The sequence below is a fragment of the Oratosquilla oratoria genome, chromosome 6 (genome assembly GCF_046742065.1).
Source record: "Oratosquilla oratoria isolate Oo_2021 chromosome 6, ASM4674206v1, whole genome shotgun sequence".
NCBI classification, from domain to species: Eukaryota; Metazoa; Arthropoda; class Malacostraca; order Stomatopoda; family Squillidae; genus Oratosquilla; species Oratosquilla oratoria.
The window spans coordinates 10799406-10857400 of NC_134782.1; the positions used below are offsets into that span (position 1 = coordinate 10799406).

The window sequence follows — 57995 nt, forward strand, 5'->3', positions numbered from 1 at the left end:
AGATAGCTAGAGACTGGTAAATTGTGAGACTTCTTCACACAAAAATCAACATGTAGATTGTGTGGAGCTGGGCAAATAGTGATAGAATAGGCTATATTGGTACATATAAGCACCTGTGCCTGGCACTGGTGCCATGCGGCCATGGTATAAGTTAAGGTCTGTTCACACCCAACTTTGTTGTAAGTTAAAAACCATTTTGTATGTGAATTAAACAAGTTTTGTACATCACTTTTGCTATCCAAGAAGAAGTGAATATATCTATGAAAAAGGGAAAAAACTTTGTCCTGGCCTTAGACTTGAATTCGTTTATGGTTCCAACTTAATCTATATCTTTGATTTCTAACTATAATTTTTTCATTTGAACTTGTCAAGTTCAAATGAAGTCTTGTGTATTGTTTGAGCTTGGGCTATATCACTTAAGTTATTCCACATATACATCTATATGGGAAACTATTTCTTCACATCCTTTCAACATGTAGTCTTTCTTTATTTACTTCCATGATCTCTTAAAGCCCACCCATCTTTAATTAGGAGATCATGTCATCTCTTTCTCTTCAATCTTTAGTCATTCCTCATATAGCTTATCTGCCAGGCTGGAGACCAGTTTGGTTGCAGCCTTTTGTATTCTCTCAATCTTGCTTGTATCTTTCACTCTGTGTGGGGACCATATCATTGACGCATATTCCAGTCTTGAGTGTATTAGTGTTTTGATTAATTTTTTCATCTTTTCATCCATATAATGGAACACCACTTTAATCTTCTGCTGTAGTCCATACGTCTCTCCCACAATCCTGCAGATATGTCTGTCAGGTGACAGGTTGTTTTTTTATCAAGACTCCAAAGTTTTTCTTCTCTTTTGCTTTTGTAATGTGTTCACTTCTCAAGGAATAGTTAAAACAGGAGTTTGAAACTCCTGTTCAGTCTGCCATGACAGTTTAAAGTTAAACCTCATGACTATTTTCTAGTTTTTTGACAGACTTTAAATAATATACCAATAGTTTTGAATTAACTCTTCCATTTCCATGCAGTGGAACTATACATAATTATGTGTAGTTTTTGCTATTGCCAAGGTTGGTACTACCACCATGTGACCATTGTAACACTTTGTTAACTTGACTTACCTCTCTCTCTCTGTTTGGAGGAATCGATCACATAACAATCCTTAAATTATCTATGATAACAAAATAGAAGATTAAAACTATCTTCAACAAAATCAAGTCATGAGACATTATGTATAACAAATGTATTGTTTTAAAGCGGCAACATTCCATTTTTTGTGAGTGGGTGCATTATGTCAGTAAACATTAATTAATAATTGTAGTATTTTCTTTTATCCGGCCATACACTGTCCACTATTTTCTGTTGTTCCAGGACCAATATCTGCAGTACAGTATCGTTCTCGTATTCTAATGGTGTAAAATGACAGTTACAAAATACATATATATGGTGGTAATATTGTTAATTATTAAATTAGAGTAAAAATATAATTCTCATATCATCAGTGTATAAACCCGGTATCAAGGGAAATTGAGCTCTTCGGGACTTCGGTGTTGGCTGATCACTGTTGGACACGAAAAAAAGTATCTCCTAGAGTCCCAGAAGGAAAATACATTTGAAAATCACACAATTCTACATTTTAAAGTTAAGTTTCATTGAAATATCAACCTCATTTATTAGTTACAATTGTTTCAAAAGAATTGCAATAAATCAAAGAAAACGGTAGAGCAATAAACGAAATTTGTATTTTAATAATTAAAACATAGTAAGATGAATATTTTTTCTATTTCATATCCTTTTGTGTGTATACTAATGCAAGAATCCCATAAGTAATTATACAAGCCACACTACCGCGACCATCATGAACATACATTGAAAATGAGAAAAAAGAGGAATTTTATTTATTTTAGTCATCCCTAAATCTTTAAAGTGCGCATTTGAATTAATTTGTGAATTTGCAAGACACCGGAATACAAAACAAAAAAGGTAATCTAAAATTTTTTCTGCATAAAGAAAAAAGTAACACTGCTATTTGGAATATCTGTCAAGAATTTTATGTCCAATTTTATTTATGTTTTTTTTTTATGACAATTTAGTCAAAACAACGAGTCATCAAAACGATAAATATACAATGATTACAAACTACATTATACAAGAAGTAAACTTAAAATCATGCATAAAAATACAAAATTATTTTTAATATTAAAGCTCATTTAAAGCTAATCAAATTTAAATTATATCGATGTGGAATAGAAGGGATAATAAAATTTGGTAATTTTTTAGAAGTACACACCTACGCGATATAGCAATAAAAAATTAATTATCTTTGTAAATTATAATACATCAATGTTATATGCGATTTTCTTGGGGGAAATCAATAATAAAAATGATGACATCAAGTAAACATAACCAAATAGAACAATTTAATTGAATCTGTGTGACATATTGAAGAAAATGAATTGCAAAAGCAGTGTATTGCTTATAATTTAGCATTTAATGTGTATAAAAAGCATATTTTCATTGATGGACGCAGTTCCACGCAAATTAGGGTGATCGCGGCGGGAATAAAGAACGACCATTTAACAGACGAAGTAAGTTATCACATTTGGATAAGGTGTTCTCGCGTATTCATGTAACAATATTCTTAAACCATAATATTTTTATTAAGAATTATTGTTTCAACCATGAGGAACTTAATTACTTCAGATATGAAATGTTGATGGCAGAGGGAGTACATTAGTGTGAATTCTCTCCTAGTCACTAGCTAGTGCTGGGGTCAGAGGGCTCCCTTTATTTATAGTTTATAAGATGGATAGCTGAGTCAAATTATACAATAATGATAACGATGATAATTTCTACTTAGAGTTTTATTGTATGGAAACATGTAGCTCTTCAGCAATTACCCTTGGGCTTTCCTGCTCGGTAGATCTCTAGAAAGGATCAGCCATCGGCAAGTGGTGGTCTTATGATGGACGTCGGAGAGAATCGTTTCCATGCCACCATTTTTTAAAACCTGTTAACTCCCTCGCCTCTTTCTGGAGGTGTAACACCCAAGGACACTACATCTTAAGGCTTGGGCAAAAATTGTGCTCTCTATTAGAATTGAATGTACCTCCCATACATTTTCATAACAGGAGTGGTGACAACTAGCAAGTAGACCCTAGTAAAACTCCAGAATCATTGAAACAGATATTTAACATGGAACTTACATTGTCTGATAACTCCTAACCTAATATAACCTAACCTAACAACCTAATGTAACCATTCCATAGAAAAAGTAGATCTGTCAAATGCAAAAAGAAAGATAATGAATGTGTTTGTGTGGTACTGGAATAGAACCTATAAATAATAAATTTATAATAAACCACTGACATAGGAACAGTCCCACATTAACACAATACAGACAGCAGTCCAACATTTCTTCTTAGAAGAAACTTTTAGGGGGCTCGAGGTCTTCTGCTGACTATTTTGGGTTGCAATTTTCATTTAGATGAAATTTAAGGGAATAACTAGTATAACTATTATTATCAGTGGAAAGAAATGGTAAATTGTTGAATTAGTATTAGAGTTACTACACAGCCACAGCCCAAGGTAATGTTTAGATAATGGATTACTTAGTATTATCATATTCTAATACATATGAGTGTGTATTTTCCAGAGGAAGTTTTATATATTAGCATGTCTTGTAGTATCCCATATCCTGAACTTACTTAACTGCAATATACCTTTACATAGAATGTGTACCATTTCAGCTAGTAATTCATTGTGAGGGTTTTCTTGTTTTGTTACTCTGGTTCCTTCTCCCAAATTTTTAACTTGAAACTATTCTTATGTATTATAAAAGTTTCATCATTATGATGATGCAGCCTGTAATCAGCATTACACTGAAGCACTGGATAAGAATTAATTGATTTTATATTCCTGTAGGGTCTTCTAGGTGTTAGAATCTGCAGCTATAACATGCAACATGATGCACTTGCAACTCAGTGCAAAATTGAGGAACAGAGATCATGCAAGACTTAAGAACATGGTAACCATGGAAGATACCCAAAAAACAAATGAATTTCAGAGTGGCAGTAAGGAATTTGTACTTTTGTATTTCTAAAATCCATTAATTCAGTTTTCTCTTAGCAAGATAAGTCTTGGAATATATAGAAATGTTACATTTTGATAATGATTAAGTGTTTTTATTGTTTATTTTCATTGGTCATGCACAAGTCATGTTTTCTTTTCATACATGTATTATGCAACCCTTGATTATTGAAAATATTGAACTGAGTTGAAAGTTGACTTAACACTTTAGTAAAATATATATTTATATATTTTCTCACAGATTCAGAACACAGAGGACAACATATAGAAGTTGGTGGAACATGAAGTGCAAACCTACTTCAGCAACATGCCTGATTAAGTTCTTTATATTCCTGCTCTGTGTGAGCATTTTATTTTTCCTTCTTGCTTTGAGAGAGTGGATGTATACCAGGAATCCCACAGCAGTAAAAATGGGATGGAACAATGGAACAGGAGGTAGAGAATCTGTTGATTTAATTTTATTTTAAAACTTGCAAATGTGCATCAAGTGGAGATATTCATAGTAAATTAACTGGAAGGGGTTTTGTTGTGGAGATTAGGCTATTTCAATTTGATAGAATTTGCTCTTAGGTATTGATAAATATATAACAATGGGTTGACTAGTATGTGCTTGAGATAATATGTTACTGTCATGTTAGTTTTTGTTTAGACACCATATTATTGTTGAGCAGAGGTAGGTATGTTTTATAATGAATATTTAAATGATATATGTTATGCCACCACAATCACATATGCACCTTTGTAATGGAGGTGGCCCTTTCAAAGCATGCCTTGAGTCTTTACGGGAGAAAAATACAAAAAGGAAGATCTCTAGTCCTCATACTTCACTCCATTTATTTGCATGTTGTGACATGCATGGGAATACACTGGTAGCATTCATATCCCCCTGCCATAGGAAATGGGAAAAAAAGTTGTATCATAGGAATGGTGCAGGAGAATTTTATGAAGGAACAACAGAAGGAAGATATAGTAAAAGTTTGGCTCAGCATTCCTGCTGTGTGTGAAGATTTGTTGCCCTAGATGCAACCATCACAGAAGACACTGAGCATCTCATCCTACACTGCCCTACACTAATTATCCCTAGACAACAATACTTCTTTCCTGAGTCACCTATTGACCTGTCAGGTAGCTGTTGCCAGTTACCTGAGAGCCATGGGTTTCCTGCAAGAGAGACCTGGGGCAGTGGATTGATTGAATGATCAGAGATTTATCTTTGAACACTAAAGAATACTGCACAACTATGGCCCTTAAGGGTCCCACTAAAGTAATATTTAGAAGTGTAATTTGAGGATTATTTATGTGCCACCCTTGCAGCACATAAGATTTTATTACTATTATTATTATTCTTTTAACCGTAGGTCACCCTAAGCTGGCATTCACTTGAACAAGAATAAGAAAATGTAAAAAAAACAAAAAAAAAAACAGAGATCCAAAAGAGGTTAATAAAGACTATTTTTCTAACCATTTTTGGACCACAGGTTTCAATTAACTTAGTTTCCATAATCTTACAATATTAACCTGATTAAACTCCTTAAATGTGTTATAAAAGACCCAGTGGTCTGAAAGAGGCATGTTACAATGGAGTTCTGTTCTTGTGCAATGTTGTAATCCAATTTTTGGGGTAAGAACCAGCCTAAATAAGCACTTTCCATGGTGAATGCTTACCTTTTCTTCAATAAACTGACATCAGAAGAGTTTTCCTTATGCTTGGGAGCCATAATGAAGGGCCGAAAGTTTCCATAAAATTTGAGCAAATAAGAGAAAGAATGTTAAGTAGTACAGTAATCTAAAATGGCACATCCTTCCTCTGTCTTCACTTGATGAAGTATTCCTTGACTATGCTTACCAACTAGTTCTTTGTATTATGAAAATGATAAATGAATGGGGAAAAAAGTCAGCAAAGGGGGCAAGCACTGCCAGTGTTGTAACCACAAAACGGCAGAAGTTTAGACTGTCACAAATCAAGACCTCTGTATTATAAAGACAATCTAGAATCACATTTCTTATAGATTTAGAGGTGTGCCATCAATACATAAAGAGTTGAGTCTCTGCTAATATTAGTTTTAGGTCCAAGAAAAACCACCATCTAGTCTTCCTGATGTTTGTATATATTTGTTTTCATGGATATTAGTAGTCCACCAGTGCGTGAATATTGAGGTGTCACCATCTTGGCCATGATGGTTGGTACATTATTGTTGGAGACTTAGTGTAGTATAAGTTGTAATGGTTCAGTTTCATTTTGCTCAACAGCAGAACACTTAGTAATATTGTGTATCTGAAAAAGGGACTGTTCATGAATGATTATTGCTATTTAATGAAACAAATTTTTGTTTGCACAGCCCCATAACAACTATGTGCCACAGTGAAATTCTGTACTCTAGTTTTTGTGGTCAACAATACATATTTTGATAGAATCCCTTTATTAATTTCAAGAGAAGATTTTCATTATCAAATTATTTTTTTCACATCTTTATAATGCTTTATAAATGGGAACTAGGTACTTGAGGGTATGTATAAATTTTTAAGAAATAACACAATAAGAAGTGAAAGGATCAGGGTACAGATGGAATTGGGAGAAAGATTAAAATAGGCCAACCTGAAGTGGTGTGGTGATGTTATGAGAATGGATGGAAGTAGATATCCTTACAGGATACATGAATCAGTGGTGTAAAAAGTGGGAGTAAGGGGTAGGCCAAGGAAAAAGTGGAGTGAGTGAATATAGTCATTAGAGCACTGTTTCCCAACCCTTGGGTCGTCAATCGTTTTTCCTGGGGTTGCAAAGACATCTTGTATGCTAGATTTTTTTTGTTGAAAAATCATATGAATTCAGTACAATAACAATGATGATATTAACACATATACAAATAGATCAGTGGGGTTGTGGTCATATCATGAGGATCATATTGGGGACACCTGAAAAAAAGTTTGGGGAACACCGCATTAGAGCATGTGGTTAGGATGATGAACAAGTGAAAATGTGTGGGAGTGATTTAGAATTGGAGAAAAAAACATATGTGTACATATATATAGATATATATATATATATATATATATATATATATATATATATATATATATATATATATATATATATATATATATATAATATATAAGGAGGCTTGGTGGCCAAACGGGGTAGGGTGTCATTATTTGCAGCAAAAATTGAGGGGATGGCGGTTCGAACCCTACCACAGGCAAAGTTGAAAAAAGGGCATGGTTCATTAGATTTTATGCTACAGTGTCCTCTGTACAGGGCACTGCCTTAACCTCCCAATATCTATATCATCATCATCATCATCATCATATATATATATATATATATATATATATATATATATATGCTAATAAACACTGGTAACTTGTGTTCAATTGTACAAGATTGAGCAATGATTAAAGAAAAATTTAAGTAAGCAAAGTGCTTTTGTGTATTTACATCTTCAGTGCAAAGTACATCTACTTTTGCATTAAATATATAAATACACAAAAGTGCTTTGCTTTGTAAAGTTTTTCTTTCCCAGTGGTCACTTTTGCATATGCCAGTACAGGGTGTTCGGGATAAATTTGATATATTTTTTTTAATCTTCTGTCATTTCAGAACCATTTGAAGGATTTAATAGCAGTGAAGTGCAGTGGAGAGCTGATTCTGTGTACTATTGGTGGGTGTGAGAGCTAGAGAGCATGGACAACTGGAAAGCACTGGAATATTGAAAGAGTGACCTGCATCATGATGATTTGTGCCGGATTAAAAAATTCAGAAATCTTAGCTGCAGCTCAGTGCTCCTTGAATACTGTGAAGGCCATGAGATGTGAGCTGGAGAATTGTGACGGAGATGTGGAAGCAGTGGCTAGCAGGAAGGATCATAGCAGGCATTCTGACTCTGTCTGCACAATGAAATTCATCAAGAAGCTGCAGAAAAAAAAAGTGCAGCAAGATCCAGGCAAGGCAATGCAGACCTTGGCAAGAGAGATGTAGCAACTATGAGGTGCTGAATGAGGATCTTTGTTACTCCTCATACAAGAGATGCAAGGGCCAACTACTCACTGCCAAGGCCCAAGAGAACTACCTTATGAAACCCAAGAAACTCCTCAACAAGGTGAAACGCCCAGTTGACCCGGGGATGCTCGGGTTCCTCTCAGACATGAAGAACTTCTGCCAGGACCAGTTGCACAATGCACAGAACAACAGGTGGCTAGCCTACAGTCCCATGATTCATGAAGACCAGGTTCCCTCAAATTGTGATGGTCTTTGAGTGTGTTTCCAGCGAAGGCCATGTCATGCCCCCTACTATCTTTGAAGAGGGACTCAGACTTACTTCAGATGGCTATATTGAATTGCTGTCCACTGTTGTCAAGAGTTGGGTGGAGAGGGTGGCTATGGGAAGACCATATGTGTGGCAGCAGGATTCAACTATATGTCACACCTCCGGAAAAAAACCCAGATATGGCTCTCTGAGACCTACAACTTCACCAGTCCCAAAATCTGGTTCCCCATCTCGCCTGATTGCAACCCCATGGACTATTATGTGTGGTGTGCAGTTGAAAAAAGACACCAATCATACCACCTACAACACCAAGGATGAGCTGATTGCCAAGATCAAACTGGTGTTCAGGCATCTCTTGAAGGACACCATGAAGGCCGTATGCTGTAGGTTCAGGTCCCGCCTGGAGGCCATGGTGGAGGCTCAGGGTGGCTTCTTTGAGTAAGCTGTATTTGGCAATAGATCCTCTAAGAGAAGCACTTTTTTGAGAATACTTGATTTTTTGGCCAAGATATGACATTTTTCTTTCCTTTCCAAAAGTGTCAAATTGATCCTGAACACCCTGTATGTGTGTATATATATATATCACATCCACAGCCTAGCTTTGGATGTGCTGTGTTGCTTGTGACCCAGGGCGATGGGTGAGATGCAGGGATGACCTGTTGTCCAGGAAGAGCCAAGATGAAAGGGAGGGAGGGGTGGTAAATGGGGTGAAATGGATGGAAGTGGAATTATGCCTTTTGACTTTGGCTACCTACCTTGTAAGGGGGAAAAAGCCCTTGATATATACATGTATATATATATAAATATATATATATATATATATATATATAGTATATATATATAGTATATATATAATATATATATTATATACATAATATATATATATATATATATATGTATATATATATATATATGTATATATGTATATATATATATATATATATATATATGTATATATTTATATATATTTATATATGTATATATATATATATATATATATATATATGTATATATGTATATATATATATATATATGTATATGTATATATACATACGTATATGTATATATATATATATATATATATATATATATATATATATATATATATATATATATATATATATATATATATATATATATATATGAGCACCAGGCTGAGCCTGACCCCACTATGTGTGGGCTCAGCTCTTCAGGTGAGCTCATTTTGCTTGCAGGTGCCTTCAGCCAATCAGTTGTCTCCTGCTGTGACATCACCACTCTTGGCCAATCAGTCATCTTTGTTGCTGTAACATCTACACTATCTCAGCCAATCAGGGGCAGGATGGGATGCATCCCCTTGAGGGATTTCTGGTTTCTGGTCCAGTATAGATTATTATCAACAGGAATTCTTTTATTAGTGTATATATATATATGTGTATACACAGTCTGGGACATATATATTTCATTATTTTTAATCTGGCTCCTAAGTTTTTGTCCCCCACTGTATATATATATATATATATATATATATATATATATATATATATAAGACTTATTAACCCACTGTCAGAGAATAGGGTAAACAGAAGATCCGTATATTTCGACCACTATCTACAGTCCTCTTCAGCAGGTAGATACATAGAGTTGAGTACATGAATCGATATACTGTAGCTAAGAGGGGTACAGTTAGGGGACAGGGAAAGGGGGGACAGCAAGGTGAAGTCCGGTCGCTTTTGGGATGAATTTATTTGCAGCCATCCAAATTATACAATCAGAGGACCACTGACCTTTTGTAGTATTGAAATTTGGAAGATGTTTTATCAAGGAGGATTCAATATTTTTTCTTCGAAAACTACAGTAGAATTTGTAGATGATAATGGCATTATTCCAGTCCTTGCTGTTGTGTAGGAACACTGCAGAATTCTCTTGGCCATATTTGATGAAGTTTTCATGTTCCTTGATTCTTGTTATTAAATCTCTTCCTGTTTGGCCCCAGTACACTTCATTGCATCCTTTGTAAGGTAGTTTGTAAACCTTAGGGCTGTTGTCCACATTCATTCTGCGATGTACATTCACTATTTTCCTATAAATACTGTTAGGGTAATTGAATATAATTTTAATTTGGTTGTTAGGTAGTATTTTAGAAAAGATGTTAATAGACTCATTGTATGGTAATATGATATGACACCAGTTGAACTTATTTTCATGGTAGGGTGTCTTATAAAAATTACTTTTTGCCTTCCACAGAGTTTTGGATAAAAACCATCCTGGATATTCTAATTTTGAAAGTTGTGAGCTCACCAGTACTAACTCTGTGTCCAAATGTTGTGGACCACATATCCTAAGAGCTCTTAGATATAGACCAGTTAAGCTGCATTTAATATTATCCAGTTGATGACTGAAGAAATGTAAGCAGCTGCCAGGGTGGATGGGCTTCTTATACACAGAAAATGGACACCTGATCAATATATCCAGAAATGTGATTTTCCCTCCTACCCATTCCTCCTTAAAATTTACTCTGTGAGCTAGTTTATCAAAACAGACATTGAAAGTGCCCCATTTCTTATCCCAAACAGTAAAAATGTCATGAAGACATCTATACCAAAACATATCAGCTGGCTTAATGTCAGGTAATAGTACACATTCAAAATATTCCATATATAAATTGGCAAGAACTGGAGAAAGATTGGAACCCATGCTGCATCCATATTTTTGTCTGAAATAAGAATCTTTGAAAGAAAAAACATTAGTATTAAGACATAAGCAGGTAAGACTAATAATTTTTTAAACTAAAAGTGGGAGTTGATATTGATGCAGTTTGGTTCCAAAAATCTTAAGACCTCTTCAATGTTAACATTAGTAAATAAGGAAACTATGTCATAGTTTCCTTATTTACTAATGTGAATATCGATTTGAAATTATTGTTCATAATTTCTGCCATTTCTACTTCTGTATATTCATAATTTTCCAGGTGCAGCTTTTCCATTTCTTGTTTATTTTTTAGTTTACTATTTACGTACTTGTAAAATAGTTTAGGTTGCTCCTTGCATTTTTCTATTATATCTCTTTCATAGTTTCTCTTTTCATCTCTGCATATTTTTACATAATCATTACTTAGTTTGATATGTTTGCCATTTACTTGTTTTTTTGTCTTTTTTTCCATCTTTTCCAAGCTTTGTCTCTTTTATCCTTAGTCACACTACACTTTTTGTTGTACCAGCTTTTTATGTATACACTTTCTTGCTTTTGTTGTGGTATATATTTGTTCATTCTCTCATTATAAATTTCTATTAGTATATTCCATTTCTCTTCCATCTTTGTTTCTTCATTTTGGAATTTATCCCAGATTGCATTTTGAAGGAATTTTTTGAGTATCTCAAAATTAATTTTGTTGTACATTAGTCATCCTTTTCTATGTTTCTCATTTCTTCTTAAGTCCATCTGCTCTTTTAGTTCGAATTCTATTAGTACATGGTCACACTTCCCTATTGAAGTTTTGTAATCAATTCTGTCCATAATTTCAGGCTCTGACATAAGTATTAAATCTAGTCTCAATGGTTGCTCATTGTTTCTGTATCTGGTATTTTCTTTTATCCACTGAGTCATTGTGTATTCAATGGTCATATCAAGTAGTATGTTTCCCTAGAGGCCTTCTCCACCCTTCACTGTCATTTCTTCCCAACATATTTCTTTTGAATTAAAATCACCCATAATTACTATATTTCCTCTTTCAGTATATTAGTTCATATTTTGTATCTTCCAACAGTTTGGAATGATCGCTTTCTGTCCAGGACTGTGTTTTGGGGGGCACATACACTACTACAAATTTTCTACTTTTCATGTAATTGCTTTCAACTTGTACCGTAATTGATTCTACATTGTTTTTTTCCTTCTGTTATCTTTGTCACATTTAAGTCTTTCCTAGTCAAAATAATACTCCCCCACCCATTCAGGAGGTCCTAAGATAAGAGGGAGAGTGGAGGGGTGTGGTGTGTATTCAGGGATAGAATGGGTGGGAATGATTTTATGCCTTTTTCTTTTTGGATACCCCCCATGTAAGGGGGAAAAGGCCTTGGTATATGTATGTATTATTTGTCTAACAGTTGTATAGATCTTACTCCACAATATTTGGTGGTAGAGGACTTTTTAATTTCATTTCTACAATTCCCATTATGTCTGGTTTTTCTAATGCCAGATAGTCATTTAATTCATTCAGTCCTGAAATCATTCCATCTATGTTGGTATAGGCTATCTTTAATTTGTTCCTTTCTCATCCTTTTTTGTCTGCTTTGTATCCTTTTTTTTTTTATATACCACTTTCTCAGCCTTAGGTCCACCACTCTCCCCAAAAAAATCATTCTTTTCAGTCTCAGTTCTATTTTAATTCTTTAATTTGCTTCATTTGTAAGTTCCTTTTTTTTCTCTTCATCACTCATTTTTTTTATCCATATACTTTTGTAATGTTCACTATTTGATAGTTTTGTTCTAGATAGTACTTCCTCTGCTATCATTTGAGACCTAAGTTTTACTTTTAGTGGCCTATATTCTTTTTCCTTTGAGTATTTTCCTGTTCAATATGTTTCCTCAATTTCTTTATATTTTGTCCTTCCTCTTGAATCTCTTTCAGAATTTCTTTAGCAATCTCTTTCTCCTATTTTTCTCTCTTATATCTAGGAACATCATGCTTCTCTTTAATACCATAGATTACAATGCATCATTTTTTATCCTCCGTGTCCCTGACCTAATTGCCTTTCTCCTTAATTACTTTAATTACTGTTTCCTTATCATTTTTCTTGACTTGCTGCTCCACTATTTCTTTAAAAGATAATTTTTTACTTTCCTGTTCTACTTTCCACTGTTTATTTCTTGGAAATAATTTTCTTTGGTCTTCTCTTCCACTTTCTCAGTCACTGCCTGTATTTGAGCCTTCATTTCTTTCTTTAATGCCTTATTTTTTTATATTCTAATTTTTCAATCTTTCATTTTCTCCCTTGATCCTATTTAGTTCCTTTTTCAAATCATCTATCTCCCTGTTATTCTCTTCATTGGCCTTTCTTAGCAGGGCTACCTCTTTGTACATCACTTTATACTCACTTTTGAGTTTGATTATTTCATCTAATAAGTCGTTGATTTCTCTATTTCTCATCATATTTTTAATCCTGGGTTCTCTATCTATCTCTATCCCTCTGTACATAATTCCACCCTCTCTGTCATAACCGTTTTATTTTTTCAAACCTTTGGTACATCTTCAGTGTTTCATTCAGGCATGTCCTTTTGGGGATCACCCCCAGAGGTGATTCCACCTTACTTATGTCCAGGCATCTCTTCATTGGTTCTTTATCTCTTAAATTGCCATTATTTTCTTCCATTTTTAGAGTACCTGACCAAGAAAAAAAATAATAAAGACACAAAGACAGTTACATTTTTTGGTCACTCATAGTACACTTCTCCCTTCCCAGTTTTTAGTAAACACAACTAGGGCTGGTTTCAAATTCGTAAGTCAACAAAGCACTGTTTAACGCTTCGGAGCTTCTTTTCATATGTCCTACTTCAACCGCTGCTGGAACATGTATGTGTGTGTGTGGAGAGGGGGGGACTGTAGTAGTAGCATGATGTCCCATGATAAGAGTGTAACAGGAATGAGAGGGTTGTAACTCTTACTAGGTAATAAGATGCAGTCTTCATATAGCATTACCAGAAGGCTTAAAAGAAACATGAAGAATGGGGTTTGAAAAGGATAAGGATTTTCCTTTCCCATGTCTAACTACCTTGCTTTCTGGGTAATGATTGCTTGGATGAAAAAAGAATTACAATGCCTAAATCACATTATTAAGATTCTCCTTTCTTTAGTGTATTATGAGTGGGTTGTATTGCTATAGTTTGACAACTTGCCCATAGAATTGCTACTGCAAAGTTATCCACAGGGATCAGTGATGGGTATTTATATGTGGTGGTCCTGTAAGATTGATCCATGACACTTCAACTCTATTTCTTATCCCTTTTCACACATGGAGAGCTGACAACTGGCAACTGCTCCCCTCCTACTGCTTTCAGCCAGTGACCAAGAAACAGTCCCACACCAATACAACACAGACAACATTCTAAAGTTTCTTCCCAGGGAGATCTGTAGGAAGACCCAGGAACTATTGCCAGCCACTGTAAGGTTGCAGGTTTCCCACTCGTGAAACTCAAGGCAGTAATAATTATAATCAATGCACAAATTATTTCAAAGTTCATATTGAGTTTATGGGTTTTATTATGTTTTTTTTTTTTATCTATTTATTAATTTTTGTCACTTCCAATGTATGTGCTTTGCAGTGTAAAAAATATCTTTAGAAAAATCTTCCATTTTGGATTTGCCATTTGAAGCTAGTACATTTGTGTAACAATTTTTGATACAAAGAAGCTGGTACAGGAGACCACATGCATGTTTAGGTTTTGGAATAGTAGATTAGTTAATTTGCTTAGCTGATGTCCTATATTAACACACTAGGAGAAATATGCCATTTAATTTATGCCTTTTGGTATGTTCTCTACAGAAGTTTAGATGTATTAAAGAAGATAACCTAATTGTGCAATATTGATACCTTTAACCTGATGATATACACCTTGTCTAAATACAGGAATGAATAATACAAATGATTCAGTTGTATATTTCACTTTTAGGCCTACAGAGAAAATGTGGTCTTTATAAGTTCTTATATAGTTGTATATTTTGTATAGTATAATTACATGTTCTTCCATATACTGTATAATGATAATAATCATTGCCTCAACTTTTGCTGACTGGAAACCTGCAGCCTCACATTGGCTGGCATGGTCCTCCCATAGATCTCTTTGGGAAGCAACTTTGGATTATTGTCTCTGTTGAATAAGTGTGGCACAGTTTCTGTGTCACTGACTTATAGTAGTGGGATGGGAACAGTCACTTCTTGGCAGCCCTCCACATGTGAAAAGGTAGAGGAAATGCAGTTGAGGTTCATGGAGATCTTGGGCCTGGTTTGGAGATGGAGTATCAGTTCTTTGAGGCTGCTCCTCCAGTTGAAGGTAACGATGTTCATGGATTTTAAAAATAGGCAGCAGGGATATGGTTCTCTCTGATGTTCAACTTGCAGGACCACCCATAACAGGTACCTGTCATTGGTCCTTTGTGCAGTCATATCACAGAAATAATGTACATTATGTATCTTAATTCCATACTTGCAGGAAAATGTGATCTTGAAATTTCTTCCATAGTAATATATTTTGCGTAGTACAATTACATGTTCTTCCATAGATTATGCAGTCATATCACAAGAATAAGTTATATGAATTTATGCCTTATATGAAGAGTGATTTGTTGGTATAGAATATGTATTTTTATGAATAGTTTTAATTGTGCTGAGTTTGAAAAAATAATTTTTACATGTAGGAAGTTAAACTTTCAAGGACAAAAATGTTAAGCTATAGAATCTTTTCTGGAAGTTTATAAATAGAATATGAGAATACAAATACTTCTTTTAATTTATGAAACCTTGCCCTATCTGTGATCATAAAACGTGCTTGTTTTTGGTTCAGTCTTTAGCTCATTCATTAACAGTACTCCCATCATCTAAATAAAATAGTGTACTATTAGCCAGAAAAAATCTACAAACTACATCACCAAAAGTTTGACTGAAGTAGTTATAACCCTCTCAGTACTGCAATGCTCCCTTAATTGAACAAGTTTTGCAATAAAAAAAAAAAAAAAAAAAATCCAACATGTCATATCATTTCAAAAGAGTAGAAGGAAATAGGTGACCCAGTTGTTGTTTCTGGATGACACTGCACTTGTACCTGAGTCAGAAAATTGAATGAAACAGTGGTGGCGTTTAGGAGGGTAGGTGAGGGGAGAAAGCTGAAAGTAAACGTGAGTAAAGTAAAATGATGAGATGTACAAGGGGTGAAGGTGGCAATGAGTTGGAGATAAGGTGAAAGGGAAAGTTTTAAGTAACAAGGGTCACATGTAGCAGGGAATGGAGGAATGGGGGTAAAGATGAATTGTAGAGTAAGGAAAGCAAGAAATTGTCTGGGAAAATGAAAAATGTCATTTGGAATAGGTATTTGATGATGAATGCAAAGAAAAGGAGTGGTTATGCCCAGAGCACTGTATGGATTGCAGACTTGGAATTTGAAGGAACCTGAATGTGTTTGGGATGAAATGTTTAAGGGGTATACTGGAGAGGTTTATGAGGATAGATCAAGTAAGAAATGTGGAGGTGGGGTGGAAAGAATTGGGAGATTGGGTGGATCAAGGCATGCTGTGATGATTTGGGTATGTGAAAAGAATGAGATGAAAAACTAGCCAAGAGTATAAAAAGCTAAAGTGGATGGATAGGGTGAAGGGGGATTGAATACAAGAAGAATGTCTGTTGAGCAAGGAAGAGAGAGGGCAAACTATGGGTATGGGTTGAGAGTGGTTGTAAGTGGAAGAAGAAATAGTGCACCTCAAAGGGATTTCTTGTCTGTTCTGTATATTTATTGACTAGATAATGTGCGTGTGTGTGTGTTTGGCCATGTATTGAAGTGGTGGTGGTAAACCAACTTTGACAGTTAGGCAGTGCTGTGGAGGTATTTGCCTCTGATTTGAGCACAATGGGCTAAAATGGATGGGGCAATGAATTGAATCCTGAATGGGTTTATACTTTGATTCAGCCACCCATTTATAAAGGGGAAAAGACCTTTTGGTACATGAAACATGGCATAGTAAAGTACAAATCTTAAATCACTCCCCATTCACTCCTAGCTTTTACCCTTTCCCTTCCTTCTGCAACAGACATTCTTCTTGCATCCAGTGCCCCCTGTACCCTGTCCACCCACTTCATTCTTGGTATTCCCCTCAAGTTTCCTCCACCCATTTCTGCTTTTTACACTCATTTTGTTAGTCTGTCTTTACTCACTTCTCTGATGTGAAAAAGTTAACATGTTGATTGATTTCCCATCATTGTCTAAAGGAGGTACAGTTAAACAGATGATAAAATATCTTTCAAAACAGCACAGATGCATATTTGAACTAAAGTTGTGTGGTGTTTTCTTTGAGAGTATGTTTTCTTCCAGATGTGGAGAAGATACATTCACCAGAATTCCAGAAGTTGATAAAAGGCCTTGATCCAAAGTTGTGTGACAGGAATGTCTGCGAAGAAATTCTCCCCATGAAAACTGCATCATATCTAAGTTCAGGACATCATAAGTCTGTCTACAGGTATGATAAATTGGAAAAAAGTTTTGCAGAATCATTCTCTCCATTATTTTTAAATGGAATGGTGATAATACTTTTTGCCTTGTTTTAGTGTGTAAGGGTCAGGAATGGAAGGAGTGAATGTGGTTGAGGTTAAGGTGAGGCTGCAACAGGGTTGTGCAATGTCATCATGGTTGTTCAATTTATATATGGATGGGTTGTTGAGGGACATAAATATGAGGTTGCTAGGGAGGGGTGAATGAGAGCGGAGGGAAACAGTATATGCTGCTTGCAGATGGCACTACATTTTCAGCTAAATCAGAGGAGAGACTGAAGCAGATGATGACAGAGTTTGGGTGGATATGTAAGAGGAGAAAACTGAAGGTAATGTAGGCAAAATTAAAGTAATAAGATGTACAAGGTGGTCGGAAGTGTATTTAAAGTGTGAGCCAGGTAGAAATGGGAGGCTTTAAGTATTTGGGATTACATGTGGTAGGGAATAAAAGAGTGGAGGATAAGGTGAATTCTAGCACAAGGGAAGGGAGTAAATGTCTGGGAGATATGAAACTTTTGATGAAAAATAGGTATCTGGCAGTGAATGCAAAGAGAAGATTTATATTAGAATGAGTGTGTCCACACCACTGCATAAAACAGGATGCACAAAGGAAAAGGCTGAAAGTTTTTGAGATGAATTGTGTAAGAAGTATGGGAGGTGTTATGAGGATAGAATGAGGAATATGGAAGTGACTTGGAGATTGTTGGTGAAAAGAGGGCTGTGCAATGGGGTAGATCAAAGATGGCTGAGATGGCTTGGGCATATGGAAAGAATGATTGAGGAAAGATTAGCAAAAAGGAATGTGGAAAATAGATATGGACAGAGTGAATTTGAGGTGAAAATCAAGAAGGAAATTAATAGATGGGGTGAAGGAGATATTGGATGGAAGAGGAATGTCTGTTGAACAAAGAAGAAAGAGTGCAAAAAGATAGGAGTAAATGAAGAGTGGTTTTAAACAGATAAGGAAATGACAGGAAGTGAAGGGATGTTCTTGTCTACTTCGGAAATTTCTCAAGTAAATGAAGGGGTGGGTTCCCATTTAATGAAATAGTAGAGGGAAACTAGCTCTGGCTGTTGGATACTGCTGTTGAAGTGGTGTATTTTGCTGCATTGCCTTTGGACTGAGCAGTGTGGGAGGGGACAAGGATGACCCTTCATCCATGAGGTGTTAAGATGGGAGGAATGAGTAGCTTTTGGATGGGTATATGGTGGGTGTGTGCTTTGACTTATTCCCCATAATGGGGAGAAGGCCTTTTGGTATATGTATACAGGATATTAATTGTGCATTGCCTGTAACCTGATTGGTGTGATGGGGAACATCATCTGTGATGTGCTGAGATGGAAGAGGAGGTGAATGGGTTTTGGTTGGTGTGGAGTGGGTGTATGCTTTGACTCAACCCCCCCCCCCCTTTTAAGGTGAAAAAACCCTTGGGTATGTATAGCAACACTGAGTATGACTATTCTTTTCATGTGATAATATAGGTGATACAAAAGTGACAGCATATTGCCATGCAATTAATGTAAGTCTTATTTATACTAACAGAGTGGAGGTGTGTGGGAAGACTTTTGCACTCAAAACTGTCCACCATGAAGGGCCCTGGCAGGTGGAATGTGAGAAAGACAGATCAGAGTGTGAAAATGAACTTATAGTCAGCATAGCCAGGGAAGGTTGGATCTTATCTAAACTAATTCATCCAAATATTCTCAAGGTAATTTTTTTTACCTTGGAACATGAGAGATGGGAGAAAATATGAACTTCAGGGCATGTTTTTCTTTCATATACATTGCTCTTATTATAATTCTTATATTTTGTCTGTATTAAATTTTAATAAACATTAATGGAAAGATAGAAAGTGAATTAGTCATGATTTATATATTAGGAGAAAGTGAAGGAGTAACACAGTTTTCTTAATTCTGAAGATCTTTGGCACATGCTTTAGCGATATTGCTGCTCAGGGAGAGGATTCAGAAAGAATTGCTGTGATAACAGAATTGGGGATCCCATATGATTTGGTCCCAGAACAACACAAAACAACAGGATTTAGGTTGAAGGTAACTTTTCTACAAGTTTGCGGTTATGTACATGCAAAATTTTTTGCCCATCCGAGTCTATGATTACCTGTTTTTGATTATGTAGTAATGACCTGCTGTCTCCATCTTTTCTTACTGGAAACTCACAGCCTTGTAGCAACTGTTCACCTATTAGTAGTGTACAGGACTGAGTCAACCTTCATATTATTTCATCTATTATGATTCTTGTAGTTTAAACCAACATCATTCATTGAATTCATGAAAGTTTATGATTTTATTGTAGGTCATAGCAAAAACATCATACTGGGCATGTCACCGGACAAATATATCAATAAAATAGTTGGAGAAATCTTCAGCCTACTTAGGTCGATGAAAGTGGTATTTGACTATTTGGATGAAGAAATGATCAAGAAAATATTAGTTACACTAATAAGGCCAAAATTGGAGTATGCTGCAACACTATGGATACCACCTAATACTAAAAAGAATATAAAGAAATTAGAAGGAATACAAAGAGCAATGACAAAGATGGCACCAACACTCTCCAAATTGACATACGAACAAAGATTGTCCAAACTGGAATTACCAACTCTGGAACAAAGAGGAGAAAGAGGAGATCTACTATTTATAGAATCATGAAAGAAATGGATAATCCTAGATAGAGATGATTTATTAAAGTGGGACAATAGAAAAACGAGGACATGAAAAGAAACTTAAAAAGGATAATTATAGAAGAGATCTGAAAAAGAATAGCTTCCCACACAGAGTAGTGGATACCTGGAATAAATTAGATAAGGCAACAGTGTGTACAAACACTATTCAAGAATTTAAGAACAAACTTGATCCTGAAAGATACAAAGACAGGTCACTATGAGCATAGCCATTTCTACATCATCTATATATTCATCATTCCCTTGACACAGTTTCACTATTTCTTGTTTATCTTTTCATTTACCATTCACATTCCTATAGAATAGTTTAGGTTGGTCCTTGCATTTGTCTATTATGTCTTTTTCATAGTTTCTTTTTTCTTCCGTGCATATTTCTATATATTCATTTCTTGGTTTGGTATATATTTGTCACTTTATTTATTTATTTTTTTCTTTCCTTTTTTCATCTTTTCCAAGCTTTGTCTCTTCTATCTTTAGCCTCACAATTTATTTTGTTATACCAGCACTTAATGTACACCCTTTCCTGCTTCTGCTTTGGTACGTACTTATCTATTCCTTCTTTATAAATTTCTTTTAATATATTCCATTTCTCTTCCATCTTTGTTTCTTCATTTAAGAAGTTTTCCCAATTTACATTTTGAAAGAATTTTCTGAGTTTCTCAAAATCCGTTTTGTTGTACATTAGTCTTCCTTTTCTGCGTTTCTCATTTCTTCCCAAATCAATTTGATCTTTTAGTTTGAACTCTATTAGTATGTGGTGACTTTTCCCAATTGGTGTCATATATTCCATTTTATCCACAATTTCAGGCTCTGACATAAATATTGAGTCTAGTGTCGACGGTTCTTCCTTGATTCTATATTTGGTATTTTCCTTTACCCATTGAGTCATTGTGTATTGAATGGTCATATCCAGTTGTGTATTTCCCCAAAGGTCTTCTCCACCTTTCACTGTCATTTTTTCTCAACATATTTCTTTTTGAGTTAAATTCACCCATAATTACTATGTTTCCTTCTTTCAGTAATTCAATTAACCCCTTCAATATAGGCCAAAATCTCGTGGGCAGCATTAGCTGTCAGACGTGTGATCTTGTGTCATAATACTGGCATTATAAAAAATAAAGTTACCGCTGTATTGCTCATTCTCTTTCACCCATGAATTTTGATAACCATAGAAAATGTGATGAAGCCAGTTTACAGAATATAGGGGTCACGCAGGTACAACTACAATATATATATAATCAAGACGCCGACATCGGCATCCTCGCGTACCCACTTGCTCCTCATGACGCCTATGTAGGTGTCATCGTATCGAAGGGGTTAATGCATGTTTTGTGTCTTCCAACATTTTAGAATGATTGCTCTCTGTCCAAGAATATGTTTTTGGGGCTACATATATTAATACAAATTTTCTACTTTTCATGTCACTGTTTTCAACTTTTACCATAATTCCACATTATTTATTCCTTCTGTTATCTTTGTCACATTTAAGTCTTAGTCAAAAATATGACTCTACCCTATTTCTCCTTTCTATTTTTCATCAAATGGTTGTATAAACCTAGTCCCACAGTATTAAGTGGTACTGGACCTTTTAATTTCATCTCCACAATTTCCATTATGTTCGGTTTCTCTTCTACCAGATAGCTGTTTTATTAATTTAGTCCTGAAATCATGCCATCTGTGTTGGTATATGTTATTTTTAGTTTTTTCCCTTTTCCTCCTTTTTGTGTTTATTACGTTACCTTTTTTTTTTATATACCATTTTTTCAGACTCGGGTCTAGTCCTCTCCAAAAAAACTTGTTCTTTTTGGTCTGTTTTTTTTTTTTTTTTTGTCATTTGCTTCATTTCTTAGTGTCTTATCTCTCTTTCCTCATTGCTCATTTTTTTTTCTTTTTATCCATACATTTTTGTAAATTTCACTTTTTGTCAACTTTGTTGTTTTTGATAGTACTTCTTCCACTATTATTTGAGACCATAGTTTGATTTTGAGTGGTCTTTATTTATTCTTTACAGTATTGTCCCGTCTGTGCACTTCTATTTCTTTTTCCATTGCTTGTCCCTCCTCTTGTATCTCTTTCAGAATTTCTTTTGCAGTTTCTTTATCCTCTTTTTCTCTGTGGTGTCTAGCTAAATTATGTCTTTCTTTAATGCCGTAAACCACTATGCACTTTTTTTTTTATCCGCTGTGTCTGTGACCCAATTCTCTTTTTCCTTAATTACTTTAATTACTGTTTCTTTAGCATTTTCTTCCACTTATTGCTGTACTATTTCTTTAAAAGTTATTTTTTTTTCTTGTTCCTTTTTCCATTGATTTTTTTTATTTCTTGGAGATCTGTCTCTTTAACCCTAGATTGGTGGAGGTGGCGCGCGCTGGCGATTCCCGTGACCACTGTATCCAAAAAGATACACAGAATAAAAAATTAAAATAAAATATATGCGTGTGTTTTTTGTCCATTTAAAGTTACTATAATATAAATATAGGGTTCGTAGAGTCCTGCTAATACAAAATTAACGTAATTCCAAAATAAAAAATGACAACTATGAACAATTGAAAAAAACTTTGACAGAAAATCAAAGGATTGAGATTACGTGTTCCTGAGCCTAATATAAGAGGAACTTGGTAAAAAAAACATTATAACAATGACCTACATATGTCCATTCATCTCATACAAAACCTTTAAAACCTCAATTGTACAAAAAAAACTTCGTCATGACTAAATGAATATGGGTGATTTTGGAAATGAATTTTTATGTGTAATGTGTAAAAATAATGCATGTACTTATTTTTCTTTTATGAAATTGTGTTTCTATGTGAAACATATATTCTTTGTATGAAATTGCACTTACATAGAGACGGAAGTGGAGTGTGAGAGGGGGAGGGGGGGGATTGGTGCGTAGGCCTATGCACTGAGGGAGAGGAGGTAACCGGATGTGGAATTTAGAGGGGGAGGGGAAGACAGGATGTAATGACAGCACTCAAATCCCTATGAGGACCTTCTAAGCATTCAATAAATGTCTCTGGCGACGCAAAAAATATAAATAGGTGATATTGCGAGCACTGTGCCACCTTGGCCCTCTGTCCTAGAACCCTCATTTAGTCACGATGGTTATATTATTACTTTCATTTATTGTCACCGACGTATTATCACAACCATGTTGAAACTCATGAGAGTTTACATGCTGTGCTAACTCATCTTCAGTGTAGTATATAGTACGTTTCATTTTTGGTTTCGACAACCTAAAATGAAATTGAAAAAACTATATAATGACAATTCCTTCTCTATTATAGAGTTGTGTATACAATTATAGTATTTTTTTCTACCTATACAATACAAAATTTTTGTTTCTAAGCTACCATGTGAAGATATATAATGATTTGACTTTTCCCATCTGACGTCCACAAGCGTAGCATATCCGGTAGGAACTGGACCAATCGGATACACACTACCTTATAGGGGCTATATTATGTATCCAGATGGGGTAAAAACACCCTTAAAAGAAAAATATAATAATTACTGATAACTCAAACAATAAAAGTTACCACATAGGCATTATTGTGGACAAAAAAGCCCGCGAAAATTTAAGCGCGAAAAGTGTGTATCCAATTGGCCCCGCTCCACCAATCTAGGGTTAATTGTTTCTCCAACTTTCTTGGTCACTGCTTGTATTTGTTCTTTCACTTCTTTTTTCAAAGCCTCATTTTTGTTTGTATCTTCATTTTTCATTCTTTTGTTTTCACTTTTGACTATAATTCCTTTTTTAAATCATTAAGCTGTTAGTTTCAGCATTCAGTTTTTTTCAGTATGTTCACCTCTCTGTACATTGTCCTATATTCAGTTTTCAGATCTATAATTTCATTGATCAGTTCTGTAATCTGATTCCCTAGGATATTTTCAAACCTTGATTCTCATTCCAATTCTAAACCTCTACCTAGTATTCCACTTTCTTTTATAAACCTGGAAAAAATGTTATTATCAAACCTTTGACTTGATTTTGGCGTTTCCATATTACAAGACTTTTTAGGTATGACCCCCAATGGTGATTTCACCCTGCTTACATCCAATCTTCTCTTCATTGGTTCACTATATTTTTGTCTTTCTCTTTCATCAATCTCCAATGTGTGTATTTATCACTAATGTGAAATTACTCTTATTTTATAATCTTGGTCACTCGATAAACACAGTTCCCTATCCCGAATATAAATACAATGCTAGGTGTTTCCTACAAATTTATTGAAAAAGCCCTGCACATCAGAGCTCGTTTCTGGCCGTCTGTTCCTGCCTGTGGTTCATCTGTGTATTATACCTAGTATTATACGGGAAGGAAGCCATACTCGTAGTGACCCGTCTTTATATCTTTCAGCATCAATTTTTTTCTTAAAATCTTGAATAGTGTTTGAACACACTGTTTCCTTATCTTATTTATTCCAGGTATCCACCACACTGTGTGGGAAGCTATTCTTTTTCAGATCTCTTCTATGATTATCCTTTTTGAGTTTCTTTTCATGTCCTTGTTTTTCTATTGTCCCACTTTATCATCTCTATCTAGGATTTCCATTCCCTTCTTGGTTCTATTGTTAGTAGATCTCCTTTTTCTCTTGTTTGTTCCAGAATTGGTAGTTCCAATTTGGACAATCTTTGTTCGTATGTCAATTTTGAAAGTGTTGTTGTTGTTGTTGTTGTCGTTCCCTAGACTGTCTGTCCGAGCAGTCCCATCTCCCCAAGGAAGGCCACAGCCGAAACTGGGTTTTCCCACAAATCCTTTATAGAGTGTATGTTGTGTTGTTTGCGTGCATGATTGTGTATAATGCAGTCTTCCATTATGTGTTGTATGGTATGGGGTGAAGTGTTACATCCTGGGCAGCTGTTCACAACACGGTCGTCCAGCCTCTTCTGGTAGCTTAGAAGTGCTGGGTGGTGACCGCATCACAGTCTGGCCAAGTGGACTCTGTCCTTTCGTGGGAGAGAGGATTCAGAAGGGTGGATATCAGGGGGTCTGGCATGCAGCAGTGTGTTGTCTTTCAGTGTGTTAATGGAGCGGTGAGTGATATGATTATGAATATGTTTCCGGAGGCTGGTATTTGGTGGTTGTGGAGGAAGAGAAGAGAGTATCTGTGCGTAATAAAGGTCTTTGGGTGTAGTTTTAATGTTTCTTGGTGTGTGTGGGTGTTCTGCTATGTAGTGTAGCAGGTGTGATGTGTTTGTGGTGGCTGCGGCAAGTGTTTGTGTGCCTCTCATGTCGAGGTGGTCCTTGACTTTGAGGACTTTTGTTTCATGGTGTAAATGGTCTGTAGGTGTTGTATTTGTGCAGCCTGTAATTGTTTTTAGGGCTTTGTTTTGTATGATTTGAAGGGTGTTGTGGTGTGTCTCACTGAGATTAGGAGCCCATGCAGGACTCGCATAATTCAACACTGAGCGTATGCATTGTTTGTATATTGTTATATTAGTTTCTTTGTTTTGTCCAAATGTTGTTCCAGTGATTGACTTAAGTGCGTTAAGTCTAGGTGTGCATTTGTTTTTTATGTTTGTGAGGTGTTGTTTGAAAGACATGGATGTATCGTATGTTACACCAAGAATTTTCGGTGTGTTTGTGTGTGGTATTAGAGTGTTGTTGATGTAGAGATGAGGTATGTATTTGTGTTCTTTTGTCCAGTTGGTGAGAAGTGTTGCTGTAGATTTGGTTGGAGCTATTTTGAGTCTGTTTGTGATGAACCATGTGTTGAGTGTGTCAAGGTAAGGCTGGATTATTTCTGCAGCTTTGTCTGTGTTACGATGTGTGCATGTGATTGTTATATCATCTGCGTAGGAAGAGATTTGTATTTCTGAGGTGTCTGGTGTGGGTAAGTCATGCATGTATAGATTAAATGATGTGGGGGATAGAACTGAGCCCTGTGGTACTCCGTTCTTAATGTTTCTGATGTGCGATGATTGGCCATTATATGACACATGAGCATTCCTGCCTGCCAGATAATTGGCCAGCCATCTTTTGGTGTTATTGTGCATGTCTGTGTTATATATTTTATTTGTTAGGTTGTGGTGGGGGATAGCATCAAAAGCTTTACTAATGTCCAATGTTACAAGAAGTGTTCTGTGGTGGGGCCTATCTGAATTGATGCCATCTAAAATTCTTTGTGTGAGGTTTGTCAGAAGAGTGTTTGTGGAGTGTAGTGGCCTAAAACCGTGTTGTGAGTCAGCAAGGGGAATATATGGTGTGACAAGTTTAAGTATTAGGTGTTCAATGACTTTAGAGGGGGTGCAGAGAAGTGTGATTGGGCGGTGCGATGTTGGGATTGTTGGGTCTTTGTTTGGTTTTGGAATGGTGATTATTTTACCATGCTTCCAGATGTCGGGTATAGTGTTGTGTGAATAGCTGTAGTTTGCAATGTTTGTGAGTGCGTGTATACCTTGTGGTCCAATGTGTTTTAGGTGGATGTTGCTTATGTTATCAGGGCCACAGGCAGATGAGTGCTTGAGATTATGCATTATGAGTTTTGTCTGACTGTCTATGAAGGGTGTATAGTCTGAGTCTGTGGGGAAGTCTTTCTTACGTCGAATGGTGCGTCGGTCGTCAGGGTGAGAAGTAAGATGGCTCGTCTGTGCAAAATGACGTATGAGTGCGTTTGCTTGTTGTCTGTTTGAGGGTAGATTATCTGTTGTGAAGAGTGTTGGTGCCATCTTTGTCGTTGCTCTTTGTATTCTTTCTAATTTCTTTATATTCTTTTTAGTACTGGGTGTCCATAGTGTTGCAGCATACTCCAATTTTGGTCTTATCAGTGTAACTAATATTTTCTTGACCATTTCCTCATCCAAATAGTCAAATGCCACTTTCATCGACCTTAGTAGGTTGAAGGTTTCTCCAACTATTTTATTGATATATTTGTCCGGTGACATGTCTTTGCTGATTATTACTCCTAGGTCTCTTTCCGAGCTCACTTTTTTGATTTCTTCAATTTTATAATTTCTTGATATTCTATTTTTACTTTTTCCAAACTCCATTATACTACATTTCTTGATGTTAAAGTTCACTTCCTACTTTTGACTCCATTTCCAAATTTTGTTTAGGTCTATCTGTAGTGATTCACAATCTTCCTCTGTACTTACTTTCTTTAGTATTTTTGTGTCATCTGCGAAGTTCATATAACATTCCACACCTTCATCCATGTCATTTATATATATGGCAAACATGATTGGAGCCAATACTGAACCTGGCAGGACACCACCTAGTTGAAGTATTTGTCTCTAATTACTATCCTCATTTTTCTCCCAGTCAAGAAGTCTTCCATCCATTCCAATAATTTTCCTTTAATGCCACCTATTGATTCCATTTTTCTTATTAGTTTTTTGTGTGGTACTTTATCAAATGCTTTTTGTAGATCTAGAAAAGCACAGTCCACTCATCCATCCCTTTCTTGTATTATTTCTATTAGTCTTGAGTTTGTGGTACATGATCTTCCTTATCTAAATCCAAATTGTTTTGGATCCAGTATATTTTTTCCAGATGTTTAACCTATCTACTTTTGATAACTTTTTCACATATTTTTGCTATTGTGCTTGTAAGAGAGACTGGTCTGTAGTTAGTTGTGTCAAGTTTCATGCTTTTAACCCAAAAATACACTATCTTAGGCTTAAATCCCCTACTAATAGAAGGAAAGTCAGATTGTAGTTGAATATCTTAGGTTATTCAGCTTTCTTTTATAATCTGGAAATCTTTAAAGTTGAAAGGCTAATGTTATTTAAAGTAAGAAAGTCACAAGAGATGGAATGTTTTTGAGATTTTGTCTCAATCGCCACTTACAGGAATAATTTTCCAATATGTTGAAAATATAGTATACATAACATGTTATCCATTATTGCTTACTGAAACCTCACCTGCATGTAAGTCACATAAAATCTTCTTGTCATTTAGATGGCTCATCATGTCTGTCAAGTTCTGAAGTACCTGGCTTCATCTCCGCTGGGTCCTCTGCTGATGCTTGACATGAAACAGCAGCAGTTTGTTCTTGTACATGATCACCTGAAGTTGTCAGATATGGACGATGTTGTCATGGGGGACCCATCATGTGATCAAGTGGAGGACTGTCAGCGTGAAATACATGAAACTGTACTTTCAGGTAAATTCTAGCAGTTGTTGAAATTGGGTATCTGGAGTGTGACAGAGAATTTTGAAAAGAACAAAAGGATGCTTTGAAAAGAAATGAAGAGAGTTGAGGGCAGGGGGTGCTGGAAATAAGGTAGAGAGGAAATGTTAAAGGGTATAGACTGACAGATGTTAATGGAAGTAAAATCAATTTTATTCAGCTAAGGAAAAGCCCTTCCATGGGAGAAGGGTTAATTAACTTTTGATGTATAGGGCACCAAAGATTTTGATGTTGCTAATAACAACAAGATATATGTTTGATTGAGGAAGAAATATTATTTGCAGCCTAAAGTAGGGTTTCTGGACTGAGGGTCTCTGGACTTTATGGGGCTTTGCAAAGGCCATCCAGGGGGTCCATGAGATCATAACTGCTTGTGCAAAATTAATGTACTCATTAGGGAGCATTATTATGTAGTTTGTACAGTGCATCTTCTCTAGGTTTGAAGCTTAGGGGATTCCTAGAATATTATAAGACCTAAGGGGCCACAGAGGCAGAAAGGTTAAGAAATGCTGGCCTAAAGGAATGTTCTTGTTTGCCCTCTATATTTCTCAAGTGGATGAAGAAGGGGAGGGGGGATTGCCATATAATGAAATGCCATGTCTTGCTGCATTGCTTCTTATCCAAACATTGTGACAGGAGCCAGGGATGACCCTTCATCCACAAGTGCTAAGATAGGAGGAATGATGAATGGGTTTTGTGGATGGGTGGAGGATGAGTGTGTGCTTTGACTCAACCACCCTCCTTAAAGGAACAAGTCCTTTTGTTATATACATATGTAAGAACATGAAGGAGTTGATATGGCCAGTTTTTGTTTGAAGTATATTATTGTTTTATTTATATTTCAGGAGAATGTAGTGCAGGAATATGTGAAGGGTTGAATGCTATGATAAATACTGTCACTGCAGGAAGAACAATACTACGAAGCCTTCTCATTGATGGAGCAAGTCTGGCCCTTCAACAAGTAGCTAAACCTCTAATAACTGACCTCATTGAGAATCGGTCCAACATCACAGATTTTATAAATCGTTTGAATGAAATAAGCTCAGATATTTCAGAGTAGGGATACTAATTGGTTACATTGATTTTATCTGCATTCAATCTGTAGGCAGAAAGTAATCTCAGTACATGATTAAAATCAAGGAGAATTTGTGTTTGCATTTCACCACAATGGGAGGAGTGATAGGTTTTGATGATTGGAGTATGGGTGTTGTGTGGAAGTATTCTTTGATGTAACCATCCTCCTTATAAGGGGGAGAAGGTTCTTTGGTATGTATATACTGTATGTGTGTGTGTGTGTATATATATATATATATATATATATATATATATATATATATATATATATATATATATATATATATATATATATATATATATATATTATATATATATATATATATATATATATATATCAATGTGTGTGCATTTTCTCAATAATAATTCACCAGTATATTTATCCTTGAAGACAATATTATGCCAAGATTGAAGATTGTAATGGCACTATGGAGCAATGTGGTAGGTGCAAATTAGTGAAGAGGAGGAAGCATAGGAGCATGATATTTTTAAACAGCAAGAATTTTGGGACTAGGAATCCTGCTACCTGTAGCCCCAAAGGGGACATTCCTAATAAAAAGTAAAGGCATAAGAAGGTCTTTTAATGTGCATGGATGTGGTACAGATGAGAGTAAAAGGGAAGAGATAGGCAGTATGTTTGTGAGAAGAAAGGTGGATGTGTTGGCATTGAGTGAAACTAAGTTGAAAGGGAGGGGTGAGTGTGAGTTTGGGAGTGTAGTGAGGAGGTTCTCAGGAGAGAAGAGAGGATGAGGGAGAGAAGAAGTGGCTATACTAGTAAGTGAAGAGATAGGTAAGCATGTAGTGGAGTGGAAGGAGGTTTCTTCAAGGTTAATGTGGAAGGTGAAGTTGGGAAGGGAGATGTGGGTTTTTGTGTGTATGGGCCTAGTAGTGAGAAGAGCGCAGAGGAAAGGGAGGCTTTTTTGGATGGATTTAAATGAGTGCATAGAGGGATTAGGGAGAAATGTCAATGTAGTTGTATTGGGGTGGTGCGAGAGGTAAATGCAAGGGTAGTGGGTCAGGGATTGGAGATGGTTAAAGAAAATGGAAAAAAGTGGGAGATAAGCCAGTTGTTGTTTGCTGACGACACTGCACTTGTAGCAGGATCAGAGGAGGGATTGAGAAAGTTAGTGACAGTTTGGGAAGGTGTGCAAAAGAAGGAAGTTGAAGATAAATGTGGGTAAAAGTAAGGTGATGAGATGTACAAGGAGAGAGAGTGGCAGCAGACTGGAAGTGAATATTAAGGGAGAGAGACTGGAGGAAGTGGATAGTTTTAGATACTTGGGTGCGAATGTGGCAGGAAAGGGAGGAGTGGAGGTGGAGGTAGAATGTAGATTGAGAGAAGCAAGTAAATACCTTGGGGGATTAAAAAGTGTAATGAGAAATAGACATTTGGGAATGGATACTAAGAGGAGATTGTATGAAGGAGTGATTGTGCCGACAGCACTGTATGGGGCAGAAACATGGAACATAAGAGAGGAAGAGAGAAAGAGTTTAAATGTGTTTGAGATGAAATGCCTGAGAAATATGATAGGGGTTACTAGGCTAGATATAGTGAGAAATGAGGAGGTGAGAAGGAGAACAGGGGTGGATAGGGAGTTGAGAGATAAGGTTGATGAAAGAATATTAGGATGGTTTGTACACATGGAAAGAATGAGTGAAGAAAGACTAGTAAAAGATGTATGGAAAGCAGAGGTGGAAGGAGTGAACATGAGAGGTCAACCTAGGATGAAATGGATGGATAGGGTAAAGGGGGCATTGGGAAAGAGGGGAATGTCTGTTGAGGAAGGACAGGAGAGGACAGAAGATAGGGGTGAATGGAGAACGGTTGTCTATGGATAATGCTGTGATGCATGAGGGGGTGAGGGAGTATGTATGAGAAATAAATTGATATAAATGGAAGTGATTTCTCCCCGTCTTCTCCTTTTCTGCATGAGGGGATGGAGAGGGGGGTCACTGAATTAATGAAGAGGCCTTGCTGTGGATGTGCCGTGTCTTGCAAAACTGCTTCTGACCCAGGGCGGTGGACAAGATGCAGGGATGACCTGTCACCCAGGAGGTGCCAAGATAAGAGGGATGGAAGAGGGGAATGGAGTATGTAGGGGATGGAATGGGTGGGAGTGGTTTTTATGCCTTTTTCTTTTGGCTACCTCCCATGTAAGGGGGAAAAAAGCCTTTGGTATATGTATATATGTATGTAGGAATATTGGGGTGGTACATTAAAATGTCTGTATGTTAACCTGTTCAATAGGAGTCAAATTCTCCTGGGCAGTATCAGCTGACTACAATACTTGGTTTATAAAATATAAAGTTACAGCTGTATTATGGTACTCACTCTCTTTCACTCTGAATATTGATAACCACAGAAAATATGATCAAGCCAGTTCACTGAATATGGGGTTCACTCTGCTACAACTACAAAATAAATATAATTAGGATGCCAATGCCGGCATCCCTATATACCCACTCACACCTCTTGATGCCTACATAGGTGTCATCATATGGAAGGGAGTTTGTCTTCTCATGGAATGTGTAGAGAAAAGATAGTGGTATTGGGTAATGGAGATGGTTCTCTTAACTGACAAAGAAAAGATAACTTTTTTTTTTTTCCATTCCCCCCCTCTTCTCTGAGAAGTTAACTCATCAAAAAAAAGTAACCTTCAAAAACCAGCTGGAAATGAGTTTATTTGTCACTTCTGAGTCTTTGTGCACCTTTCTGAGCATCAGATGAGTATACTCGATGACTCATATATCTGGCAGTGGTCTCTACCTTAAGCATCCCCATGATGATTAGTCAGCTGACAGTTATTAGATGGGACATACACAGTTATTTCATTTAACCTATTCTCACTCAATTCCCCCCCCCCCCATTTTTTCTGCTAATTACACCCAAGATGTCCTCTGGAGAAGAGAGTGTTTATGAGTCTTCTGATGTAAGCTTAGATACATCTGATGAGAGTGAAAGTTTATATGATCATTATTATTCTTCAGGTGAGGATAGTGAAGAGGAGGAGGAGGAGGAGGAAGCAAGATCTTAGTGTCTCGATGTGTTGTTGGAGGAGAACCTACCTCCACCCCCTCCACGTTTCCCATCACAGGAAATCCAGGGATTTCTCTTGGTGGTGACCCAGCACAAATGAGTTCTTTTGAGTTTCAGTCTGTTGACAAGAGAATTATTGGTGGTGTAGTGGAGGAAACCAACTGTTTTGCTGATCAAACTGGACACTATGATACATTGTGGTAACCTGTCACAGGGACTGATATTATTGTATTTATAGCTTTGAGAATGTTTGGAGGCATTGTGAAAATGCCAGATCAAGAAATGGACTGATCTACAGATGAACTATGTGAGAGACTGATCTTTCGAAAACTGATTAAATTGAAGTGTTACAGTAAAATAAAATGGTATCTCCATTTTGGTAGTAAGAGTAAGAAAATAAATGATTGTAAATATATCATAAAGAATGTAATCTACAGTATAGGTTGATGAGTTAACTTGTGTCTACCGAAAGTAGTACTTGCAAATTAAAATCTTGTACATAAAAAATTGAAAAAATAAAAAATTATTTATAGGTCATAATCAGGATTAGAAATGCTATATAAAGACAATATACATATATTTTTTTCAATTGTGGTTAAGGGGTGAAAATAAAAAGTATTCACTTTATGCAGTGCAGTATTAACAAAGTCAATACATTATTGAGTAGTTTACAAGAAAAATAGTGTTATATTTGCTTACTGAAGGTAGTCTCTATACCTAGGGCAGTTTCCCCCTTACCAGGGAGGTAGCCAAAGTCAAAAGGCATATACCCACTCCCAGGCCTGTAGCCAGAACTTATGACTTGGGGAGGGGGTTGCTTCCTGCATATTTGGAGCTAAATAAAATAAAAATAACTAATCTTGTATAGCACTTAGGGAAACAGTAACGCAGCATTGTTATGACAACACTGCTGAACCATCAGACACTGACTATGATCATCAGTCAGATTGGACATCATGTACAGATTATGCTGTATAAGCACATGCAGGTGGTGCCAAGTTGCAAGATAATAAATTAAGGACATTTTTGAAGTAAAATATTCTTGAAACTACAAATTAACTTCCAATTATATTCTGACAATCACTGTATATGAAAATTGACTGAAAAATACTAATATGTGAGTTTGAGAGTTGGGGGGTTACTGATTTTTCTTGGGGGGGGGGGGTTAAGCCCCTCCATAGCCCCCCTGTGGCTATGGGCCTGCCCAATCCTACCCATTCCACTCCCACCCACCACCCTTTTCTCCCTCTCATTATACTTCCTCATGAATAACTGATTTTGTTCAGGAGCTGCATTGCTACTGACTGAAAGTTGTACCTGCAAATTTAAATTCAATGCCTAAAAAAAAAAAAAAAAAAAAAAAAAAGATCATAATTAGCTAATTGTGCAATTATTATTTTTTAAATGTGTTTTCTATATGTCTAACTATGGATTTGTGTTCCTTTGAAAGGAGGTTTATGACTTCACTGTAGGTGGTCATGTTTGCTATATAGTGATTTCGGGTTAAAGACCCTTCTTCAGTAGCTCTAAGTAATATTCTATCTGGTCAGAATAAGAATTATTCCAGTGTTATGTTTAATTATTTTACTATATATACTTAAATTTCTGTACTTATTTTTCAATGGGGAGGTCACCGGTTGCCTGGAAGAGGTTACCTGGTAACTCAGGCAGTGATGAAATGTCACATACGAGGGGAAGCCTCCAGTTTCATGTTGTGAAGAAGTGTCCTGTGCTTGGGATTGTGGCGTTTTGTCTCGGCTTTGATTTGTGGGCTTATGTCTTATGCTTGGATTAGTGGCGATTCATCTCATGGTTGGGAGGGCCCTAAGGTCATCTGCTTGTATATTTAGATTTGGGCTCAACTCTTTAATGTATAGTGCTTCTAGGATTGGGAGGCATCTATCATCTGTACATATTTCTAAAATCTCGGGGTTTTCTTTGAGGATGCTTCTTGTTAATGTTGTGCTATGGACTTTGCTTAAATTATTTTTAGGGGCTCCTGATGTCAGGTGGTAAGAAAGGCGACGGGATAACCTCATAGTCGTCATGCCAATATAGGTGGAGGAGAGGGCTTCACAGTTCCCTCATGTACAAGACCTATGGATGACATGTGATTTTTGAAGTTAATTTCTCTCTTGGTGGGGGCTGTTTTTAAGATCACCAAGTTTATTATTTTCTCAGGATTAGTTGGTTTGATATTTCTCTTTATAATATGTTTCATTATACACTCATCTTCTTTATAGGCTGATGAGAATATAGATTTATAATAGATGTTAATTTTTTCTGCATTTTGATTATTGTTGTTATCTTTATACCAGCTATCAATTATTTTCTATGTCTAGTGGTTAATCTCTTTCTTACTGAAGCCATTATTGATAAGTACTTGGGTGGATCATTCAATTTCATTATGTAGACCAGAGGTTCCCAAACTGGGGTCCGGAAGAAAGCCCGAGGGGGTCCGCAACACAATGAAGGAAAGTAATTTTTTTAACTGATGAAAAATATATATAGCCTACAATAAAAAAAATATATCACTGCTTCTCTATCATCATATTTTCTTGTTTATATGATGTGCAGCAATAAGTAAATATTAAATGTACTCCGTTGTACTGGGTAATACTGGGTATTCCGGTATGGCATTGATAACTTTTATTTGGTTGGGGGTCCTCGGCCGGGACTCTTCGTGTTTGGGGGTCCCTGGTATGGTCAAGTTTGGGAACCTCTGATGTAGGCTACTTGTTTCCATGTGCTACAGTGGGTGAGTGCTCTTCAGATGTAGACATCGATTGTAGAGTCCTTGTATCACTGAGGGCACTCACTAGAACCATTGAGGGTTTGTGGGTTTGGTTTAAACTTCTGTGTTACAAGAAAATTCAGTTTGTTTCACTAGGATATCAAGGAAAGGCAAATCTCTGTCAACACTATCTTCCATAGTAAAGGTGAGATCAGAGGTCTCTTGTAGTAGGAGTCGTAGTTTTTCAGCTTCACTAGTGTTTTTGGTTTTTATGAAAATTATGTCAATGTAGTGACAGTAAATGTCTGGTTTCTCTGTTTTTCTGAATACTTCCTCTATGCTGCCCATGAAGAAGTTTGCCATTAAAACTCCAAGGGGGGGATCCCATTGTCACTCCAATTTGACAGTACTTTTGATAACTTTTTCATATATTTCAGCTATTGTGCCTGTAAGGGAGACTGGTCTATAGTTTGTAGGGTCTTCCTTATCTCCCCCTTTATATATTGGTACGATACTTGGATTTTTCAAATCTTGTGGTACCTTTCCTTCCTTGAGTGAGCAATCTATTATTTTATATATCTTGTCCACTAGCTCACAGTATTAGGTGGTCGTGGGTCTTTTAATTTCATCTCTACAATTCCCATTATATTCGGTTTCTCTTCTTCCAGATAGTCATTTAATTAATTTAATCCTGAAATCATGCTGTTTATGTTGGTGTACATTATTTGTAATTTTTTCCTTTCTCCTTTTTTGTGTTTTCTTTTATTTTGATATACCATTTTCTCAGCCTCAGATCTAGTACTCTCCAAAAAATACTTGTTCTTTTCAGTATCTGTTTTTTTTTTTTTCCCAATTCTTAGTGTCTTTTCCTTCTTTTTTCCTCCTCACTCATTCCTTTTTTTATCCATACATTTTTGTAATTTTTGCTTTTTGCCAACTTTGCTGTTTTAGATAGTACTCCCATTATCATTTGAGATCTTAGTTTAATTTTTAGTTTGTTTGTTTTTTCTTTAGAGTACAGTCCCATTTTATGCACTTCTATTTCTTTGTCTATTTCTTGTTACTCCTCTTGTATCTCTTTCAGAATTTCTTTTTCAATTTCCTTCTCTTTTTCTCTTAGGTATCTAGCTACATTATGTTTTTCTTTAATACCATAAACTAATATGCAATTTTTTTTGTCCACTGTGTCTCTAACCCAATTCTCTTTCTCCTTAATTACTTCAATAACTGTTTCTTTTGCTTTCTCTTCCACTTGTTGATGTACATACATACATACATATACCAAGGCTTTTTCCCCCTTCCAAGGGAGGTAGCCACAAAAGGAAAGGCATAAAAAACACTCCCACCCATTTCATCCCTAAATACACTCCACACCCCTCCCACCCTTCCTCTCATCTGAGCACCTCCTGGATGACGGGTCATCCCTGCACCCTGCCCACCGCCCTGGGTCAGAAGCAGTGTCGCAAGACACAGTACATCCACAGCAAGGCCGCTTCATTTAATCGGCGACCCCCCCTCTCCGTCCCCCTTTGCATATAAGGAGAGGACGGGGAGAAATCCCTTCGGGCTGCGTCAAAATTTACTCACACATACTACCCCACCCCCCACCCCCCCGCCTATTCCTCCTCATGCAGTCACAACATCATCCATATACAACCATTCTCCACTCACCTCTGTCTTCCGTCCTCTCCCTTCCTTCCTCAACAGACATTCCCCTCTTCCCCAAAGCCCCCTTCACCCCATCCATCCACCTCATCCTAGGACGTCCCCTCATGTTCACTCCCTCCACATCTGCCTTCCATACCTCTTTTACTAGTCTTTCTTCACTCATTCTTTCCATGTGTCCAAACCATCCTAATATTCTTTCATCAACCCTCTCTCCCAAATCCTTTTTCACCCCTGTTCTCCTCCTCACCTCCTCATTTCTCACTCTATCTAGCCTAGTAAACCCCCACCATACTTCTCAGACACCTCATCTCAAACACATTCAAACTCCTTCTCTCTTCTTCTCTTATGTTCCACGTTTCTGCCCCATACAGTGCTGTTGGCACAATCACTCCTTCATACAGTCTCCTCTTCGCATCCATTCCCAAATGTCTATTTCTCATTACACTCTTTAAACCACCAAGGCATTTACTCGCTTCTCTCAATCTACATTCTACCTCCACCTTCACTCCACCTTTTCCTGCTACACTTGCACCCAAGTATCTAAAACTATCCACTTCCTCCAGTCGCTCTCCCTTAATGTTCACTTCCAGTCTACTGCCACTTTCACCCCTTGTACATCTCATCACCTTACTTTTACCCACATTTATCTTTAGCTTTCTTCTATCACACACTCTCCCAAACTCTGCCACCAGCTTCCTCAATCCCTCCTCTGACCCTGCCACAAGCGCAGTGTCGTCCGCAAACAACAGCTGGCTCACCTCCCACTTTTCTCCATTTTCTTTAACCATCTCCAATCCCTGACTCACTACCCTAGCATTCACCTCTCGCACCACCCCATCCATGTATAAGTTGAACAGCCAGGGCGACATAACGCATCCTTGACGAAGTCCCACCTTTACTTCAAACCACTCACTCTCTCCATTTCCAATTCTAACACATGCTCTACTACTCACATAAAAACTCTTGACAGCTCCCAAAAGCTTTCCTCCTATCCCATAAATCTGCATAACCTCCCACAGTGCCTTTCTGTCTACCCTATCATAAGCCTTTTCCAGATCCATAAAAGCCCAAAAAACATCCTTCCCCTTTCCTATAGCTTTCTCACATATCTGTCTTACCACAAAGATCTGATCTACACAACCTCTACCCGTCCTAAATCCACACTGTTCCTCACCAATTACTCCTTCTGTTCCTCTCCTAATCCTCTCAATTAAGATTCTCCCATAAGCCTTCCCTACTACACTCAACAGGCTAATCCCTCTGAAATTACTACATTCACACTTGTCCCCTTTTCCCTTGTAAAGAGGAACTATACAGGCACTACTCCAGTCCTCCTGATGTACTTTTTCTTTAAAAGTTATTTTTTTATTTTCTTGTTCCACTTTCTATTGAGATGAAATGTCTGAGAAGTATGGTAGGGGTTACAAGGTTGGATATGATGAGAAACAAGAAAGTAAGAAGGAAAGCAGTGGTGGAAAAGGAGATGGCAAATAGAGCTAATGAAAGAATATTGGGATGGTTTAGACACATGGAAAGAATGAATGAAGTTTATTAAAAGAGGTGTGGAAGGCACAGGTGGATGGAGTGAACTTGAGGGGACAACCAAGGATGAGATGGATGGATGGATGGGGTGAAAAGGGGCTTTGAGCAAGAGGGGAATATCAGTTGAGCAAGAAAGGGAGAAGGCAGGAGATAGGGATGATTGGAGAATGGTTGTATGCAAGTAGGGGATGGGCAGGGAGTATGGAGTGATTGTGTGTGGATGATATTTTAACGCAGACCAAAGGGATTTCTCCCCCTCTCTTCTTTTTGCATGAGGGGACAGAGAAAAGGGTTTGCCAGTTAAATGATGCAGCCTTGTTGTGGATGTGCTGTGTCTTGCTGTATTACCTCTGACCCAGGGCAGTGGACAGGAAACAGATGAGCTTAGATTAGAGGGAAACAAGTGTGGTGAACGGGAGTGGGTGTGTTCCTTTTGATTTAGCTACCTCCCATATAAAGGGAAAGAACCCCTTGGTATATAGATAGCATCTTCAGTGCTGACAAATATGATAATTGACAGATAGATAAAATTGTTAAAGCTTTTCTATTTGATGTTAAATTAGTTCTGGATAAAATTAATTTCATATGCAAAGGGCACCCCATAACTGAATAAAATTATGTGGGTCAGCCAGAAAACTAGGCATTATCGTAATGCTCGATAAAGGATGAAAACAAGTCAGTCTTGAGACATACAGAGCCATTAGACATGTTCTGAGTTGTTCAGAGTTGAAACATAGTAACTCTTATACAAGTCTTGAGACATACAGAGCCATTAGACATGTTCTGAGTTGTTCAGAGTTGAAACATAGTAACTCTTATACAAGTGAATGTATGTAGGCTGTTGTAGTTTACATCACTCATCTTGAGGCACCTTCGTGATTTAGATTGTCACATTTCTAGGTGTTTATTCCACTACCCTTACCATTATTTGAACAAGTTACTGTCCCAGGGTGTTCACTAAAAAGCAAAGAAAAATCCAAATAGAGTGGAGTACTAATGTGGACAGCAGACACTTGTGTATCTCATTTGTTATAACAGCTTCCCTGGTGATTATAAGACATATACCACATTACTTCTAGTTAAGATTAATTTGTATTTGGTACCTGCAATGCCCTGGAGATGTTTGCTCACTTGCTTATACCCAGTAGTTTAGGAACTGAGAGATGTACAGTTATTACTGACTTGTTTATTTATTTCATGTAAGAGGTGAACAGGTTTTAAATGTAGGCAAGGATTTACTGTACTCGTGTATTTTTACATGCATCAGTAGAAGCTTGGAGTAGAACTCAGAAAAAGAAGCAAAAAAAAAAAGAAAAGAAATGTAAACATATGCTATGAGTTGAGTTGGAAAAAAAAAAAAAAAAAAAAAAAAAAATATATATATATATATATATATATATATATATATATATACATATATATATATATATATATATATATATATATGATACTGATGACCCACTTTCGGAGAAGAATAAGCGAAGATATAGAGATCTGTATATTTCGATCACTTACTGTGATCCTCTTCAGCAGATATGAATTACAGAGTAGAGAACAGTGTGTATTTGTACTAAAACAGTGAGGTAAGCTAGAAGGGACGGGGGCTCAGGTGACTAGTCCGGCGTGCATGTGTGGATCTTGGTGGCTCAGGTCACGTGCCTGGCGTTGTGTGGACTTTGGTGTCTTTTGTCCACCGTTAGTGTAGATGATAACATTTTATTTATAGCAAACGAGGAAATACAATCTGGTGACCATTGACGATAGGAAATGTTATAATGGACCAGATCGTATTTCCTCTTTTGCTATAAATAAAATGTTATCATCTACACTAACGGTGGACAAAAGACACCAAGGTCCACACAACGCCGGGCACGTGACCTGAGCCACCAAGATCCACACATGCACGCCGGACTAGTGACCTGAGCCCCCGTCCCTTCTAGCTTACCTCACTGTTTTAGTATAAATACACACTGTTCTCTACTCTGTAATTCATATCTGCTGAAGAGGATCACAGTAAGTGATCGAAATATACAGATCTCTATATCTTCACTTATTCTTCTCCGAAAGTGGGTCATCAGTATTATTTTACAAATGTGCTACGACATAACTTTGTTGTGATATATATATATATATATATATATATATATATACAGTAGAACCTCTACATACGAATTTAATTTGTTCCAGGACCTACTTCGTATGTTGAAATGGTTGTATGTTAAATCAAATATTCCCATAAGAATACTGTACACTGTAATTTGTTTAATTCGTCACACAGCCCAAAAACCTATGATAACTCCTTAATAAATACTGTACTGCAGATAATTACACATAGCAATAAAACAAATGCATTACTGCATATAAGAGAGATGTAAAAAAAAAATAATTTATAAGGAAATAATCAATAAAAAGGGGTTTTTATTGTCACTTTATCTTAGAGACAGGCGGACGGAAGTGTAGGCTTGGCAATGCAGGAGACGGTAGGTGTGGGTAGAGAGGTGGTGACTGAGATACGTATTGTAACTTAGGCTACTCTAACTTACACTAGGTGAACTTTAAACTAACTTAGCTCATACATGCGAAACTTCGACAACTTCGTATGTTGGAAATTACTTCAGGTGTAGAGTCAAATATTAGATCGAATTTCACATCGTATGTTGGAAAATTCGTATGTTTAGGCAATCGTAAGGAGAGGTTCTACTGTATATATGTTTGAGATCCACCATATGGCTACATTTGTAGCTATCACTTATTTTTATGTCATCTACACTTTTCTACCTACTCACTGAGGACCAAGAAACTTTTTTATTTTAATTCTATAACTGTATAACTATATTGAACCCTTCATAAACAACAAATTAAGCATCATTGTTGTAACTGCACCCATATTCTTATTTATTCCTGTCATCCCAGCTTACATTTTTTGTCATGAGAAAAAAGAAAAAGGACAGCCAGCCTGAGCCAACACGAGTGTAAATAAGATATCAGCAGTTTTACAGTACTTGACAAAGTCATATATCTTAACTGATAACAGTCCTGATTAAGAGAATTCCTATATTGTATGCAAGAATTACCCAAGTGTTGACTCTTACAAGTGAATCTTAGAAAAAAAGTTCTGCTGATTATATGTTTTTCTTAAGGATAATCAGAAGAAAAGAAAAAAAGACAGGCATTATGTGGATCAAGATTGAACAGGGAAGTACCAACCTTATATTGCCCTGATATTCTATTTCTCCTTTTTCCAAATTCCATTATACTGCATTTCTTGATGTTAAAGTTCACTTCCCACTTGTGACTCCATTTCCAGACTTTGTCCAGATTACTCTGAAGTGATTCACAGTCTTTCTCTGTACTTATTCATACTTGAATCAGATGAATAATCCCACAACAACCACACTACTTAGTAAAGAAACAATCATTTATGTCAACTCCTATATTTGGTATTTAACATTTTGTAATTAAAGTTGATAAGTACAATTGCACCATGTCCTTGTTTCATTACATTACTTTCCTTCAATAATGCTGTAATATCTAGATGAAAAAACATGACCAAAAATCCTCGCACAATATCCTTGGAATGTAACCTGGACTTAATGCTAGTCTTATGAGGTGATTTGTTTCAATTTGTGTCATGAATCCTATTTTAACCCCTTCCATACGGTGCCGCACACGTAGGCGTCATGGACTTAGATCTCGGTGGCAGCAACCAATGCCAGCCGTACGACGTGTCGTAATAATACTCGCATCATAAAATATAGTCACCGCTTATATCGATCGTTCTCTCTTCACCCGTGAATTTTGATAACCATAGAAAATGCGATTACAAAAGAATTAGAAAGAATGTCATTATGGAGGGGCGACTACAATAAATATAATCAAGACGCCGATATGGCAGCCTCGCGAATACACTCGCTCCCCATGACGCCTACGTGTGCGGCCCCGTATGGAAGGGGTTAAGGTCGTGCAACCCTCCTTACCATATCTTCCTATTAAGAAGAGGATAGCAGGAAGCTGCAGGATCTTGAGGCAAGACTTGAGGACAAGCCATCTGGAAGAAGACCAACTACTGCCTCATCACCTCCAAGTGGTGCTTCCTGAGACCTACACTATGACCCAAGATAATAGTCCATGATAATTTGTTCAATTTCTAAATAACTATCAAAGGGATATTCATGATAATTTACTTGATAGTACAATACACGATTCCTGGTTTGTTTACAAAATTTATAGTTTGTAACTTTCTAAGTTTTATGTAAATGTACTTGTTATTATTCCAAATATTAGCTTGAAGAGATGGAGCATGGAAAAGATCTTACAACAAAGAAGAGAAAGAGGAGACCTGCTAACCATATACAAAATTATGAAAGGGATGGAAGTCCTTGATAGAGATGACTTACTAAAGTGGGATAGAAGAAAAACCTGATTAGATGAAAAGGAACTTAAGGATAGTTACATAAGAGATCTGAAAAAGAATAGCTTCCCACACAGAGTGATAGATATCTGGAACAAACTGAATGAAGAAACAGTGAGTACAAAAACTATACAAGAATTTAAGATCAAACTGGATGCTGAAAGATATAAAAATCACTACAAGCATGGCTCTCTTCCTGTAAAATACAACTAGTTAAAACAACTAGGTAAATACAGTGTGAGAAGAGCAAAATTATAAAATAAGTAGGTAAAGGCAAATCTCCAGATGAAGTGGCCAATTCAAAGATATTTACAAAATCCCAAGTATTGGAATGTGTTCAGTGGTAAAGGCAAGTCCCAGTCCATCACAGTGTGAGACATTTACCATCTCGAGCAATGCATACTGAAAAACCCTGTATCTACAAGTAAACCTTTATTTGCAGAATCTGGAATTCAAAATGTCTCCAAAAACCCCAAAATAAAGTAATTGTTACCTTTACAAAACAGAAAAGACCTACATGTAGGCCTCCACTGACCTAAAATACAAGCTCAGTTAGAATGGGCTAGGAAGTATATGAAGACCAATATCAAGAATATTTTGTTCACTAACAAGTGTCGAGCCATGCTAAATGAACCTAATGGTTGGAGCAAAGGATGGGTGTTTCAGAACAACCTTGATTACATGCATTTGTGCCATCAGCAAGGGAAAGGAGTCATGTTTTGGACTGGCATCATGGGAGACAGGATGATTGGTCCAGTTAAAGTGCCAGAAGGTGTGAAGATTGCTACTATCACATACTGTGACTTTATTAGGGACATCCTATCTGGCTGGATGGGCTTCCATTAGCTGAGCTTAACAAAGTAGTTTCTATACATGATAATGTCCCAGCACATGCTGCTAAGAGAACCACAGAGTTGCTCTCCTCAATGGGATTCAAAGGAGACACTTTGATGAAGTGGCCAGCCTGTTCTCTGGATTTTAATCCCATTGAGAACTTATTTTATAAAAAAGGAGATTTACCAGAATGGCAAGCAGTGCACATCTATACAACCATTGGATAAAAAATAGAAAGGAAAAACAGGGTGTGGGGGTATTATTTTTGACTAAAATAGACTTAAATGTGACCAAGATAGCAGAAGGAAAAAACAATGGAATTAAATATGATAAAAGTTGAAAACAGTGACATGAAAAATAGAAAATTTGTAGTAGTGCATGTGCCCCCCAAAACACAGTCTAGGATAGAAAGTGATCATTCCAAACTGTTGGAAGACACAAAATATGAACTAATTTACTGAAAGAAAGAGAAAATATAATAATTATGGGTGATTTTAACTCAAAAGAAATATGTTGGGAAGAAATGACAGTGAAGGGTGGAGAAGACCTCTGGGAAAACATACTATTTGATATGACCATTGAATACACAATGACTCAGTGGGTAAAGGAAAATACTAGATACAGAAACAATGAGGAACCAACGAGATTAGATTTAATATGTCAGAGCCTGAAATGACAGAATTGATTACAAAACTCTAATAGGGAAGAGTGACCATGTACTAATAGAATTCGAACTAAAAGAGCAAATGGACTTGAGAAGAAATGAGAAACATAGAAAAGTAAGACTAACGTACAACAAAATCGATTTTGAGGAACTCAGAAAATTATTTAAAAATGCAAATTGGGACAACTTCCTAAATGAAAAAGCAAAGATGGAAGAGAAATGGAATATATTAAAAGAAATTTATAATGAGGGAGTGTACCAAAACAGAAGCAAGGGTATACATAAAAAGGTGGTACAACAAAAAATGTAGTGAGGCTAAGGATAAAAGAGACAAAGTTTGGAAAAGATGGAAAAAAAAGTAAATGTCAAACATATATCAAACTAAGAAATGATGTAAAAATATCCAAAGATGAAAAGAGAAACTATGAAAAAGATGTAACAGAAAAATGCAAGGAACAACCTAAAAAACAAACAAGAAATGGAAGGACTCTGCCAAGGGAATTATGAATATAAAGAAGTAGAAATCACTGAAATTATGAACAAACAATTCAAATCAGTATTCACAATTGAATGTGCACTAAACTGTGAGGAAATAGGGAGAGAGAGAGATACCCCCAAATGAAGGAAATAACTGTGACACAGAAGGAAATCAGGGACCAAATTAAAAACCTTGATATCAGAAAATCACACTGTTCGGATGGAATTGCAAATTGGATATTGAAAGAATGCATAGAGTTAATGGACAAAATATACAAGATAATTAAACACTCAAAGAAGGAAAGGTACCAGAGGACTGGAAAATGCAAATATTGTACCAATATATAAAGGAGGAAACAAGGAAAATGCAACCAACTAAAGACCGGTCTCTCTTACAAGTACAATAGCAGAAATATGTGAAAAAGTTATCAAAATTAGATGGGTTAAACATCTGGAAGAAAAAAAATATACTGAATCCAAATCAATTTGGATTTAGAGAAGGAAGATCATGTACAACAAACTTGATCTGCTTCTATTCAAGAATAATAGAAATAATACAAGAACTGGATGGATGGGCGGACTGTGCTTTTCTAGATAAACAAAAAGCATTTGATAAATTACCACACAAAAAACTAATAAGAAAAGTAGACTCAATAGTTGGCATCAAAGGAAAATTATTGTAATGGATGGAAGACTTCTTGACTGGGAGGAAAATGAGGTTAGTAATTAGAGACAAATACTCGACCTGGGAAGAAATGATAAGTGGTGTCCCACAAGGTTTGGTATTGGCTCCAATCATGTTTACCATATATATAAATGACATGGATGAAGGAGTGGAATGTTATATGAACTTCTTTGCAGATGATGCAAAAATACAAAAAGTACAGAGGAAGATTGTGAATCGTTACTGATAGACCTAGACAAAATCTGGAAATGGAGTCAAAAGTGGGAAGTGAACTTTAATATCAAGAAGTGTAGTATAATAGAGTTTGGAAAAAGTAAAAATAGAATATTGAGAAATAAAATTGGTGAAGAAGTCAAAAAAGTGAGCTCAGAAAGAGACCTTACAGTAATAATCAGTAAAGACATGTCACTGGACAAACATATCAATAAAATAGTTGGAGAAACCTTCAACCTATCAAGGTCAATGAAAGTGGCATTTGACTATTTGGTGAGGAAATGATTAAAAAATATTAGTTACACTAATAAGACCAAAACTGGAGTACGCTGCAACACCATGGACACCCAGTACTAAAAAGAATATAAAGAAATTAGAAAGAATACAAAGAGCAACGACAAAGATGGCACCAACACTCCAAATTAATATACGAAAAAAGATTGTCCAAATTGGAACTACCAACTCTGGAACAAAGATTAGAAACATGAGATCTACTGACTATTTATAGAATCATGAAAGGAATGAAAATACTAGATAGAGATGATTTATTAAAATGAGACAACGGAAAAACAAGGACATGAAAAGAAACTCAAAAAGGATAATTATAGAAGAGATCTGAAAAAGAATAGCTTCCCACACAGAGTGGTGGATACCAGGAATGAATAAGATAAGGAAACAGTGTGTGCAAACACTATTCAAGATTTTAAGAAAAAACTTGATGCTGAAAGATACAAAGACTGGTCACCATGAGCATAGCTCCCTTCCCGTATAATACAACTAGGTAAATACAGGCAATACAAGATTCTGCTAGTGGCAGTCTGACTCTCTACCATCAAAACACTGACTGCTTCAACTAACAACCACATCTTTAAGGTCATTAAGCAAAATGGTTCATACACCAAACACTAATCAAGGGTTTAAGGGTTGTGTAGACAGTTTATTCATTTATGTTGCTGTTATATGGTATATTTATGTCATATGAGTTATTCAAGATAATTGTTTTCAAATTAATTGGTTTATCCTCATAACTGATCAAAACTGTAAATTCTTATTCCAGAACTATTATTGCAGTTCACCTGAAAGACAAGTATGTTCATTAAAATAAAAACTAAGAAAGCTACAAACTATAAAATTTGTAAACAAATCAGAAATAATGCACAGTACTATCACGTAAATTATCATGAACCCCCTTTAATAGTTATTTAGAAATTATAAAAAATGATCATGGACTATTATCTTTGGTCATAGTGTATCACTATTTGGGAGTTGCCAAGAATGAGTGACAGTATATTCAGACACTATCAAACTTTACCTCCATTTAATAATATCTCCATTCATCCACTTCATGTACAGAATTTTTCTGGTGATGGCCAATGATGTCTGTAATGGGACAAGGGGCACTAGAATTTGGGGTCCACCCTGCTCACCCAACAGGAGGAGGAGGTGTTCAGAAATGGTCCCCATACTCCAGCTTGAATGGGGAACCACCCTAGTCAAGGTCACTCAAATGTGGTATGAATAGTAATAACTGTAATGACCAAACAGCAACAACAGGGAGTGACAGCTCTCCCAAAATCATAGTCTCTCACTTGCATTCATCACATGCCCTAAAAATGTATTCGTGAACACCACTTGGGATGGTGATACTAAAAGCAAGGTAAGAACTGAATGACTGATATGTCCCTACTGTACCCTTTCTCCCTACCAACAATACTTTTGTTCCCCACTTCAGTTAACCTCCGAAAACACTCAGTGTAATGGTGGATGGTAAAAGGGGGAAGGTGATTTCTGGAAGTTTTAAGTCAAAACTTACACATGGGCGGTGCAGGTCTCATGAACTGCAACACTATGGACTATGGCATTGGGATAGAAAAGCGGTACAATATGGCAGGAGTCTGCAACCTCAACAGCCCTATTCAAAATCCTCTCTGTTTGCTCCACATGTTGAAAAGACTAGAAAAGGTAATTCAGAAAAAGTACCATATGAAGATGAAGTGTTTACTGGTACACTGTTTCAATCTTTCTATATTTATCAGGTATTAGCCAAATTACCCGTGCATTGCTGCAGGCAAATGATGATCATCTTAAGTTTGATAGAATTTGTGAAGAAAAGTTACACACCGATAGCGTTTTTTCCCGATAAAATTCCCTCTAGCGATATTATTTATCAATTTAATCATTTATCAAAACTTACACGAGAAAGGCACAACATTCATGTGTTAGCATGGTAAGTTTTAAGAAAATTTGATTATTTTTTGATTATCTTTTTTTTAATATTTTGGAACAACCCGCGAAGCACTGAAGCCGCAAAATGTGAAGCGCGAAGTGGCAAGGGAGCACTGTATATGGTTATAGGGGTCTATCTGCAAAAACCTAGGAGTTTGTGAAAAATCCCTAACCTAACCATACCCCACCTAACTTTAACCCTTAACTCTAATCATATTTTTTTTCTAATGAAATACAGTTATCCAAGTACCTGGAGTGATAGGGTATCAGAATGTATATGGTTATGGGGGGTCTATCTCCAAAACCCTAGGAGTTCATGAACAAACAGACAGACAGGCAAATGAAAGTATCTTGGGTTATAAGGTTTCAGAATATATTTGGTTATAGGGGTCTATCTGCAAAAACCTAGGAATTCGTGAAAAATCCCTAACCTAACCATACCCCACCTAACTTTAACCCTTTACTCTAACCAAAATAATTTCTTTTGAAAATAAAATATAGTTATCAAAGTACCTGGAGTGATAGGGTATCAGAATATATATAGTTATGGGGGGTCTATCTCCAAAACCCTAGGTGTTCGTGAACAATCAAACAAATAAACAGACAGACAGACAGAGGCTACTACTTTATTATAGTAGATATGGGCGAATGAGCGATACGTTGTAATACCAATAAAGACTTCGTCCTCACGTAGTGCGTTTCCTGGCCTGCTTATCGCCAGTTACCTTTCTCCTTCACTGGGAAAGATGTCATGGGTATAGCTTTCTCTACTTCATCTGGCTGGTGAACCGCCCCCAGCAAGGTCACCTCCTCTACAGCCAAGGCATTAAAACAGACCAACCATCAGGTGAAATTCAGGAGCGAAAATGGGCAGCCTTCCCAGATCCATCACAGTTCTACTACTGCCACTCCGCTACGCCTATTGACCCCTTCCTCCACACACACAACAGGGCGACAAGGCCGGACTCCCCTCAACACCTTGAACCTGATAGATCCGAGAATGCATTGATGGTTACATTAACCCCTCTAACCGATGAAATAATAACCGCCATCACCAACAGAATGACCACTGGGTCTTGAACTTGTTTCTAACGACAATACTGAAAGACGTTGCATTTCCAAACTTACCCAGCTCCTCCGGTTTTCATTTCGACCCTTGTTGAGATGAAGTCTATCTGGGCATGGAATTTGAACATCTTATCCAAGCTAGTACCAGTCGATTTTATTCATCTGAGAAGGAACCCTGGACACGAATGGGGTTAATGTAATTCTAGATGTCGTAATATTGGAACGAGTTATGGAAAATATTTATCAGGTAATTTTCATTCTTGTCTGGGTGATTCATATACTTCGAAATTCAATTTACTGTACCTGAGCCATGCTAATGCACATGAATCTCGTCAAAATTGTGTGCATTTTTCAGATGTAAGGATATGTGCGCGTATGGAATATCCACATACAGTACACAACTCGCGCGCACGACCAAATGACGCTGAAAATTGGAGACATTGTGGAAAGAAACAATACCAGGAACACTATTAAATTGTCGCTGACAACTCACCAGCGTTTCCGTCCTTAAGGACGCTAATGTTGCGCCACACTGGTTCAAACCAAAACATTTGTTATCCTTTGTCATTACTCAAAAAGAAGAGCTCATTTATTGGGGGTGGGGGAGGGCAGGGGAGTTTGGTAGTCTGTGGTCTGTAATCACTTGAGAACCATTGTACACAGGCACGCCAGGAAGACATCAAAGAAGATACACAAATCAGTGTATTGTAAATGTAGGATGTGTATACGGTAGGAAGTCGACGATCTGGATTTGTATGTGTTGTCCGGATAGGATATCTGGCGATCCTGACAGGACATAAACATACGTACTATAGCCGGTGTGGGCTACGGTGAGAAGAAAAGAGTGTTGGTATGTTGTTCGTTGTTTATTAGTCGGTCAAAACTGAACTGATGGGCTATGGGCTATCTAGAATAGACCACCCGCTCGCGCGGATTGTGTGGGAGGGGAAGAATGTAAGAAAATTAAAAGACAGTAGTGTATAAAAGAGGACTATTACCCATAAGCACATTTTCCATGGGCGATTCACTAAAGGGCGATTGATGGTGGTGGCTCGGGAGGAACGGGCAGGGAACTTGGACGGCGGCGCTGACGCCTGCGATTAGAATCACCAAAAGCTGAATTGATTTTACATGCGCTCAGGAGCCGATATATATGCCGCGTGGGTAGTCACCTATGGTGCATAATTACACGATTGCACTGGATAAGGTTAGGTCAGGTCAAGCAGGGTCGTGCTGTCATAGGCAGGTGTGCGTAGTTAGCGCGTCATGTCACAACCGCGTGGGCGACACAACGCACGCTCCATTCTGACTCCACGTGGTTTGTACAGTACAAACCCTTACTACCGAAACGCATAGCGTGGTTGTGTATCTCATGTGTTCCCACCTCTTTTGCTGGACTTAGAATCACCCTGGTGACAATCTGGGCATATTAGCTGTATCAGTTGCTTACTGCGTTTAGAAAAAAAAGAAAAAAAAAATAGATACCACCCTCCTTTGTAATGACATGGTTCAAACAATAACTTCCCCACGAGGCAACAGTTGATGGAAGATAAGATTAAGTCTGATTACTCTACTCAATGCCGTGGCGTTCTTGATAAAGCTGTTCCTTCAACAGTCGATTTTATACAGCCGAGACCGGTGTGAGGGTAGAAGGACCCAGAGATACCTCCCCTCCCCCCACAACATAATGAAACCGTCTGTCTCTAAGTCAGAACCAAACCGACAAGGTGCGACACCGAATTGAAGGGAGTCAAATTCGATAAGACTTGTAACATTTGGGATCACACACTGTAGGCTTGTTGATAGCTTTAATGCGATGCCGCACTCTATAGGCTTTGGAATTGCTTAAGTAAAGTGATTTTTATATATATATATATATATATATATATATATATATATATATATATATATTATATATGTATATATATATATATATATATATATATATATATATACAGTATATATGTATATATACAGTATATATATGTATATATACAGTATATATATATGTATATATACATATATATATATATATATATATATATATATATATATATATATATATATATATACAGTATATATATGTATATATATATACATACATATGTATATATACATATATATACTGTATATATATATATACAATATATATATATATATACATATAAATGTATATGTATACATATATAAAATGCTATACCAGTGACAAACTACATACATAAACAGGTAAGGCTACTGTATTAGGTGGGTGTCATAAGAAGGAAGGTACAATAATAGTGGACTGGCTGCTAAGGTTGTTTAATGTGAATTTAAGGGGGGGGTAGAATGTCAGAGGACTGGAGGAGTGCCTGTATAGTTCCGCTTTACAAGGAAAAAGAAGACAAATGTGAGTGTAGTAGTTTCAGAAGGATTAGTTTGTGTGTAGTTGTGAAGGCTTATGAGAGGGTTTTGATTGAGAGGATTAGGAGAGGAACAGAGGAGTAATTGGTGAGGAACAGTGCGGGTTTAGGAAAGGTAAGGGTTACGTAGATCAGATTTTTGCGGTAAGGCAGATATGTGAGAAAGTTTTTTCTCTTTTGAGGGGGGTCTTTATGGATTTGGAAAAGGCTTATGGCAGGATAGACAGAAAGGCACTGTGGGAGATTTTGCAGATATATGGGACTGAGGAAAGCTGTTAAGAGTAATCAAAAGATTTTACGAGAGTATTAGTCTGTGACAGCGGCCTTGCTGTGGATGTGCTGTGTCTTGCGACACTGCTTCTGACCCAGGGCAGTGGACAAGGTGCAGGGATGACCCGTCATCCAGGAGGTGCTAAGATAAGAGGGAGGGTGGAGTGTATTCAGGGATGGAATGGGTGGGAATGAATTTATGCCTTTTTCTTTTTGGCTACCTCCCTTGCAAGGTATATGTATGTATTAGTCTGTGTTAGAATGGGAAACGGAGAGAGCGAGTGGTTTGGGGTAAAGGTGGAACTGCGTCAAGGCTGTGTCATGTCGCCATGGTTGTTCAATGTGCACATGGACGGGATGGTGCGAGAGGTAAAGGCAAAGGCAATGGGCAGGGGACCAGAGATGGTTAAAGAAAATGGAGAAAAGTGGGAGATGAGTCAGTTGTTTGCTGACGACATTGCGCTTGTGGTAGAGTCAGAGGAGGGATTAAGAAAGTTAGTGACGGAATTTGGAAAGGTATGCAATAGGAGGAAGTTACAGGTAAATGTGAATAAAACCAAGGTGATGAGATGTACAGCTACACAGAAAACTATCGTTAGTAGGGGTGTCGAAACATTCGCTAATGAACATAACCTTATGATACCGAAGGGTTGGTATTTCTGGGGTTCGAATTGTTCGAATTCCTTCTGAATGAATATGAATCGAATAATAGTTCCGGAGTTCATATGGATTCACTATGACATGATAATCTTATTTCCGATGGAGACTTCAAAGGGAACGCGAGGTAGCATAGTATCCCTTCATATTGAAGGTTTACCAAATGTGAAGATTTCTCAAAAATTGGGAGTTTCCCTGCCCACGGTAGCGAGGTGGATACAGAGGTATCACCTTACAGGTGCCACAGACAACCGTCCTCGGGCTGGCCTTCCCAGATGCACAACTGAGGAAGAAGACCAGGTAAGCATAGTGTGGTCAGGCTGTTCCTTTGTTGATAAGGATTTACTATACATAAACATGTGTAATCTTGAATATATCTGGAGATCGCAAGTAGTTCAAATTATTTGCTTCCCAGCACAAAGTGGCAACTCTAAACTTGTTGCCAAATCTATAGGAGCTCGATGTTGCCACGTGTAGTAAGAAGTGGTAGGAAAAGCGATATGTTATTTTGTCCTTTCTTTTTTTTAACCAGGCAATTGCAAGTATGACTAATGATGACTCGTTTTGCAAGGCACATGACATCCATGGTAATTTAAGGCTGTCGTGCTCTTTGGAAACAATCCGTGCGAGGCACCGAGAAAGGGGCTTGCATGCTCGCACACCTGCAAAGAAGCCCGAGTTGACGCCAATTAACATGGAGAAACGAATGGAATATGCCTTGCAATATGCAGACAAGCCACTCGCCTTCTGGGATAACGTTATCTTCTGCGACGAGAAAACGTTTTCTTCAGAAGGGACAAACACTGCAAGATATGTGTGGCGTCCAAAAAACACCAGGTACGGTAACTACACAACCCCCTCATCTCCTATTTTCAATTTCCCTTAGCTTTATTATTGGAAGGAAAGTGGTTGCTTCCAAATGAATAAATGCTATACTAATTTTCCTTATGTGTGACTTTGTATCTAATGCAGTGTTATTATTTTACAGATTTGAGTCGGAGAATGTAATCTCGAGCAGGAGGAGCGGCCGAATCACCGCAGGGTTGTTTGGGTGGATGCATGCCAGCGGTGTCGGGGAATTGACGGATGTCGGTCCTGGCAGATTTACTGGCAGGGAATATGTGGGCATCCTAGAAGAGGTTTTCCTGCCGACAGTTAGGGCTATGGTATTTCCTGATGGAATGCCCTTCTACCTTATTCAGGACAACAGCCCTATCCATACCAGCCGAGTTGTTCAGTGGTTTCGCAGACACCCCGACATAACACTGTTGCCACATCCACCCAGATCTCCGGACCTCAACCCAATTGAGAACCTATGGGCGGCCATGACGAAATACATGCGGCAAGACCACACTCGCAACCGCATCGCAGTTGTCGACAATGCCTTGCAAGCATGGGAACACCTGCGAAGTGAGGAAGGCCGTGTCTTAACTTGCGAATTAGTGGCGTCGATGCCTCGACGCTTGAACAGTGTTTTGGCAGCGGGTGGTGGGAATACAAAATATTAATCCTTGATATATTACCAATATTTTATTTACCTTATTTTGATCTTAGTGAGATATGCTAGTAACCTTTAGGTAATATGATATCAATGCGTGTGAATAGCACCTGTCATATCAATCGTCTGGCAATGCCTAATGCAGGGTTCTCACTATTGGCCAAACATAAAAAATATGTAAAAGAAAGGCAATTAATCAATGACAAAGTGTTTTATTATATTACATAATACTTGCGAATTAAAAGCCTCTTAATTTATGATTTGCCTAACATAGCCAAAATATTGTTGGAACATCACGGGTACCAACAGTTTCCCAGCGTGAACAACTTGTCTCAAATAGTTTCGTTGTTTTGTGTCAAAATGATTAGCGTGATTTACTAACGATAGTTTTCTGTGCAGCTGGACAAAGGGAGAGGATGGCAGTGAGTTGGAAGTAAGTCTGAAAGGAGAGAGGTTGGGGGAAATGGAAAGCTTTAGGTATTTGGAGTCACATGTGGCAGGAAAGGAAGAAATGAAGGTGGAAGTAAATTGTAGATTTAGAGAAGCAAGTAAATACCTCGGGGAACTAAAAAGGCATCTGGGAAGAGATGCAAAGAGGAGACTGTTTGAAGGGGTGATTGCGCCGACGGCATTGTATGGAGCAGAGACTTGGAATTTAAGAGAGGCAGAGAGTAAATTGTTTAATGTGTTTGAGATGAAATGTCTGGGAAATATGGTAGGGTTTACTAGGTTGGATTGAGTGAGAAACGAGATGAGGAGAACAGGAGAGGAAAAGGAGATGGCAGACAGGGGTGATGAAAGATTATTGGGATGGTTTGGACACATGGAAAGAATGAGCGATGAAAGATTAGTAAAAGAGGTGTGGAAGGTAGAGGTGGAGGAAGTCAAATTGAAGGGATTACCGAGGATGAGATGGATGAATGGGGTGAAAGGGCATTGAGCAAGAGGGGAATATCTGTTGAGTAAGGAAAAGAGAAGGCAGGAGATAGGGATGAGTGAAGAATGTGTATGGATGAAACTGTTGTGCAAGGAAGGGAAGGATGAGGGATGGGGGAGGGAGTAGGGGGTTCTTATGTATGAATGATATTTTGACGCAGCCCGAAGGGATTTCTCCCTGTCTTCTCTTTTTCTGTATGAAACGGACAGGTGGGGTCGCCGATTAAGTAAAGCTGCCTCGCTGTGGATGTACTGTGTCTTTCTACGTTGCATTTGATCCAGGGCACTTGGTGGGTGCAGGGATGACCCGTCATTCATGAGGAGCTGAGATGGGAGGGGTGAAAAGGGTAGTGGAGGGGAATGAAATGGGTGGGAATAGGTACGTGCTCCTGACTGAGCTACCTCTCTTATATGGGGAAAAAGCTCTTGGTAGGTAGGTAGGTATATATGTATATATATATATATATATATATATATATATATATATATATATATATATATATATATATATATATATATATATATACACGTGTGTGTGTGTGTATGTATGCATGTATATTCTGTGTACGGGCACACATACACACGACTAAGTAGGATCAATAATTAGAGAAAAGGAGACGGTACCCAACTAACGTTACTCCTTTTCCTGTATACTACAATTAGGTAAATGCAATTAGGTAAATAAAAATACACGCATAGACACACGCGCACACATAAACACACAAACACACATATACAAACACGCACATAGACCAAAGACGGATACCTACTAGCGGTATTCATGAAAGATGGACGTCAGAGAGGAATATCTCCCTGCCGTCCATCTTCAAAACCCACCAGTACCTTTAATTCGCCAATAATTTTATTCATCTGAGGGGGGGCGATTTTATTCATATGATGGGGGGAGATGGGAGGAGAATATCTGGAATTAAGGTTCTGAGGTAACGTCAACTAAATGAACATGAATATTTCGATATTTAGTATTTCCAGCATTGATTAATTGAAGGAAATAGTATCCCTAAGCAATAAAGGAATGCTTAGTGAAGCAAATTACATATCTATCTATGCTTGATTCGCATACTTATAGAATAATTCAAATAATTCCTCCTGATTTTAAAATTCCATTGTTTATTATCTTGTCTCCTAGATCGTTCGTCACGATGACGAGCACAGGCAGTACACATGTGCGCGCACACACGCACATAAACACACACAAATGTGTGTATGTGTGTATGCAAAGTTTTCTTCAAAAGTGCAGGAACTCACTGGTTCTTGAATAATTCTAGAGACTTGAAGAAAGCCTTGAGTTCTGTATGTTTGAGTTTGCTGCTAGATTAAGTTCTAAGAATGTAAAGAGTCCGATTATTTGCATTGACCCTTTGAATAGTATGACCTTGGAGTAATGTTCTGGAGCGACTACGCTATTTTAGTCGCTTCCGTATTTATGCAATTCTCGATGTCAAAACTAGTTTTCACCACCAATCAACCAATAATGAATATATAAACAATGAGAATGTGTTAACAACAATAGAAATACCTTTGCACAAATATGTAATATACACATAATATACAAATAAAGATTTCATTACGTTACACTCGTTTGAATGTAACTATTTCAACAAGGTTTGTGGATTGATAACGTAATATCGCCGTTGCTCATTAATCCCCATGCGATGGAACCTCTTCCTTTATAGAGGACAAGACACTATAAATTGTACGAGATGTGACTACACACACACGCATACACATACGCATACACACACACACAAACACGTTGGTCGGGGTGGCAGCGAAGTCTGGACTCCTGTGATATCTTCAAATTTCGAGGATCACAACGACAAGGAAGTACCTGTGTTGTATTAATAGGGAAGGGGAAAGCTCGTGGTGTAGTGGGAAAGTGAAGAAAAAGGAGAAGGGGAGGGATTACTGAGGAAAATGGAAGGAAATGAGGAAGGGGAAGATTGGGTCTAGGAAGTCAGACAGCATGTCAACAAAAGACGGCCAGACGACAATGGTGAAGTCGAAGAGATTAGTAAAAATGAAAAATTAGAAATGTAGATAAGAGCAGCGCAATGGAAGGTGAAGATTACTATTTCCATGGATTTAATGAGGGAGGAAATGACAACCTCCCCCGACTAGTAAATCTAGAAGAGAAACTAAAAGAAATGAATGAAACTTGGGAAGCTAGGTTTAACCAATTAAAGATGGTTACCCAAAGAGTTGATAAACTGGAAGAACTTAAGAAGGAGAATCAAAACTTAACTAAGGAAATAGAAGAATTAAAAAGTCAGTTAAGAGAAGTAAAGGATGAGAATGAGGAATTGAAGAGGAGTAATAAAGAGAATAAAGAGTCCATAGCAAAAGAGGTAAGTGGTTGGAAAAAAGTACAAGAGAACAATAAAATTGAATTTAGAGGTATAATGGAACAGCAGATGAAAGAACAAACTAAGGACACAGTTATTAAAGTGATGAGGGAGAGGGAAAATATAGTAAGAGACTTAGCGGATAAAAAGAAATGTATAATTATATTAGGGATGGAAGAGAAGTATAATCTAAATAGGACTACAAGAATAAAGGAAGAAAAAGAAAAAAGTAAATAAGATATTAGAAGTAGTTCAAGATGAACCAGAAACAGGGAAACAAATAGAAGAAATATATAGACTAGAGAAATACAATACAGGTAAGACCAGGCCAATTAAGGTTAAATTCAGGTCACAAACAACAGCAGAGAATATCTTAGCAAAAACAGGGAAACTAGCAGACAGTGATCAATATAAGTAGGTATGGATAAAAAGAGAAATGAATAAAGAGGAAAGAGAGGATGAGAAAACAAAAAGACTAGAAGCTAAGGAAAAAACGAGAAAAGAACAGAGTCAGACAAAGAGAAATTCTATTGGAGAGTACTGAATATGAAGGTGAGGAAATGGTTCATAGCAGAGAAAAACAGAAGGGAAACAGAAAACACTACGGAAGTAGCAGAAAATTAAGTGTCTTACACAAATATAGATGGCTTAATAACAGACTTGAACGAACTGAATGATTACCTGAAGGAAAAAGAACCGGACATAATGGGAATTGTAGAGACAAAATTGAAAGGTCCACTACCACCCAACAGTGTAGGACATGGTGCATATAATTATTGGATTAGAAACAGAGGGGGAAAGCAAGGGGGTGGAGTTATGTT

The 57995-nt window shown here is 37.1% G+C and overlaps 1 protein-coding gene across 2 annotated transcripts; it reads left to right on the top strand.

Moving 5' to 3' along the window:
- Window positions 1-1891: 1891 nt before the first annotated feature.
- Window positions 1892-29734, top strand: LOC143026288 (extracellular tyrosine-protein kinase PKDCC-like). Of its 2 annotated transcripts, none has more exons than XM_076186417.1 (8): window positions 1892-1983; window positions 3925-4073; window positions 4331-4524; window positions 17406-17550; window positions 19125-19290; window positions 19502-19633; window positions 28187-28391; window positions 29264-29734. In XM_076186417.1, the coding sequence occupies exons 3-8, from the start codon at window positions 4371-4373 to the stop codon at window positions 29476-29478; spliced, it is 1017 nt and encodes a 338-aa protein (XP_076042532.1). In that variant the 5' UTR covers window positions 1892-1983; window positions 3925-4073; window positions 4331-4370; the 3' UTR covers window positions 29479-29734. The 2 variants fall into 2 exon arrangements, with proteins under 2 accessions (XP_076042532.1, XP_076042530.1); XM_076186415.1 differs by lacking the exon at window positions 1892-1983 and adding an exon at window positions 2344-2588.
- Window positions 29735-57995: the final 28261 nt, after the last annotated feature.

Coding starts and splice junctions, on each gene's coding strand:
- LOC143026288 (XM_076186417.1), top strand. CDS start 4,371: ATGAAGTGCAAACCTACTTCAGCAACATGCCTGATTAAGTTCTTTATA. Junction 4,525..17,405: donor ATGGAACAATGGAACAGGAG/GTAGAGAATCTG, acceptor GTTTTCTTCCAG/ATGTGGAGAAGATACATTCA. Junction 19,634..28,186: donor CAACAGGATTTAGGTTGAAG/GTAACTTTTCTA, acceptor CTTGTCATTTAG/ATGGCTCATCATGTCTGTCA.